The 70,821-nt window shown below is 49.0% G+C and overlaps 1 protein-coding gene, 1 long non-coding RNA gene and 1 other non-coding gene across 3 annotated transcripts; 2 read left to right on the top strand and 1 right to left on the bottom strand.

Annotated features, from left to right (window-relative positions):
- The first annotated feature begins 14,151 nt into the window (after positions 1–14,151).
- Positions 14,152–16,529, top strand: LOC128332537 (uncharacterized). The gene is made up of 7 exons (XM_053266882.1): positions 14,152–14,274; positions 14,452–14,601; positions 14,826–14,945; positions 15,047–15,155; positions 15,479–15,541; positions 15,840–16,031; positions 16,326–16,529. The coding sequence occupies exons 1-6, from the start codon at positions 14,188–14,190 to the stop codon at positions 16,022–16,024; spliced, it is 714 nt and encodes a 237-aa protein (XP_053122857.1). The 5' UTR covers positions 14,152–14,187; the 3' UTR covers positions 16,025–16,031; positions 16,326–16,529.
- Positions 16,530–35,310: 18,781 nt separating this feature from the next.
- Positions 35,311–37,088, bottom strand: LOC128332538 (uncharacterized). The gene is made up of 2 exons (XR_008310681.1): positions 36,849–37,088; positions 35,311–36,759 (listed from the first exon to the last, which is right to left on the bottom strand). It is a non-coding gene; the product is annotated as an uncharacterized LOC128332538 (long non-coding RNA).
- A 3,877-nt stretch (positions 37,089–40,965) lies between these two features.
- Positions 40,966–41,036, top strand: TRNAA-AGC (transfer RNA alanine (anticodon AGC)). The gene has a single exon. It is a non-coding gene; the product is annotated as a tRNA-Ala (tRNA).
- Positions 41,037–70,821: the final 29,785 nt, after the last annotated feature.

Below are 70,821 nucleotides of genomic sequence, written 5' to 3'. Positions count from 1 at the left end.
TCCGCCATCCTTGTTTAGATTCAAATATGGCGGTTGCTGGAGTGGGGATCCCCAGCCGGGAGTGTTTACCGGTCGCCATGGCACTGAGGTTCTGATGGATCCTGATGGGGCTGGAGGTTTCGTTGCTGCCTTCAAACTCTCTGGACTAGACCGTTGGCAGGAGGACTTTCTGGCCTCTCCTGCTGCTCACGGCCAATTTCCGTCCCATTTTGGCCATGAGAGAGTGCAGAACATGGCCTCAGGCAAGGAGTCCAGAGTGAGTGTCCATGGACATGCCCCAAATATGTCAATGAGATGGGGGGAGACCCCCAGGGGTTGGATTTGGGTCCAGGTAGAAACATTTAGGAAGTGAGATGTCCTGGCCCCTTTGGGCTGATCCTGTTGGGCAGGAAGGGACTGTCCCAGCCCTTCTTCACGGGGTCTTCATCAGGGGGGTATCAAGCATGGGGCAGGCTGGGCATGTGCCCCGGAAGCCACATGAAGGGGGGGCACCATTTTTAAAAATTAAAAAACAATAAATAATGGCCACCAAAAACAAAATGGCCACTGCACATGCTCAAATGGCTTCTCTGTGGCCCTAGGTCATGCCAAGCCTCACAGAGGCCATTTGAGCATGCGCTGTGGCCATTTTGTTTTCAGCGGCCATTTTTTAAAAACAAAATTTATTTTAATAAATGGCCACTGCACATGCTCAAATGGTCCCTGTGAGGCCCTAGAGGATAGAGGATAGAGGGGAACATTTGCTTACCCCAAACGGCCTTTACCAAGCCCCCCGAAGGGGCAACAGGTAATTTTTGTAAAAAATATATAAAAATATAAGTCACTGTACACATATTTAGTTTGGCACTATGTATGGAGAATCGGGGCTTGTGAATGCTGAGCTGAAGCTTATGAGCTAGGATTGTATTCATTTGCTCTTACTTTGCTTCTTGTGATAAGTGAGTTAAATGTAATGTCTTAATAATATGGCTATTAATGGTGAGTTTGTCTTTGAATCAGTGTGAAATCCTTAGTATTAAGGCCCACTGGGAGTTTCTTGCTCTCTTTCTCTCATTTTAACTGTCTTTCTGAAAGACTAGAATATATTCCAAGCAGTGACACAGTTTACTCTGCATATCCTTAAATTATTTTCAGAGTATCTGGATTCTCTGGATTCAAATTCTCCATTTATTTTAAAAACTGATTTAATAGTGATGCTACAATGCATAGTAGAGAATGAGACAGGCACTTCTCTTTAGTTTTTCAAGTATACCTCCACATAGTATTTGGGTATTTCATGAGCTGCAGCATACTGAAATGTGTAGTTTCCCAGCAATTTTTGGACTGGCTACATCCACTGCTAAATAGTTTTTGAGATATTAAAAGATTAAGAAGCTTGACTTGTATTTTTCAGCTGTTATTATGGTAAAGTTCTCTGAAAGATGGGTGTCAGATGTTTGGCCAGGGGGCGCAATTTCAGTGCTTGCCCCAGGCGCTATTTTCCCTAGATACGCCTCTGGTCTTGGATGGCTCAGAGCTCCACCAGCCCCCTCCCTCCTCCAGGACCTCATCCAGAGAGGAAGTGCAGAGTGGAGCCACCTGCACAGAAGAGGGGAAGGAGCTCCTGGCCTCTCCGAACTCCCTGCAGTTCCCCCTTCAGAGGGGCAGGATGGCCATATTAGGAACTTTAAGAAAACAATACTGGTCATTCTTGGGGGCTGAGCATGACTGGAATGGATTGTCAAAAGGGACCAGGCTCGGGAGGATTTTAAACATCCTGCAAGACCCCTGCTGCGAGGCTCTCTCTCCTTCTCCCTCTTTGGACAGATGGTGACGACCTCCTTGTTTTGGAAGGCTTCTTCCTCTATAGCTTTGCATGGGATGATATGAATTCACTATTTTTCGATTAAATGTAAGATATAAATTGAATGGAATGGGGTTGGGGAGAAGGAGAGAGGATAGAAATGTCCAGTTCTGCCAAATGGGAGTTGCCGGATATGTGGAGGATGGGAATTGCCCTCTCTTGATGTGGCCTGGCTCCTGTGCTCTGAGCAAAAGTGTGACCAGTTTGAGCAGGTGAAGCCATTTCAAGCCTAAAAAAGAAACAGTGGTGTTCTAATTCTAACTGTGGTTGGGAGTGCCAGGGCACATTTAGTTTCATGCTATGTCCAACAATGAACCTCCATTGTGATCAGCAAAAAGGCCGCCATTTTGGCCGAGAGAGCACAGAACATGGCCTCGGGCAAGGAGTCCAGAGTGAGTGTCCACTGACATGCCCCATATAGGTTAATGCGGTGGGGGTGGAGACCCCCAGGGTTGGATTTGGGTCCAGGTAGAGACATTTAGGAAGTGAGACTATCTTGGCCCCTTTGGGCTCACCCAGGTAGGCAGGAAGTGCAAGCCCAGCCCATCTTCACTGGGTCTTCATGGAGCACCAGCCCCCCATGGATGGGTCAGAGCCCTGTCAGCCCCCTCCCTCCTCCAGGACCTCATCAAGAAAGGAAGTGCAAAGTGGAGCCACCTGCACAGAGGAAGGGAAGGGGCTCCTGGCCTCTCCGAACTCCCTGCAGTTGCCCCTTCAAAGGGGCGGGAAGGCAATATGAGGGACTGGAAGAAAACAACTCTGGTCATTTTTGGGAACTGAGCATGACTGGATTGGATGGTCAAAAGGGCCCGGGCTCAGGAGCATTTAAGCATCCAGCAACACCCCTGCAGGGTCTCTCTCTCTCTCTCTCTCTCTCTGGTCAGATGGTGATGATGCCCTCCTTGTTTTGGAAGGTTTCTTGCCTGTAGCTTTGCATGAGATTATATGTTCTGCCAAATGGGCGTCGCAGGTTCTGTGGAGGATGGGAATTGCCCCCTCTTGATGGGGGGTGGGGGGGAGACCCCCAGGGGTTGGATTTGGGTCAAGGTGGAGACATTTAGGAAGCGACACTGTCCTGGCCCCTCTCATTGCCCTGTAACACCGGTGTGGAGAAGTCTCCCTTTGAAGACCTGAGGGGCCAAATGTTCAGAATATTCCTCCTGCCCCTTGGAGGAAAGGCACGGTCCTGTTGTCCCCTTCCATGTGTGCTCAGGGATGGACTTCAGTCTGGATCCTGCAGGGTTGGCCTGCAGGGTTGCCAACCTTTTTGCTAGCCTGGCTCCTGTGCCTTGAAAAAGAGCTTGACAGTCCAAGATCAACCAGATGAAGCTTTTGCTGCAATGGAAATGAAGAGATGGGGAAATCTTCACCAGTTTAATTTCTATATGCCAGGTTTCCTCTAAAAGCATAAGAGCAGGAGCAGGTAGAGAGTTGGCAACCCTGCCTGCTGGTGCCTCGTGCCCACCACTGGGCCTGGGAGTTCCGCCATCCTTGTGTACATTCAAACATGGCGGTTGCTGGGGGGGGGGTTCCCCAGCCGGGAGTGTTTACCGGTTGCAACAGATCCTGATGGGGCTGGAGGTTCCGCTGCTGCCTTCAGTCTCTCTGGACTCGACCGTTGGCAGGAAGACTTTCTGGCCTCTCCTGCTGCTCATGGCAAATCTCCGTCCACTTTTCGTCGTGAGGGAGCGCAGAACATGGCCTCAGGCAAGGAGTCCAGAGTGAGTGTCCACCACCCAGCCCCAAATAGGTTCAATGTTTGGTGGGAGCGGGTGAGACCCTCAGGGGTTGGATTTGGGTCCAGGTGGAGACATTTAGGAAGTGAGACTGTCCTGGCCCCTTTGAGCTGACCTTGTAGGGCAGGAAGGGACTGGCCCAGCCCATCTTCACGGCGTCTTCATGGAGCAGCAGCCCCCCATCGATGGGTCAGAGCCCCATCAGCCCCCTCCCTCCTCTAGTGCCTCATCCAGCAAGGAACTGCAGAGTGGAGCCACCTGCACAGAGGAAGGGAAGGGGTTCCTGGCCTCTCTGAGCTCCCTGCAGCTTCCCCCTTCAGAGGGGCAGGATGGCCATATGAGGGAGGGAAGAATACAACACTGGTCCTTCTTGGGTAAAAGAAATGAAATGTTGAGGAGGGGGATGGAGGGAGGACTGAAAGGGCCATTTCTGCCCAGGGGGAGTCGCAGGTTCTGTGGAGGATGGGAACTGCCCCCTCTAGATGTGGCCTGGCTCCTCTGCTCTGAGCAAAAGCTTGACCAGCTTAGCCCAAAGAGATGGGAAATGCATCACCAGCTTGTTATCTGCATGCCAGCCTTCTGCTGAAGTCACAGGAGCAGGATTAGTGAGAGAGTTGGCAACCCTGCCTCCTGGTGCCCCATGCCCACCACTGGGCCCTGGGAGTTCAGCTAACTGAGCCAAGAGACACCTTTCAAAGTGTTGATACTCTCATATTTAGCAGGGGGAGAGCAACTTGTCCTCTCCATCCCCAGCACAGCATCTCTCCGGTGGTGTTGCTGGCATCTGCTTGATGTTTCTTTTTGGACTGAGAGCCCTTTGGAGACAGGGGACCATCTTATTCAGGTCTTCTTGATTTATTTCTGTGTAAAGCGCTTTGAGTACTTTGGATGGAGAGTGGAATATACATCTCTGTAGTAGCCAAAGGACTTGTTTAGATTCAAAAAGTGGCTGTTGCTGAGCTGCATCCCAGGGCTGGGTTTGTTGACTTGGTCGCCATGGCGCTGGGGTTCCGACGGATCCTGATGGGGCTGGAGGTTCCGCTGCTGCCCTGGAAGCCCCTGGACTCGACTGGTGGCAGAAGGGCGTTGCGGTCTCCCCTGCTGCTCACGCCAAATCTGGTCCATTTGGGGCCATGTGGGAGCGCTGAACATGGCCTCCGGCAAGGGGTTTAGAGGGAGGGTTCACCACCCTGCCCCAAAGAGGTCCAATGTGGGGGTGGGGGGAGAGACCACCAAAGTTCTCAAAGCGGTTTGATGAGAAATCTAGGATGGGAGTCCCCACTGGCTGCTTAGGAATGACCCCGGTGGGTGTGAAGTGGCTCAGCCCATCCTCACTCCAGCTCTCCTCTCTCCTTGGCAGGACATGGGAGAAGGATGCCCCTTACTCCGCGGCGTGGGCAGCCTTGATGGGGCTACTCCTGTGGCTCCTCTCAGGTACGTCCTCCTGTTCCTCCTGGGTTATCTGGGCCCATTCTTGATTAATGGCACCTTGGATTTGGGACCCTCTCAAGAAACATGGCCCCTGCCAGGGTTTCATTGTTGGAGATCCAGCTGCAGATGCCATCGGCCTTTGGCACCAGTAACCCTGATGACCACGAAAGGTCTCTCTCTGACCAACACGTAGCCAGAAGTCAGATAGAGGTCTTTTCCTCTCAGCATCTACTTCTGAATAAAGCAGATTAGTTTAACCTTGTGTGAATCTCCCTGCTTATCATGGACAAGCTGTTGCCCTGGAGACCCTGTTGACTTCTGCTGTAATGGGAGTGAATTAGCTCCTGAATACTCTGCCATAGAAGTCATGACCCCCAACATTCATAAGCCCAACCCCCAAGGGGTCCCTGTTTGCAAGGGGCACCCAGTCTATGTTCTGACTATTGGAATGTGGGAAAGACAGAAAGGAATGACAGGAAGGGCAGGCAAAGGGAGTTCCAAAGGAGAAGAGCCGATCCGTCTGAGCTACCTGGGTTTGGGGGGAGGATCCAGGGATTCAGGCACAGGAGGCAGAGGAGGGTTCTTGTGCACAATTTGCTCTCTAGGGTTTCAAAGGAGGATGGGTGGGGTGGGGGGATCGGTCCCCTAGTCTGCTCTCTGAGGACTGAGGGGCTGTGGGGCTCCATGGGCTGGTGGGCCTGGCCCACCATTTCTCAATGCCTGGATTCCAGGTGAGCCCTGCAGCCACCCAGAGCGTGAGGCTGGAGCCAGGGTGTGGCTGGCTGCTCCTTCAGGGCTGCATCCGCTGGTGCCTCCTTGAGTGGTTGCCAGGTAAAGGGAGCAACTGGGATGGGGAGCAGTGGAAGCCCCTCTGGGGGGCAGAGGAGTGGGTTGTGGCAGCCCCTCGGAACAGGTGATGCTGAGTCAGACCATTGCTCTACTCTGACCAGTAGCCGCTCTCCAAACCCCAAACAAGGGAGCTGAGCTGTTTTAGAGCTTTTAAAAGTAGGCAGTATATACATATATATAAATCCAATGAATGAATGAATGAATGAATGAATCAGGAAAGAAAGAAAGAAAGAAAGAAAGAAAGAAAGAAAGAAAGAAAGAAAGAAAGAAAGAAAGAAAGAAAGAAAGAAAGCCCTTTATGTTGTGGAGAGCGGGGAGGGTATATAAATAAAATAAAATAAAATAAAATAAAATAAAATAAAATAAGTAACCCTTATGTTGCAGGGAGCTTGGAGGGTTCTTGCCTTCACTCCTGCCCACTGCTGGAAACTGGCTACTCCGGGTTCCTTCGACACACTCACTCACTGACTTGTGTCTTTTGTCCTTTTCCCATCTCAGTGACTTCCAGCCACAGGAGATATATGAAGAGTGCTCCGTGGCCAAAACAAGCAAATGGTCACTGGTAAGAGATGAAAACCCAGTCTGTACATGGCAGGGATGGGAGGGGGTGGGAGAGACCCCATTTTGAGCTAGAATAGAGGGCGTGTGGTAGAGATCCAGTCTTAGCAAGTTGAAGGGATGCTTTGAGAACTTGTCTGGAAAAGCCATATGCCTTGATATTTGCAGTGGTAGTAGCAGTGAATTGGGTGGGAGGGGTTAGTGACAATCCGGGCTCAACTACAAGTGACTCATGCCAAGGTGGGAGACCCTCGCAATGGAGGAAGCATCATGGGAACTTTTGGGATGGGAAGTGCTGAGAGGGAAGAGGGGTGTGTCTACCTTCCAACCTCGCTTCTTCATTCCGCTCTCCTGCCCCAAATCTCGCCCTCCCCCAGGGTTCTAGACTTTGATTTTGTTCTGGACAACCAAGCAGAAAACACATCCAGGAAGGGAGCAGTCTGGAGGGGAACTAGAGTGGGAAAGTCTTCTTTGGGGTAGATGGTGCACTCTTTTCCCCCCTGCCACTTCTTGGCTCCACATGGCCCCCTTTCTGGTGTCATTGAAAAGGGCCTCAAAACACGGGTCTGCAGCATCAAGTGGCCAATAGCTCTGCCCAGCAAAGAGAAGAACTTAGCTAGGCTTTCCTTAATTAAAGGCACCATTAAAGAAACCACAGTGTCCCATGTAGCAGGAGGCCTGACTCTTCTTCAGGATCCTGCCACTCCAAATGTTGTGTAATAGCCATGATCTCACCCAACTGCCCAGGAATAAGCGGAAAGCTGGTTTCTGAGGTTCAGTAGATTCTTGGGTTTGGTTCCTCTCTGAGCCCAGTTACACGTTGGTAGACACGGTTTTGAGGTGCTAAGGAGCCACCTGCTGCTTTAAGCTCCTCTGTTAAGAAGGACCTCTTGAAGGAGGGTTGACGTTTGGACCCCAGATGCCCTGGAAAGGTCAAGTGGGCACCAAAGCACCCATTGCTCTCTCCATTCTCATCCACAGAAGTCATTCTCGGACGGCTCCAGGATTCAGACCGTCAACACTGGGAACAAGATCCTGGAAGAAGCACATGCCATCAGTTCCCCGAGGAGGTAGAGTTTCTTCTTGAACTTTTGTGTAGGGAAGGTTTTCTGTTCCCCTGCCAGCCTGGATCTGGGATGGATCCAGTGCCGCTGATTGGCAAGAGGTGCAGGGCAGACAAAAACGACGTCTTCATACATTGTGTAGAAGCATTCACTTTTCCAAGAATGGTGGTGGTGATGTCCGTTAGCTTTAAGGGCACAGAGGATAGCTTCCTGGAGGCCTCCCAGATGGCTGTCCCCTATTGGAAGCAGAGTGCTGGGACAGATGCATCTTTGTTCTGATCCAGCAAGGCTCTTCCGAGGTACTCATGCCATTGTATTTCTTCCTGCAGTGTCTTCACGGTTGAGGAGGATGGATGGTTTCTCCAGACCGTGGACACCGAATGGTCTTGTGAGGTAAGGAAACGATTCCAGTCGCTTTTGTGGATGGGCTGGTTCAGGAGTGAGGGGAGATTGCATCTCCACCGTCAGGAGACAGAGCGGGGTCAGATCCAGAAAGGGGAGGAAATCCAGCTGCTGCATGTTGGCCAGAGGATTACAGTGGGAACGTCGTGGCTAGGGAAGGATTCTGCAACCCTCTGCCTCTCCTTCCAATGGCCACCTTTCTGGGTTTGTGTGCTTTGGATTTGAGGCATCAAACGGCTCCCAAGACCCTGAGACGGGTCAGGAGAGGAGAGGGTCTTCCAGGTAGGGAATCTCCAGGTCTCTTGACTGAAGAGGCATTTCTGTAGAGACAATCATGGTCCCCTCAGGTAAAAACAGCCCACAGCAGGAGGGATGGCCCTCACTCTGGACTCAGGGGCCCACCTTGTCTCTCCCTTTGGAAAGGCTGAGCTAACCCTGTTTCTTGGGGAGAGGAGAGAAGAGAAGAGAACATGAAGGGGTGGGATCAAGAAGACTCTCTGGGCCAAACTATTGATGCCAGTGGGTCCCGTTCCTCTTTGTTTCCATTCCCCATGAAAGGAATGCAGAAAAAATGACAAGAAATGACAACAAGCAGTTAGCATTCCATTCTGGAGCTCCCATGCAGTGATGTTTCTGTTAATGGCTGGTTTTGGGGAGGGAAAGAAAGAGATTTCACAGACCTACCTGTCATGCTGTCTTTGGACTAGAGCTGCAGAGTGCAGCCAACTGATTCTGATGGCCCTTTTGAAGGATGGTGGCCAGTTTGCTGACCACAGTAGATCATATCACAATGGAGGTTCATGGTTGGACATAGGATGAAACCAAATGGCCACAAGTATGTGGTGGCTGTGCCCTGGCACTCCCAACCAGTTAGAATTAGAAAACATGGTTGCTTTTTAATAAGGTTTTTTTGTCTTTAAAAAAAAAATCAAAATAATTTAAAGAAATAAAAATGAACTCAAAGAAAATGTCAGGGGGAAAACTCCTTACGATTCCTAGGCCCTAGGAAGATCAGAGTGAGTACACTCATTGGAAACCTTTGTCTCATATGCAGATTCCTGACATCCAAGAGGCCAAGATCCCAGAAGACAACACTAGGGATCAGGAGCTGGACGTGGAGAGCTTTGTCAGTTCCCCGAGGTACTCTTTTCTCACCTGGAGGGGCAGCTCCATCGCTCATGGAAGTAGAGGACCTTCCTTAGGAGCCCATGCAATTTTGGGGGTGGTGGTGGAGGTGGTTAGTTTAGCAAGAAGCCAAGGGTGGAGAGAAGCTCCGAGCAGCATGGAGGGTTGATTCCATGGAGACAGGTGTCTCCATGCCCAGCCCGTGGGCTTCCTGCAGGCATCTGGCTGTCCACTCCTGGAAACAGGGTGTTGGGCTGCATGCCTCATTCATCTCATCAAGCAGAGCTCTTTCTAAGCACTCGTGTTCTGATCTCATGTGTCTTCTTTCTTTCTTTTCTTAGCGTCCAGAGGCCAAGCACCGTGTTGAGGAGGCTGCAAAACACCACTGCTGACCAAGAGCCATCCCTTGGAGAGGTCAGGAAGCCTCAACATCCTTGGAAGGACTGTGGGTTGGGCGTGTGGGTCCCCCGTGTTGGCCAGGAGTAGAGAGCATGTGGAATGGCCCCAGTTTTTGATGCTGCCGGGTGGGCGGCCATCTTCTGACAGTCGTTTGCTTAAAGCTATGGTAAAGGGACAGCCATGCCCTTAACAACACTGCATCCCAATGGTTACACAGTGGGGGTGATAGGATTAAAGAAGATGGCTGCAAGGAGATGGTGGCTATGGCCTTGACTTCTGGTCGAGATCTCACAGTTAAAGGTGGAGCATCCTGTTGCTTTAACGGCCACCATTGAAAAACAGTGACAAATAAATGAAGAATCAATAAAAATACAAAACAATAAGCAAACTCAACCAAACCAATGAGAAATGAACTAAATGAAAAAAGGGAAAGAAATGGGAAAGAAAGAGGAAAGGAGACCCAGTTTTGGCATGTTTTTGCACGTGCCTTTAGTGTCCTCACTAAGGAGCCGACTGAAAGCATGAAGTGGACTGGAAGTGGACTTTTCCAGTCACCAGAGCCATCGGGGCCCCAGCTGAGTGGGGGAGCGCAACATGTCTGGGGGGGGGGCGGTTGATGCCTTTCCCCTCTGCCATTTGCATGAGTGCGCGAAGGCCAGAAATCAGCCCGACCGACCTTATTGCGAGGAAGGCGGCACGAGAGAGGAGCTCTTTCGTCATCTCTCCTGCCCGCCTCCAGCCAGCACGCCTGGGCTCCAAAGTGGTTTTTAAGAAAATTGAAAATCAGGAAAGCGGGAGGAATTGTGTCCAGAACAGGACGATCCCCTTCCTGCGTTCAGCTCACCCGGTGATGACCGCTGGAAGGTGCCAGGCTGGCCTTTTCCCTGCTGAAGCCTATGAAGCCAATGCGAGGGCCAGAGCAGCCATTTCTCCATCTTCTCTCCTTCACAGAGTTCTTCCTTCCCGGGGGCCGAGACTCCACCCGCCAGTGTGGAGGAAGAGGGGTCGGAAGGGGACTATGCCACCAGTTCCCCCAGGTACCTTTCTCAGCTGAAGGGCCGCTCCAGGGATCATAGAGGTGGATCACCTTCCCTGGGAGCCTTGGTTGATTAGACATGTTCATGGAGGAGAAGCCAGTTGAAGACTATTACCCATGACAGCCAAGGAACCTCCGAATCTCGAGATCTCTCTCTCTCTCTCTCTCTCTCTCTCTCTCTCTCTCTGAATAAACACACTTTAATGCCACATGTAACCAGGTCTCAAGTGGTTCACAAACAACTAAATAGGCATCTGGCTGTCCACTGTTGTGTTCTGGGCTACACGTGTCTTTCACTTGATCCACAGGGCATGCATTGCTGTTCTTATGCCATGTCTCTCCTTTCTCCTCTCAGAGTCTGGAAGCCAAAGAAGTGGCTCATCAAGAAGATGATGAAGAACACCTACACGGTGGAAGACTCGTCCTCCGCAGAGGTCAGATATGACCCATTTCATCATCCATTTCTTCATGTGAACGGACTCTAGGTTGTGTGTGTGTGTGTGTGTGTGTGTCTGTGTGCGTGCCCTGTTCCCCAGCAGGAGACAGAACATGGAATGGTTCTAGTTCTAGATGCTGCATTATGGGAGGGATTGTGATTGGTGGGATGGGAGGAAATGCAGCTGAGGCATTGGAAAGGGGGCAAAAATGTGGTGAAAGGCTTTTCTTCTGGGCAGAGATGCCAAATGCCTTTTCTACCAAGAGGCACGTCTTATTTTAGAGCCGGATGTCTTCCCAACTGTCCCTTGGGCTTGGTTCCTCTCAGAAGCCTCGCAAGGTCAACGCAAGCCCTGGAACGCTCCCGTTTCTCTTCTCTCTCCTCCCCAGTGCTCCTCTACGGACGAGGATGACACGATGCATGAGATCAGCAGCATTGAGGATGAGGTGTGGGACTCTCCACCGACCCCCCGTTCGGCCAGGTAGGTACCCTCCTCTCAGCTGAAGGGCCTTAGGAGCCAGTAGGGAGCTGGGGGAGGAGAGCTGGTCTTGTGGTAGCAAGCATGGCTTGTCCCCATAGCTAAGCAGGGTCTGCCCTGGTTGCATATGAATGGGAGACTTGATGTGTGAGCACTGGAAGAGATTCCCCTTAGGGGATGAAGCCGCTCTGGGAAGAGCAGAAGGTTTCAAGTTCCCTCCCTGGCAGCATCTCCAAGACAGGGATGAGAGAGATTACTGCCTGCAACCTTGGAGAAGCCGCTGCCAGTCTGTGAAGACAATACTGAGCTAGATAGACCAATGGTCTGACTCAGTAGATGGCAGTTCCCTATGTTCCCTATGTTCCTATGGGGGGCTTTTAGCACAGTAAGCAGAAGGCTGCAGGGGACAGGGGCAGCTCCCCCATGTCTGAGCCCCATAGAGGGATGTTTCCTCCTACCTGCTCCCTGAGAAATCTGGAGGGGGAGTTCACCCAAGGAGGCCGATTGGCAGCAGGTGCAAGACAGACACCAGCAAGTCTATTGCTGGCTGTTAGCAGAGGGAGCTCCGAGACCCCCATGCTGTTGGCATGAGCGGGTGTTGGGGAGAAGGAGCAGGGGAGGGCTCCTGTCTCGATGCCCCCTTTGAACACTTCCCAGGGCTTCTCAGTGGGGAACGAAAGGCTGGACTTGGGAGATCTCTGGCCTGATGAAGTTCCCCTGCCAGCCACCTCCCAAGGGAGGCGAGATCCTTGCTTAGCATCTCTTTGGGTGCCCGTGTTCTTCTTCAGCTGGCTGCCATCTCCAACAGGACAGTTCTTGGAGCAGCTTTTCTCTCTCCTCTCCTCTCTCAGGAACATCGACGAAGGGGAAAGAAGAGGACAGCTGGCCCCAGATTGGTTCTCCTCGGTCCATCTGGGAGAGGTAAGGGGTGCAAACCAAGGGTGACTTGACTCCACCCCTCTGCCCCACCTTTCTTGCACTACACAGGATGGCGGCTTGGATGGCAGTCACTGTTCACACGGGAGGTGGGGACTTGCCCTTTCCCCTTGTGGATGTCTTTCCCTTGCAGTTGACCTCATGCACCCTGAGCCACAGGCAGCACCCTCCAGGCCCATATGTGGGTGCAGACACCCATGGCACTGGCCTGGCCCTGGGGATTCTCCTGACCCATAACCGTCCCTTGGACTGTGTGCTGAGGCCTGACCCTCCTCTTCTTCGCAGGGGAGAGCAACAAAGAAGATCGGGGACGTCGTCCGGTGTGTGGAGTATGCCAGTGAGGTGGAGGAGAGGTTCCCCGAACTCCTGGTGGGCCTGGTCAACAAGATCCTCACCGGCCTGCAGAACACCACCGAGGGAGTCGGGAACCGAGACAGCCAAGACCTGCCTCCTGAGTAAGTCATGGCGGTGGGGAAAGCGGAGCCAGCAAGTCCTCCTTCCAGCACTCTGGGAGGACAGGCTAGGGTCATTTCTCCCATGTCCCACTCTGATGGGTGAGGAGCATTTCTGGCCTGTTGGGGTGACTCTGGCACGGTGGTCCCTTCCCTCAGCTCCACAGGGGAGACCCCAGAATTTGCAGCCCTCTTGGCTCTGCAGAGAGCCTTAAAATGCGTCTGCAGTGTTAAAAAACCAGCTGTGGGGAAAGTCACTTCACCCCTGTGGTCTCCCTCCCATGGTCCAACATAGTCCAGCCACCCTTGACACTACACCACCCCGCAAGGAGACACACACTTTGGTGACAGCAACCTTCTCTTCTCTGCAGGGAGACCGCGCAGATTGTCCGGACCCTGCTGGAGAGGGTGGCACAGGTGACCCCGGAGAAGACCTGCTGGGAATCCCTGTGCTCTCCGCAGAGCTGCCTCCAGGGTGTGGCCCTCTTGGTGAGGTAAGTAGGAGTGAATAGGAGATATCTCAGGAGGCCTGGGGGCTGGTGTGGTTTGGGTCAGGTCTGCTCTTTCTGGACCTTCCGCTCAGGACTCAGCAGGGTCTTTTGGTGTTTTGCAGGGCTCTCCTCCAGACACGGTCCTCCACAGTGGCCAGGCTGAAGGCATACCTGGCTTCCCACTTCAGCCTGGAAAAAGATCCAGAAGAGCATTCCCTCGCAGAGGTGGCCTTCTTTGTGGAGGTGAGCAGCGTCTTCCTCAGGGTGGGCTTCCCTGAGAGGAGGGTCTGGCCCCAGAGGCTGATGGATGTTTTCCTCCTTTCCCTCTTTTAGCTGCTCCTGAAAGACCAAGACTTTGCTGCCTTAGAGAAGACCTGGATGCTCCTGGTAGCGTGGCTAGTCCACCCCAGCCAGAACATCCGCTACCTGAGCGAAAGGGGACTTCTCCAAATTTATGGCACCCTGAAGGCGGTGAGTGACATCCCTGTGCATGGAGCATCCCTAGGCATGGAGACTCCTCTCTTTGGGGAGCCCTTCCTGAGGCTGGTGCTCCTAGGCATCCCCAGGTGTGATGGGGAGATTTCTCCAGTTGGGTGGATTCAGTCTGTGGAACCCTTGCCACAGGACGAAGGAGAAATCCTTAAGGGAAGGCACAGGAATGCATCTCTCAGTAGGAACCTGATTCCCCACGTGCTCCAATGCCGCATTCTCCCCGCTCTTTGTGCCTCTGGGATGGCTTGAGTCATCTCCTCCCCAAGGCAGTGGATGGTGGCCAAGCAGCATCAAACACGGACAGCTCTGTGGTGCGTTTAGCAGCGGGTGGACTAGCATGTGTTTTCAAGGATCCACCTTTTCCCTCCCTAGGCGAAGAAACCCCAGGATTTTAGTGCCGGGATCCTGGGAGGGCTCAGGACCTCCAGTCTGGAAGCCACATTGGGGGTCCTGGCCTTCATGGAGCGCCTGAGGCACTGTCCATCAGAACACCAGGCCACGGTGAATGTTGTCCTGGCTGCCCTGTGCCGCCCTCTCTTCCACCACGTGAGTACTTGCACGCCAGCCCTCTGCCCCGGCTCTATGAGGGCCGGCCAACCTGCAGGTTCCGACTGGGTTGGAGAAGGGAAACCAGACACCCCCTAGAGACCCATGCAAGCTCTTCTGCATGGTGATGGAGGTGAGGAATTCCTCCCTAATAACAAGCCCTGTTCTTCTTTGTAGGAGGAGGCTAAGATCCGAAGGGCAGCCATGAGGACCCACCTGGATCTCCTGCAGCACCGCCACCACCACCACAAGGGTACAGAGGAGAACATCACGACCCTCATCGCGGTGCTGATGCATGTGGAGGATGAAGACCTGGAGGTAGCACAGGTGAGGGCCCACTTCTTCCTGCCACCCCTACAAAGGGGTTTAGGCTTCCCCAAGTCCAGCCACCCAGTGGCAGGCCCCAGAGTTAGCCTCACGGGGTGGTGAATCCACGAGCTGTCCTGCTGTGGTTTGGCCTATCCAGGCCCTACTCCTTGAAGCCCCCTAAGAGGTTTCTTGGAATCCCTTGGCAGCCTTTTTCACTCCCATTCCGGTCTTTCTTTTGGCAGGCTGCGAAGGACAATCTGAGCCTCCTGGCGGAAGCCCTCCTATGGCACTTGGAGGGCAAGCTGCTGGCGCGGGACTCTTACAGCCTGCAGGAGCTGCTCCACAAGATCGCCAAGCGTCTGGTAAGGGCAGGCCCTCCCTGTCCATCCCTCGGGTCAAATGGCTCAAGGACCTTTGGGCGATGCTTCGCTCACTCGGGATTTGTCTTTGCTCTTGATCCCAGATTCGGCAGCTCGGCACAGAGGACGCCGTGGAGATGGAGGCCACCAAGATCCTGGGCTTCTTCCGCAGAGAGCAGCCTTCAGTGAGGAGAACGGCTGCCCTGCTGATCGGTAAGCGAAACAAGACTCTTGGGTCTCCCTTAGTGGGTCGTCTTGGTGGGCAAAGGTTCATTCTCTTGGAAGGCACTGCCAGAAGGGTGTGGAGGGGCAGGAGCTGTTCCCTCCCCAGGAGGACTGGCCCAGTGCGTGTTAGCGAGGTCTCTTGGCTTAATTTCCTTCCAAGATGACGTAAGAGTCCCTGGAGGAATGGCTCAATCTGTCAGTCCCAGAGGGAGCAGAGAGGGGAGGACTTCCTCTCCTGAATGATGGGAAGTGGGCTGTCCATGCGCAGGGTACTGAACTGTGGTCCCATTTCCTTCCACCCTTGTTTTTAGGTCACCTGGTCCACAAAAAGGGCAGCATCCTCACTGAAGGGAACATAGAGACCTTCCATGCTGGTAAGTGCCGGTTTCTGGGTGGGAAGGGGAAGTTTCTGTGAGGGGAGAGGCCTAGATTTAGGGACCACAGAGCTGGAATGGGCCACCTGTCCCCTCAAATGGAAGGTCCCGCTTGCATTTATATAAATGCAAAAAATAAATAAATAAATCCTCAGGGATGCTCAGCAGTAGGCTTTCCCAGAGTGCAGGGGAGAAAGAGTCAGGACTTGCGCCCTCTTGGTGTGGAAATGGTGGGGCTTGGCCAAAGGTGGGGTGATCTCTTCATGCCATTTCTGAACCTTCTCCTTCATCCCTCCAGCGCTGGAGAGCTTGCTTGGCGACCATGACCCCGAGGTCGGGAGAGTTGCCTGCAAGACAGAGAAGATCGTGAAGAAGGCCTTTTCCGTCCACTCCCGGCATGGGCTGCGGGCTGCCGTTCGGCGCTTGTGGGTGGGCTGTAAGAAGAAGAGACACCCGCCAGAGTACGGTGATCTCTCCACCTGACCGACTGGTGAGCAGACCAAGGCAGGGCTTCACTTGAAGGGTCCCCGATGGTTAGGGAGGGGGCTGGGGCTGCAGGAAGGGTGGGCAGGAATCTGGGCAACCCTCCCTCGTGTTGGAATGCCAGCTTCGGCCCTTGTGGCTGGTTGTACCAGTAGCCAAAGGGAAAGAGGAAAGATCTCTCTTCCCTTTGGGAAATGAGGACACAAATATTCTGCCAGGAGTCCCTGGTGCTTGGTGGTATCATGGGGGAGAGTGTGAGAAGACCCCCCATCTCTGAACCAATGTCCTTCTCTCTTTCCAGGAACAACAGCCCCGTGCTCTCCCCTTGAAGATCAGCAGCTGAAGGGAGGTTCAGGAAAGACCGTGCAGCGCAGGGGCCTCCCAGAAGACCTCCTCCAACCGCGTGGACACAAGATCTGTCCACAAGAAGACATCCAGCAGGGAAGTGCAGTTCTGTCTGAGGAGTGAGGGGGAAGCAGGCTCCACTCGCCTGGCCCAAGGAAGCCCCGCCTCTGGGGTGCAGAAGCCCCTCCCCTTGCTTCTGCTGGCAGGCAGTGGGAGGAGGCTACAGGACCACCCTGCCCCCAAGTGGCCCTTTGGAACCATTCTTGGGCTTCCCTTGGGCCTGGGGAGGCTGTGTGGCCCCAGCAGGAGGGCAAGGTCACCGCCTCCCTCCATTCCCACCAGCTGGCCAAGGAGCGCCCCCTCCTCCTTCCACCTTTCTCCCCTTCCCCAGCGGCCTGGCTTCCCCTGGCAGGGGAAGCCCCATCCAGGCATCCGCCCCCTCCCCTACCGAGGGTGTGCTCCTCCCCCCCTCCACTCCCGCAGCCACGCCTCACTCCCCCCTCCGCTCCCTCCTCCTTCCTCCCAAACCGGTGCAGCAGCAGAGGAGCCTGGGAGACTCTGGGGGCCCCCTGCAGCCCCAGTAGCGCCCCCTGGTGCTGCCCGGTGGCAGGCCAGAGAATCCTCCTCTCCCTCCTGCTCCATGCTGTGGCTGCACAGTGGGGAGCCCGAGGTCAAGCAGAATTCTCTGGCTTGCCCCCCCCCTCAACCCCCAGCCCCCTGCCCAATCCCCACTTGCTGGGCTGCCGGAGTGGAAAGGGAGGAGGAGCAGGGCAACCCCACTGACGCTGCTTTGTGCTTCTTGCAGGCTTGTGCTGCTGCTGGGCGGCTGGAGGAGTCGATCCGCCCCAGAAGAGGAGACCAAGTGAACGTGCCTGCAAGGAGCGGGGGTGGGGTGGGGTTGGGGGCTGGCTGGGACTCCCCCCAATTTTGTTTGCCCTGCCATTCCCTTCTTCTGTGTGACCCTGGGCTTCCTCCCTTCCCTCCCTCCCTCCCAGGGACAGAATGGGCTTTGCTGGTCGTCCCATTGGGGGCCGAGTAGGAATTTTTGGCTTTCCAACAGATCGGCTGAGATGGAAAGTTTTTTTGCCTACTCCATTCTGTCCTGTTTTGTTTCCTTTAGTTAGAAAGTTAAGTGATGACTTGTATCCTAATTAAGTATATTAATAAAGTTGCCCCTTTTGTTAAAAACCATACCATCGTTTCTGAGTTCCTCTTTTCTTCTCGTCTCCCTTGGAGCGTTTGTGCCCACAGACTCCCAAGCTCACCTCTTGGCTGAGGGAGACGCTGCTACACTGCTACAGGTCCATGCAAATGCCTCTTGCTTGGAAGCACTCACTCAGACAATTTCCTTGGATCACTCCAGAGGAGCCCACTTGAGGTTTGCCGCCAATGAGGTTTGCTGAGCACAGGATCCTGGGAGCAAGCTGCACCTTCCAATCGAGTGCCCGGAAAGCACAGCCTTGGCAAGGCCTGGCAAGCTTACAAACCAACACTGACTGCCTCCAATACAGCCAAATATGAAATGTGATTCCATTCCAGTGATTAAAAAGTCCTGCCAAGTATGAAATGCCATTTGTGCAGGAACAAGGCCTTGACCTCCTCTTGTGCTCTTCACATTTCTGTTTTGAATGCGTATTTGCTTCCTTCCTGTGCTCTGTAATAAGAAGCTGGCAGGGATCAAGAGTTCACAGCTCCCCTTTGACAGTTTGGTCTGGTTGGGGAAAGAGTCCTGCTGTTTGGTTTTTGGAGGGAGGAGAGGGTTGGATTGGATTGGTTTGGTGTGTTTTTTTAATGGGGGGAGCTCGCATTTATTTTGATTGGTTGGTTTGGTTTTTTTTTCAAATTCAATTTTTATTATTTTTAACAATATTAATATGTCATTGATTACAAATAGACAAAAGTGGACTTCCCGCACACATCTCTTCATGAATCATCAGCTATAAAGTTTACCTTTGCTATAATAATAGTTCAAAACATAAATTTAAATCCTTACAAACACAGCTAATCTACCCAACCTGCAGGTTTTTTTACTAAATTTCGAACCCTGCTGTAAAGTCCATAGTAGGAAAATAGTTCTTTAGATTCAACAAGAATGGTTTCCAACCTTCTTTGAAGCATTCCAAATTTTGGTCTCTTATTAGTGATGTAAGTTTTGCCATCTCCGCATATTCCAAAAATTTTATCAGCCAATCTTCTTTTGAAGGCACTTCATTACTCTTCCATTTCTGCGGATAGATAATTCTAGCCGCCGTCGAAGTGTACATAAAAAGCGTTGAATTAGTTGTAGAAATTGCACCTTCTATTATTCCCAGCAGGAAGGATTCTGGCCTCTTAGGAAATGTCATTTTAAATATTTTCTTTAACTCATTATATATCATCTCCCAATATGCTTTAGCCTTCCCACAGGTCCACCACATAGGAAAAAAAGTGCCTTCAGACTGTCCACACTTCCAACATTTGTTTGATACATTTTTATACATTAATGCCATTTTTTTGGGTCTCAGATACCATCTATACATCATTTTGTAATAATTTTCTTTTAAAGCATAACATGCAGTCAATTTTAAATCGGTTAGTTTCGGAAAATTGGAGGGGGGGAAGAGAATAAAAGGAGGCTCGCCTGCAGCAGAAAGTTAGTGAAAGCTGGAGGAAGAGTTTAAAGTTGGCGCTAAAGCTGGAATTAGAGCTGATTAGGAGTAAGACCCTGAGGCTATTCACATGATAGTCCTGGGATGTGGAGGGCGGGCAGTGGGGTAGGCAGAGTCCAACTCATCTTCCCCCCAGATGATTCTTGGGCTTTTCTTCAGGTATACTACCATGCGCTCACATGATCCTCACTGCTCCCAGCAGTGTGGATCTTTGGAGGCTGGGATGACACATCCCAACCTTTGGATATCCCACAATGCATAGTGTGTCGAGCGTGGTGCATTGGGGGATAGGAACATATGAAGCTGCCAGTCAGAACATTGGTCCATCTAGCTCATTATTGCCTACACAGACTGGCAGCAGCTTCTCCAAGGTTGCAGGCAGGAATCTCTCTCAGTCCTATCTTGGAGATGCTGCCAGGGGGGGAACCTGGAACCTCGATGCTCTTCCCAGAGCGGCTCCATCCCCTGATGGGGAATCTCTTATAGTGCTCACACGTCTAATCTCCCATTCAAATGAAACCAAGGCAGACACTGCTCAGCTAAGGGGGGAAGACACGCTTGCTACCACAAGACCAGCTCTCCTCTCCTCTGAGACGGGCGCTCTAGGCACCCATCTCTGTGTGCACTCACGCAACAAGCAGCCTGAGCACCCATCTGATCCCAGTGCCGGGGTAAAGGGCACGCTCGCACCCTAAACTTTGTCTAAAGGCCGGGCTTCAAAGTGGGGTTAGGCGGGCCAGCAGCACCGTGCTCCATAGGGATGCCTGCGCTGCAGACGAGCAGCCTGGGTTAAACTGCTTCTGGGAACCGTCTTCCTGAGAAACATAGCTAGAACAGTGAAGAGGGAAGCAGACGCAGGAGAAAAATGGCCCCCACCCACACCCCGATCAGTTAAGAGCAGAGAGCTGGAAATCACGGAGCTGGAATTGCATCTGCTTTGCTCGCAGAAGGTCCCAGGTTTGATCCCTGTCGTCTCCTAAATCTGCTTCCTTGCAATTTCAACCCATGGAATTTCTAATCCAATTTCTATTCCAATCCTCGGGGGCAACAGAGAAAAGCTGCCTGTGACCTTGGAGAGCTGCTTCCAGTCAGAATAGACAATATTGTGCCAGAAAGTTCTGAGCCAGGCGGACCCAGGGTCTGACTTGGTATAAAGCAACTTCCTATGTTTCTACTGGGGGCAGGACGAGAGTTGTGAAGGCCTGGAAGGATGGTCTTCAAATACCCAGAAGATCATGGAAGGAGGAGGGAGGAGTTCAAGAGATGCATCATGACATTTCACAACAGAAACGGAAAAGGAGCAATGTTATATCCATTGTGAAGCACTAAAAAGGACTGTAGAAATGATCAATTCTGAGTGTGTTTTCTCTTATGCAAACTACTTGCCTTCCCTTGGCACATTATAGTTGCTGCACAAGGGTGTGGTCTGGTTTCGTTGCACATCTCGACTGTATGCTAGAACACTAACTCATCATTCGAAGGTCAGGGGTCCTCATATTTGGGTCTCCAGATGATACTGAACTACAACATCCCTGGCCACCATGGCCTTATAGAAGAAGGAACAGACTGGTTCTCTGTTGCTCCTGAGGGCTGGGCTACTACAATCCATGGGTTGAAATGGCAAGGAAGCAGATTTAAGCTAGGCATTAGGAAGAATTTCTTCATTCTGCCTTTGTATGTAGTCCGGAAACTTCAGTTAGTTTAGAATGCGGCTGCCAGATTGGTCTCTGGGGCAACCCGGAGAGACCATATGATGCCTGTTTTGAAACAGTTACATTGGCTGCCAATACGTTTCCGGGCAAAATACAAAGTGCTGGTTATTACCTTGAAAGCCCTGAACGGCTTGGGTCCAAGATATCTTAGAGAGCGCCTTCTTATACATGATCCCCACCGCACGTTAAGGTCATCTGGGGAGGTCCGTCTACAGTTGTCACCAGTTCGTTTGGTGACGACTCAGAGGCGGGCCTTCTCTGTAGCTGCTCCTGGACTGTGGAATGCACTCCCAGCAGAAATTGGTAATCTTGATTCTTTGCTGACCTTCAAGAGAGCCCTTAAAACCCATCTGTTTGGCCTGGCCTTTCAGGGATTTTAATCAGTTTTTAATTGTTTTAATGTCAACCTGGTTTTCAGGGTTTTAATTGTTTTGATAGTTTAATTGTTTTTTAAGTTGTTTTAAATTGGTAATTATATTTGTATCTCTGTTTTAATTGTTTTTAATGTTTTCTGTTTTAATTGTAAACCGCCCTGAGCCATTTCGGAAGGGCGGTATAAAAATCAAATCAAATCAAATCAAATCAAATCAAATCTATCAATAAACAAATAAATAATTTTAAGAGCTGTTCGACAGCGAAGCAGTCTCCCTCATGCAGTGGTAGGCTTTCCTTTGCTGGAGGTTTTCAAAGAGAGGCTGGACAGGCATCTGTCAGAGCTGCTGTAGCAGTTTCCTGTACGGAGTAGTGGACTGAAGAACTCTAAGGTACCTTCCATCTCTGACATTCTATGATCCTGTGATTCCATGGGAGTTGTACATAGGAACATAGGAAGCTGTCTTATACCAAGCCGGACCATTGGTCTGCTTAGCTCACTATTGTCTATACGTGTTGGAGATGGAGTTCCAGTGCATCGACCTTTTGCAACAACTAACCTAATGGCAACTAGGGGCATTGGGATCAGAGGGAGCTAGTCAGGGTCTCCTCACCTGTCCCTGCTTGCCTCTACTCTATGAACCCTGCTTTGACTCCTCAGGTACCTCCTGTGGTGAGTCAACCTTCTTTGTTTCCTCCTAGAGAGATGATGGAGACATATCCCCCTCTCTCTCCCTGATTGATTGATTGATTGATTGATTGATTAAGTGCTGTCAAGTCAGTGTCGACTCTTAGCAACCACATAGATAGATTCTCTCCAGGATGATCTGTCTTCAACTTGGCCTTTAAGGTCTCTCAGTGGTGCATCCATTGCTGTCGTGATCAGGTCCATCCACCTTGCTGCTGGCCATTTTCTTCTCTTGCCTTCAGCTTTCCCCAGCATTATGGACTTCTCAAGGGAGCTGGGTTTTCGCATAATGTGTCCAAAGTATGATAGTTTGAGCCTGGTCATTTGTGCCTTGAGTGAAAATTCTGGATTGGTTTGTTCTGTGATCCATTTGTTTATTTTCCTGGCTGTCCATGGTATCCTCAAAAGTCTTCTCCAGCACCAAAGTTCAAAAGTGTCAATACTTTTTCTATCTTGCTTCTTAAAAATCCAGCTTTTGTATCCACAGAGTGTCACGGGGAAAACCATTGTCCAAACTATTCTAATCTCTGTAGGTATATTCACGTCATGGCATCTAAATATCTTTCCCAAGGCCTTCATTACGACTCTGCCAAGTGCTAGTTGAATAAATGATGATGATGATGATGATGATGATGATGATGATGCTTAGTACCGCAAGACCAGCTCTCCTTCTCAAACAACTTCTGGGAATCCAAATTTAAGAAGAATTTAAGAACGCGCCTAACTTGGACGCTCTCTGCCCTGAAACTTCCCACGTGGACAGTTTGGTGTATTAGCATCATTTTCGGTATTGTGGGCCGCCTCCCCCTCTTTAGATTGCAGGTAAGATTTCATTCATTCATTCATTTGATTTTTATACCACCCTTCCAAAAATGGCTCAGGGTGGTTTACACAGAGGAATAATAAATAACTAAATAAGATGGATCCCTGTCCCCGAAGGGCTCACAATCTAAAAAGAAACATAAGATAGACACCAGCAAAAGTCACTGGAGGGATGCTGTGCTGGGGATGGAGAGGGCCAGTTACTCTCCCCCTGCTAAATAAAGAGAATCATCACGTTAAAAGGTGCCTCTTTGCCTAGTTAGCAGGGTATTGCTCATGCTCTTCCCCAGGGGAAAAAACCACACATTTATTCTATGCAGAAACCACATGCTTTTTAAAAAACAAAAACAAGTTTTACCACAAGCAAGCATTGTGTAAGACTATGGGTAAGACAAATCATATGATATTTATTTAGACTGCCTTCCTGCCTTCCTACTGTCCACCATCCTCTTGCCATTTTAAGCAAATCCAGACTCACAGTTTCATCAAAAATGTCCAGGTTTTCAGTTTTAAACATTTCCCCCCTCCGTTTCAAAACACTTAGGACTTCACTGTGAATATAGGAACTTAGGAACATCGGAAGCTGCTCTATATTGAGTCAGGCCCTTGGTCCATCTAGCTCAGTATTGTCTACACAGACTGGCAGCAGCTTTTCCAAGGTTACAGGCAAGGGTTTCGTATGCTTTGGTAGTTTGTTGGTTCAATAAAAAAATCTTGTCCTAAAAAATAAAATAAAAAATCTTGTCCTAAAATCTTGTCCTAAAAATAAAAAAAAATCTTGTCCTGTCTTGGAGATGCTGCCAGGGAGGGAATGTGGAACCTTCTGCATGCAGTTTTCAAACATTATTCCCTAAAGGAGCATTTTATTGTCCCTTGGACTGTGTTAGGGATGGGGCTGTATTTCAGTGGTAGAGTATCTGCTTAAAGATGCTGAAGGTCCCGGGTTCAATCCCTGGCATCTACAGGGAGAGCTGGGGAAAACTCTTGCCTGAAACTCTGGAGTGCCACTGCCAGACAGAACAGACAATATTGAGATAGATTGGGGTTCCCAACAGGGGGCACAAGAACCCCTAGGGGTACTTCAAAGGCTATCAGAAGAGCCAGTGTGGTGTAGTGGTTAGAGTGCTGGACTAGGACCGGGGAGACTTGAGTTCAAATCCCCATTCAGCCAGGAGACTAGCTGGGTGACTCTGGGCCAGTCGCTTCTCCCTCAGCCTAACCTACTTCACAGGGTTGTTGCGAAGAGAAACTTAAGTATGTAGTACACTGCTTTGGGCTCCTTGGAGGAAGAGAAGGATATAAATGTTAATAATAATAATAATAATAATAATTATTATTATTATTATTATTATTATTTATTATTATTATTACAAGACAGGTCTCACCAGAGGAGCCAGACAAAGAGTGCCTCTCCCATCAACAATATGGTGAGACGTAACTTTAATAAATCTATACCGGATTGGTCGTCGCCCGGGTCAACAAGGACCGCGCCAGGTGCTATAGTCCCGGGACATCTGGTGGCAAGTGGGCTACAGGACTCAGGATCTTCAGTTGAGCAACCAGGGCTGGAGATAGCAAAGCTACTGGAAGAAACGTCGCTTAACTGAAAAAAATATACAAAAAATGCCAAGAAGGAAATAATGATATGTTATTACAAGTCTAGTCCAACTAGAAGAGGTTATTTAAAAAGAATGTACCAAATTTGGAAAGAGAAGCATCCAGATACAGAAATAATAGAAAAAAGGCTAGCAGACCAGAGAAGATTCAGAATAAGAAATAAAGTATTCATAGGAGTTGAGCTGGAAGAACTGCAAAGAGCAACACAGGCTCAAGATATGGAAGAAGAATTACCACCAACTGAAGCAGTTGCTCAGGCACAGATGGAGGAGGTGTTGGAAATAGAGGATACCACCGTTGCTGGACTGTTTCAAAATCAAAACCAGGCTACCTCCCCTTTGCCTTCACCTCAAAAACCCAAATGCCGTTTTACAGGAAAGCAACAAGAACTAAAGCAAAAAATAACTGAGCACATGAAGCAAACAACCACCAGGGTTCGACTTCCCGCTCTAAAAACAGTTGCCAAAAAACAACTTGCTCAGGCATTAAAAGATGTCAATGCTGCACTTGCAGAAATAACAACCAAGAATTTGCAAGAAACAAACCAACTCATGTACAGTGCAGCAACAACAACAACACAAGAGCTCGGATAGAAGATCAGTGGACCTGTCAAAAAAGAAAGCAGTACATCACCTAAATGGAAGATTTGATTAGAAAATAAAATCTCCAGGCTTAGATCAGATGCTAGTAAATTGAAAGATATGACAGGCAAGAAGCTGAAGAAAGAAAACACCAAACAGTATCTGATCCAAAAATACCACCTAGATTCAAGGAAAATTAGAGAAGTCCTGGAAATAATAAAGCAGCAAATAACAGCAGTATCAAAGAAGATTATCAGATATGAAGCCAGAATTACACAACACAGGCAGAATCTCCAATTCCAGTCGAATCAGAGACGTTTCTACCAAAGCATAGAAGGAGAAACTGCAAGAAATGTAGAAACGCCAAATAAAGAAGAAACAGTGCAATTCTGGCGGAAATTATCGGACAATCCAATAGATTATAATAAAAAAGCAGGCTGGATGAAAGAAGTCAAAAATGTAACCAACAAATGCAAGATCTAATAATAACACCAGAATTAATCAGTGAAAGAGCAAAGAAAATTAAAAATTGGACTGCGCCAGGCGACGATGAACTGTATGGCTTCTGGCTTAAACACCTAACAAGCCTTCATAAACAACTATCAAAACAGTTCAATCACATTTTGCAAGGAGGTGATATTGAACAATGGCTAACAACTGGGAAAACTCATCTCATAATGAAAGACCCAGCAAAAGGTGCAGTTCCAAGTAATTATAGACCGATAACCTGTCTGCCAACCATGTTCAAATTATTAACTGGAATAATAGCAGATGAAGTGATGCAACACTTATTAACTAACAAACAGCTTCCAGTTGAACAGAAAGGAAATTGCCCGAACACCAGAAGCACAAAAGACCCGCTGCTGATTAACAAAATGATTTTAGAAAACTGCAAGAGAAGAAAAACCAATCTAAGTGTTGCATGGATTGACTACAAGAAAGCCTTCGATTCATTGCCTCACACATGGATACTAAAATGTTTAGAAACAACTGGTGTCAGCAAAAACATTCAGATATTTATTTAAAAAGCAATGAGCATGTGGAGTACACAGTTAACAATCAATGGCGAGGCACTTGGACAGGTTAGCATTAGAAGAGGCATTTTCCAAGGGGACTCACTATCCCCTCTATTGTTTGTAATCGCCATGACCCCACTTTCACAAATACTAAACAAAACAAGCCTCAGATACCAAACATCTAAAACATCCAGTCAAATCAACCATCTGCTGTACATGGACGATCTGAAGCTGTATGGAAAGTCCCAGTCAGAAATCGAATCACTGCTAAACACTGTCCGTATATTCAGTAGCGATATAGCAATGGAGTTTGGACTAGACAAGTGTGCTGCACTAATAATGAACAGAGGGAAAATAAGAAAAACAGAAGGAATAGAACTGCCCAATAGAAGCAAGATCAAGAACCTGGAAGAGAAAGAACCTTACAAATACTTGGGCATTCTCCAGGCTGATAACATCGCACACGCTGAAGTTAAAAGAAAAATGGGAAGTGAATACATCAGGAGAGTCAGAAAAATCCTCAAGTCCATACTCAATGGCGGGAACATCATACAAGCCATAAACACCTGGGCTATACCTGTTATGAGATACACTGCAGGAATGATAGACTGGACCCAGGCAGAGCTAGAGACGCTAGATCGTAAGACCAGGAAAATCATGACCATCAATCGTGCTCTGCACCCCCACAGTGATGTAGATAGGCTTTACCTCCCTCGCAGCTCAAGTGGAAGAGGAATGCTGCAAGTCCATCAAACAGTAGAGGAGGAGAAAAGAGACCTTGAAGAATATATAAGGGACAGTGAAGAAGATGCACTTCAAATGGTCAAGAACGCACAACTATTCAACACCAATGAAACAAAACAGGCCTACAAGAAAGAACAAGTCAAGAACCGAGCAGAAAAATGGAGAAATAAGCCCCTGCATGGTCAATATTTACACAATATAAGTGGAAAATCAGACATCACCAAGACCTGGCAATGGCTTAAGAATGGCAACTTGAAGAAAGAAACAGAGGGTTTAATACTGGCTGCACAAGAACAGGCACTAAGAAGAAATGCAATAAGAGCCAAAGTCGAAAAATCCACAACAAACAGCAAGTGCCGCCTTTGTAAAGAAGCAGATGAAACAGTGGACCACCTGATCAGCTGTTGTAAGAAGATCGCACAGACTGACTACAAACAAAGGCATGACAAGGTAGCAGGGATGATACACTGGAACATCTGCAAAAAATACAAGCTACCTGTAGCCAAAGATTGGTGGGACCATCAAATTGAAAAAGTTGAAGAAAATGAAGATGTAAAAATATTATGGGACTTCTGACTACAAACAGACAAACATCTGCCACACAATACAGCAGATATCACTGTAGTCGAGAAGAAAGAAAAACAAGTGAAAATAATCGACATAGCAATACCAGGGGATAGCAGAATAGAAGAAAAAGAAATAGAAAAAATAAAATAATAAAATACAAAGATCTACAAACTGCAATTGAAAGGCTGTGGCAGAAAAAGACCAAAATAATCCCAGAGGTAATTGGCGCCCTGGGTGCAGTTCCAAAAGACCTTGAAGAGCACCTCAACACCATAGGGGCCACAGAAATCACCATCAGCCAATTACAAAAAGCAGCTTTACTGGGAACAGCCTATATTCTGCGACGATATCTATAACGATTGACAATAAAATTCTGGCATCCCAGGTCCTTGGGAAGGACTCGATGTCTGGATAAAACAAACCAGTCAATAACACCTGTCTGACTGTGTAAACAAGAAATAATAATAATAATAATAATAATAATAATAATAATAATAATAATAATAATAATATTTTCCCTTCTACGGAGTGAAAGCAGCTACTCTGGTGAGAACGCAGGTGGCAGGATGGGAAGGAATGGAGCAGCTCCGTCAAAGTGGCCACTGCAAAAGCAGGAGCATAACAAGGTTGGAGTGGGCCCAGAGACGAGGTTTTACAATGGGCCCCTCGCTGATTGATTGGTTGGTTGGTTGGTTTACACATTTCACAATAAATAGTGCACTCACACTCATATCCCCAATATGTATCACATCCCCTAACCGCCCTGAGCCATTTTGGAAGGGCGGTATAGAAATCAAATAAATAATAATATGAATATGGTGAATATTTATAAAGTTATATTTATATCTATTACTATATAGTTATAGTTATATTTATATCTATAACTATATATAGTTACAAATATAACTAAATTTATATAGTTATATAGTTCACTGCCAGAACTATGATCTCAGGGAACTAATGGTGAAGTTCCAGATTTGTTTCTGGTTGATTATGCATCCTTGTTCTATCTATCTATCTATCTATCCATCCATCTATGCAGATAGTCTCCCCCAAGCGCCAGAGCTGTGTGTGTGTTGGGGGGGGGATCTTTTACCTGGTCTTCTATAGGCTATCGAAGCTACTTCCTTGGAGACAGGGAAAGAAATGTCAAAGAGGGCTCTCACAGATGGAGCGGGCATTGCACAGAATGCTGTTTAATGCAGGGACCAACAACCATCACGTTTGCTGGGAGCATGGGGGGGGGCGTTGGGGGGGGGGTTCAGCACAAAAGGAGAATGTCCCATCTGTCCTAATTGTATCCAAGAAGGCTTCCCTCTCGCCATCATCATCGGCTGTCAAAATCGAAGATCCAGCTGGCCACTTGATTCCTTAAGCAAACAGGCAGCCTTCGGATGCTCTTTCTCTCTCCCTCCCTCTTAGGTCCAGAGGCAGGCAGGTTTAGCTTGAGGCTTGTTTAGCAGAAAATGGATGGTTGGAGAGAAGCAATGGTTTTTGAGAGATTGGCTGCTGGTTTTTGAACTAACTTAAGTTTCCAAACTGCGTACAAAAGCAGCCCCACGTAGAGCGCATTGCAATAGTCAAGCCTGGAGGTTACCAGCTGATGCACCACTGTTTTGAGATTGTTCTCTTCAAGGAATGGACGCAGCTGGTGAATCAACCAAAGCTGTTGGAAGGCACTCCTGGCCATAGCCTCCACCTGAGATACCAGGGTGAGGCTTGGGTCCAAGGGTACTCCCAAGCTGCATACCTGTTCCCTTTGGGGGAGTGTAACCCTCACCCAGGACAGGAAGATCTAACTCATCCTTCAGATTCTGAGTGCCTACAATGAGCACCGCCGCCCATTACTGCCTGTAGGCAGGCATTTAGGGAATGAATGCCATTTCCTGATGATGGTGGTGGTGGTGATGACAAGGAGAAATAGATGACAAGCATCCTGATAACACCCTGCACCAAATCTGATGATCTCACCCAGCGGTTTCATGTCGATATTAAAAAGCACTGGTGACAGAATGGAGCCCTCTCAACTCCATAGCCAGCTCTAAAGCCAGTTTGAAATGGGTCTAGATAATCCGTTTTCTCCAAAACTGTCTGGAGTTGGTAGGCCACCACTCTCTCAGTCACCTTGCCCAACCATGGGAGATTGGAGACTGGCCTGTAACTAGCCATCGCTAAGGGATCCAGGGAAGGTTTCTTAAGAAGTGGTCTATCTATTGCCCCTCCTCCAAACAGGGGGTACTCCCTCAGCGATGCATGAATGATATTAACGAGGACACCTCCAACAATCTCCTTGCTAGATAGAAGCAGCCAAGTTGTAGGAACACAGGAAGCTGCCATATACTGAGTCAGGCCATTGTCCCATCCAGCTCAGTACTGTCTACACAGACTGGCAGCGGCATCTCCAAGGTTGTAGTCAGGAATCTCTCAGCCCTATCTTGGAGATGCCAGGGAAGGAACTTGGAACCTAGATGCTCTTCCCAGAGCAGCCCCATCTCCTAAGGGGAATATCTTACAGTGCTCACACTTCTAGTCTCCCATTCATATGCAACCAGGGTGGACCCTGCTTAGCTAAGGGGACAAGTCATACTTGCTACCACAAAACTAGCTCTCCTCCTGTTAGTCGGGCAAGGTTCCAGAGAACAGGTGGTAGGCCGCACCGCCCGGAGCAGCTCGTCCACATCCTCAGAAATCACAGATTGAAACTGATCCAGCATAATACTGCAAGAGGGATTGCTGAACACCCCCTTCATAACCCTTGCAGAAATAGTGGAGTCCAAGTCAGCCCAGAATACAGGAGATTTTATCCGCAAAGAACCCATTAAAAGCTTTACAGCAGAACAAATTCTCCGGGGACTGATTCCAAACAGAAAGAGCAGAAATTAAACTCCTCACAACCTGGGATAGCTCTGCTGAACGCAAATCTGCATGCACAATTCATGCAGACCCAAATTGGTTTTTTGCCGCATGCGGTTTTTTGCCGCATGGTTTATCACATAAACCTTCAAATGGATCCAGTGCTGTGTCCTGTCAAATTTGAGCCAGGTTTCCCTCCACTTGTGTTTCAGTCACACCTACTCTGATGCTTCAGCCCCCGCAACTCCTCTGTATACCAAGGGGCCATTTTTGAAGCAGGTTGGAAGGGACGCTTAGGAGCAATCGTGTCTCTTGCCCTGGTGAGTTCCATATTCCAGGTTCCCACCAGGGCCTCGACAGACTCACTGGCAGCACCAACATTAAAACCCTCCAAGGCCTTTTTGGAATCCTACTGGATCCAGCAGCCTTCTCGGGTGGGCCATCCTAATAGGTCCACCACCCCTGCAGGGGTGGGTTGTGGCTGTGAAGCAGGCAGTGGTCCGTCCATAACAATGGGGAAACCACAGGATCTCCTGACGATGGAGCCCAACAGAAGACCAAATTGAGTGTGTTTCCGGCACCATGAGTTGGTCCTGAAATTAATTGGGATAGGCCCATCGATTTCATGGCCTCTATGAACTCCCAAGCTGCACCAGACAAGCCAGCCCCAAAGTGGATACTGATGTCACCTAACATCAAAAGTCTGGGAGACTCCAACACCAACTCTGTGACTGGTTCCATCAGCTCAGTTAGGGAGTCCGTTGGGCAGCGGGGTGGACGGTACACCAAGTGTCTATCCCTAGTTCCCAGCCTCAGAAATATACACTTGGTATAAGTCATCTGTCTCACAGAGGCTCTGGTAAGGGAGATGGTATTCTTATGGACCACAGCCACCCCACCCTACCCCACCCCACCCACTTCCCCTAACCTGCTCCCCATCAGAGTAATCTGATTGGAGAAGCTGGGCCCAACTGGACCCCTTTCCTCCCGCAGCCAAGTCTCAGTTATAGACTTATACAAGCCGGGTCAGCTCCCTGCCTCACCCATGATCAAGTCGTGGATGATTTCGGTCTTCTTCTGAACTGACCTGGCATTGCAGAGGAGCAAGGTCCTGCTCCAGTGAGTGTATGCACACGCTCTCTACTGAAGGAGATTCGGGGCAGAAACCCTGTGTGTAAAGCCTCCTGCAAACTCTAGCCCAGACCTCCAGCCCCACCCTAATATAACCTTCTCCCAGACCTCAGTCCCACCCCGAAGGCCCGGCACCAAAAGCTGGCCCCCTTTGGAGGCCAGCTTTGGTGGCCGCCTAGAGGCGGTCTGCCCGCCCTCTGGTGCACCTCCCTCCTTTTTATGCCTCCAAGAGCTCAGCAGCCCCTCCCAGGGGTGCACCAAAGTAATTCAGGTGCCTGGACCACCCAGCCATGAGACACCCCTCCCCCCGCCCTGTATGAGGCCCCCCAATCTCATTGGGGGGGCCGCCCCTCCAAAGCTCTGCTTAAAAAAATACTTGTGGCTTGGGGGGGGGAGTGGAGCAGTCCTCCCTCCCCCCTCCTCCGGCGGCAGCCAAGAGAGATGCTGGACCCATCTGTTAGGGCCAGCATCTTTAAGAAACTGCCAGACGCGCCCGTGCAGTTTAGAGATCGTTGCAAGCATAAACGTCACGGGCTTGCAATGATCTCCTCTGAGCAGGCGCGCCTCGCAGTTTCTTAAAGATGCTGGCCCCAACGGATGGGTCCGGCGTCTCTCCTGGACAGAGCAACTGGCCCTATCCAACCCCAGCACGGCACCCCTCCTGACGGCTGCTGCTGGTGTCCACCTTGTGTTCCAGCATTTCCAAGCATTTCCTAACCACACCACTCTACCTGATGGATGTCCAGCCTACAGGCAGCAGGCAGGGTGGGAGAGAGAGGAGAAACCTGAGCCGCCTCCTTGGGTGTCCCCCTGACTCATTAGGACGAGCTGCTCCTGATCTATTGTTGAGCCTTAGCTTCTTTCAGGGTGGTGGGAAGGCAGAAGTTGGCCTAGAGAAAGGGAACTGGCGGAAGGGGGAATTACATGTCGACTCTCCTTCCCTTCCACGGCGTTGCTTATTCTGTTATGACAAGTACGGTAACTACAGGAAGTCCCTAACTCACCGACAGGCTGTATTGTCTTCCTAAAGTTTGTTTGAAGGTCAGCTGTTTGGAACCCAGGACACATTTCATGTCACAGGCGTGAGTCACCCCCTTTGCTAAGCAGGGTCCATCTTGGTTGGCATTTGGATGGGTGACGACATGTGAGCCTGGGGCGTAGCTAAGGGAGGTGGGCCCGTGGTTGGCCCTCTCTCTGACGGTGCCTTGGAATGAGGGGAAGAATGAAGAAAATAGGGAGGGGTGGCTGGGGTGTGTCTGTTCAGTGTTTCAGCATGATAACAACCAGAAAGCGGGCCCTGCCCAATCCCACCAAGGCTTAATGTCTTGAGGTACACCAGAATTTTCCCTCGTTGTCTCTGTGAAGACCACAAGCGGTAAGTACATGGTCATTTTTCTTATCGGATCCGAGAGGCTCTGATCTCTCCTACAGTATTTTTAATTGCCTAAATAGTTTTGTGTATTCCCTGCCCCCCCCCCCACTTCCCTGTAGCCTGTGATAATTTAAATTGGGTCCCTCCTGTCGTCTTAAATGGGGTCACATCACCATGCTAGCTTTCCTCAACCATGTGTCCTTTGATCCTGATCTTTTCCTATGTGAAAAGGCTTTTCTCACGAGAGGCATTATTAATTCATGTGTGGTTTTTTAAAAATAATAATATTATCCTTTTAAGTTTAGTTATTTGTTTCAAGTTAGACTTACTACAACAACCCTGTGAGGTGGGCTGCCTGTGAGGTGGAGTTTTCTAACTCTTGTTTTTCTTGTTTTTAGAACGTGCTGGTGTTGCTGGAAGCCAATTCTGAGCTATCTGGAATGCTGGCCTTTGTGAATGATATTAAAACTGATTTCCTGTATGCCTATAGCAATGAGATATGTGCCACTCTGTGGGGAGGGGGTAGGAAGCCATGCTCTGATGATACACAGTCAGATTCAGATGTTGATCCTACAGAGCTGTCTCAGACAAACTCATCTGCAGAAGCAAAAACTATTGCTTACAGACAAGTTGGTACCAAACTGTCAGGCAGCTCTGAAGAATCAGACGTTTGTAAACTGACTAATTTTTTGAAACACCCTGTTAATCTTTTTCACTGAGTTAATTTTGACACATCTGCATGCATGGCATTATATTAAGGGTCTAAATTCAAACAAGTATCCTCCCTGGCAAACTATGAACATGCTACCGTATGTATGTATGTATGTATGTATGAGATTTATACCCTGCCCCTTCTTCCAAGGAACTCAAGGTCGTGTTCCCTCATTGTATCTGCACAACAACCCTGTGAGGTAGGTTAAGCCAAGAAGAGCAAATGCCCTTCCTAGTCTGACACTCTAGGCACTACACAGCACCGACTCTCTGGAGTACTAGTACGCTTTGTAAACCCTATCCTGAGCTTAGTAACATCAGGCTGGGAGCTCCCTGGCTGCCTGTGAGCTATCTTATAGTTATCCATACTCATCTTTTAGAGGAAAAGACGTTTCATACTTCAAAAAGCAGGCACTTGTTTTTGTGTGGATCTAGAGCAGACAATGATTGGCTGCTTTGGAAAACACATAAAATATAGTACAGAGCCAAAAAATCAGAATTGATTCTAAAGTGTTTAGATTGGATAATTCTGTACTGTTGATGAGAAAACAAACAATCTTAAAGACATATGATATGTACAGCAGAGTCAGCATACATTATGTTATATACAACATACAAGATGTATTTAACACACACGTACACACACATCATATTGCTATTTAGTTGTTCACTGTTCTTTTGTAAGGAAAGTGAATGGCTCTACATGCATAAGGTCTGGCCTACACACCTGATGAAATATCCTACATGTCCAAGCATGAATCTTGTATGTAGCTCCATCATGTAAGATGAATGCACACAGATATGTCATTGTACATACAAGCAGGAAGCAGCAATCCATTCACTTCAGTACGCCCACACAATTTTCATTTTTACACACACACACACACACACACACACACAGAGAGAGAAATGGTCTGATATGTAATTGTTTTGTCAACAAATTTAATTTCTTTTTTAAAAAAGGATTTGTTTTATAGAAGAGAAAATGGACTTTTATAAGAAATAATTTAATTTCTTATAATTTCTCTTGGGAGGTATTAGCTAGTCTGTTTGTTTTCCAGTGATTCTTAGTTAGAATGTTAGTGACAAGGGCAATACAGACCCCGGCTTGATCTGATGACTGCCTCTATTTAATTGGAAGTTCTCAGTGAACTATTAATGCAATGTACATTATCTCTTAGTGCTAGACACTCTTACAGGTGTCTTTGTAGCGCAAGCATATCTTTAAAAACCACAGTTCTGTAGACTGTGGTATCTCAAACTTTCTTTGATTCTACTTCACATCTACAAAGCCTAGACCTGTCCCCTAACTAGGATCTCTCTCCCCTTTCCATCTCTGACACAGTTTTGCGCCTAGTCCTTGTCACTGTTTCTTTGCTTCCGTTTTTAAGAAATCTCTCCCCCCCCCCTTCCCCCCCCCTTCTTCGTACATCTCTAACTCTGATATGAATTAGCCTGGATTAGGAATTAACTTGAATAAGGACAATTATACTGCCTCTGCTTCCTCAACCTGGCCCATAGCTAACTCGGTTCTCCCCACCCCCACCCTGTGTTCTTGTCACTTTTTAACCATCTAGATTTCCTTGGCCTCAGACACAGTTTTTCCCTTCTCCTTTGACACAGTTTCACAACTAGTCCTTGTCACTGCTCTTAATCTTTCATTCTTGCTTGCTTGCTTGCTTTCTCTGTCCTCAATAGGACTTAGTCTTGGTCAGTAATTTTGATGCATTTAATTAGTGTGTGTTAGTTGATTTCTAAAAAACCAGAACTCTCATTTCCTAGTGAATACACAAAATACAAACTCCCACCCCCCCACCAAGCGTCAGATAAATAGAAATTGCATCTGTCAGCCTACCTGTGCATGCACACACACACACACACATCAAAAGCCTCTAGTGGTCATTGATCTGATGAAGACTTAACGGTTAGACCACACCATTTGAAGGGCCCAGTCCTACCAGTTTTTTGGAGAACTGGTTATTAAAAAAAAAAAAAGCCTTGTTTCTTAGACAGCAAGGCATTGTCACTGCATAACGAAAGAGATCATGATTTTAATGTTTTTAAGAAGCTGTACTTACCAGAATGTATGAAATTGTCCTACAAAAAGCATTTTTAGTTATTTATTTATTCAATTTCTATACCACCCTTCCAAAAATGGCACAGGGAGGTTTACACAGAGAAATAATAAATAAATGAGATGGATCCCTGTCCCCAAAGGGATCACAATCTAAAAAGAAACATAAGATACACACCAGCAACAGTCACTGGAGGTACAGTGCTGAGGATGGATAGGGCTGATGTTTCAGGGGCCTCTCAGGATAAAACTCCAGGCTAGCCTCATCACAGAGACAAAGAAAAGATGATCCAGCATTAATTGCAGGGCAACTTTTCTTTTTAAAGGGGGAAAACTTTCAACTTCAGAATCCATAGTACAAAGTTAATGTGTATGAGTTCTTAAAATCTAGAATATACCCTATTGAGTTAATCTGAAGAGCATTTTATTTTCTCTCTACAAAAATAACAACCCTGCTCTGGGGCTAACCCGGGGGGGTACACAATTCAAATGTTTTGATGGGCTGGAACCAACCACAATGGTGTTCAGTGGTCAAGGTCAATTTTCAGCACATTATTGAATTAAAATTAATTCTTAAAAATATTAATGCAAGCAATTATTAGATAGTTGTGGATCTTTCCCCCCTTTGGCAAGGGACCCACAATTTTAACTAAGAATCATGGCCAGAAAATAGAGCCTGTCCTTGCTCAGTCACTGGGGCATCTAGTGAGATCTCCCTTAAAAAATGCCAGCCCCAAACAAATGCAAAATCCTCTCCTCTTTCTAAATTGCTGTCGATTTCATGTTGCAATCCTAGTCGTGCTTACTTAGGAGTCAACTAAGTAAATATTTCCAAGTAAACATGCACAGGATGGTGCTGTAAGGCAGTTTCAGAGAGGGCAGAGGATGAAAAGATGAAGAAGAGGGAACTAACCCAAAGAGTGGCCTTGGGGTGCTGTTGCTGCAAGTTGTGACAATTAGTGGACCCACAAAAGAGTCCCTGAGGGCCTGATCTGGTCCCCGGGCCTTATGTTGTGCAGGCCTGGCCTAACCCTTGCTCTGTGCATGTCTGAACATACACAGACCTGTTCGGGGGGTGTGGGGGGCTGATGTCCAAACATGGGTGTTTGTTCTGCATCTGCTCTGGGCATGTCTGAACATGCCTGGACATGGGGGTCTGCCTGGCCATGTTCTGTGGACGCTCTCCACAGGGTCTCACTATACCCTTAGGAGGCTGTGGCTTCAACCTGCCCTCAGTTAGAAGCTTTCGGCTCCTTCCTGCTGTGATGTCATCATGCCCTTCGAAGGGCAGGGCTTCAACTTGCCCTTACTAGGCTCTGGCTTTCCCTTGCCCATAGTTCCTTGCCCTTACTAGGCTATGGCTTCACTTTGCCCTTACTTAGGCTCCGCCCAGGTACTATAGGGCTCTTCATTGATATCCAGGCCCAAGAATTTCTGCATTGCTATGCGAGAGCGTTTCCGAGTTTGCACAAGTGCTGAATTCTAAAGGGAGAAAAGAAAAGACTATTAGTTTAATGTCCTTTTTCACACACACACAAAACCTCAAAACCTAGCCTGTAAAATATATTTACCTGTGGCTCAGCTGCCATGGTTGCCAGGATCTCTTGCCATATTTCCCTTGTCTCAGCTTGTTCTTCAGCATAGGTTTTCACAGGAGGTCCTTCATCATCTGAACTGGTGCTAATATCGCGTTTTCTTGGCTTAGGTGTAGACTCTGGCTGATTTGTTGCCAAATTAGGGCTCTGAGGAGATCCCATCATCAAACCCACAAGCAAACAGTAGAATTGTTACCTTTATGCAAAGGGGGCTATGCTACAAGCCTTGTAGGATACTCCATGCAGCAGCAACACTATAAGCCTTGAACGGCTGGCTGGGAACTCCTTCCTATTGGTCCTCACATGTCAGGTGGGTAGGGCTCATGGTACAGGAGGCTCTGGGCATGCCTGGGCATGTTCTCTGGAGGGTTTACAACTCCTCCCTACTGTGGTGATGTCATGCCCATCAGTGGGAGGGGATTGATGACATCTTGCCCTTCAATGGGCGGGGATTGATGACGTCTTGCCCTTACTAGGCTCTGACTTCACTCTGCCCATATTTCTTGCCCTTACTTAGTCTGTGGCTTCACTTGCCCTTACTTAGGCTCCTCCCAGGTCTGTATATAATACTACTAAGGCCAGCCTCTTCTCCTGAGGTGGCTTTGCTGTGTGTCTTTGCTAAGACTTTGTGGTGGGGTTAAAACTGTCGCAATGCTCTCATCTAGACAACACAAGGCTGGGAGATAGGAACAGAGGAAGCTGCCTTCTACCGAGTCAGACCCTTGGTCCATCTAGCTCAGTATTGCCTACACAGACTGGCAGCTGGTTCTCCAAGGTTGCAGGCAGGAGTCTCTCCCAGCCCGATCACATGTAGTCGGGGAGAGACTACATGTAGTCTTCCTTCCAAATGCAAACCAGGGTGGACCCTGCTTATCAAAGGAACAATTTGTGCTTGCTACCACAAAACCAGCTCTCCTCCTTCTCCTGTATTGTAGCTGCTTTGTGCCAGCAGCAGCGGGGCGGGGTGGGGGGAATAAGGTATGTAACCGTGGTTAAGGAACCAACTCCCCTCCTTAGAACGTTGATTCCTATTGAAAAATGGGTTCTGAGTTCTGTGACTGAAGATATAGTTTTCAGGAAGCAATTGTGTCGTAAGTCTGAGGACTTCCTGTAGCACATTGCATAGCCTTCACAAGCTGCAACCGTGTGCACTCCCAACTTAGGAGAAGAAACCCAATGGAACAGGAGGTCTCTCAAACTGGGGTCCCTAGATGTTGTTGGACTACAGCTCCCATCATCCCCTGCAAGAATGGCTCCTGCTAAATTCAGCGGTGGAGCATCCTCTCAGATGTCAGTGTGAGTGCCACTCAAAATCACGTTGTCTGCACTTTGGCACCTGGGCCAAAGTTTGCCTGCCCTTGGTCCATTGGAATAAGAAATGCAGCGATAATAGGTTCATTCACACATTATGTTCAACACTGTAGAACGTGTGTACAGTGTACACAGGTACAGATCTGTACACAGGTATAGTCATTCACATGTTATGTTGAACGCAGGTACAGCAGTATACTTCCAATCTGTACCCTGCATTTGAAGGGCCTGCATTCAGGTTCACTTTAAAAATGAACTCAGGTATAGCCATTCACACAAACACATGTACGAGTGTACAGACATCTATCTGTACACTCATGCAGCATAATGTCTGAATTGGGCTGTTTGTCCCTATTCCTTTTCTCTTTCTTTTATAATGGTGTGTGTATGTGTGTATATAAAAAGTATGATAAAAATATCTGTAACACACTTTGCTTGCCAGATCCTAAGCATATTCCTAAGCCAGATCCTAAGCATATTGAAAAGCTTTCTCAGCTTTTAAAAAAATGTCTGTTTTAATTTTATGGTTGATTTTAAACTGTTGATTTGTTTTAACTTTTATATGTGCTTTAATTGTTTTATGTTAACCACCCAGAGACGAATGTTTGGGTGGTATATAAGTTTGATGAATAAACATAAATAATAGCAATAGCAATAGCAATAGCACTTACATTTATATACCGCTCTATAGCTGGAAGCTCTCTAAGCGGTTTACAAAAATTTAGCATATTGCCCCCCAACATTCTGGGTAAATGTTAAACATAAACATAAATAAATAAATATTTGATCAGAAGTAAGAGTCATGGAGTTTGATGGAACATGAGTCCCTAGAAAGAGTGCACAGGAGTGCAGTAGGGATGGACCCGGACCGGTCCGGAAGCCATTGAAAAGGCCTCCGGACTGGTCCGGACCAGTCCGGACCTGGGTGGTTCGGATTGGGGGGGGTCGCTTTAAGAGCGGCGGGAGGATTTACTTACCCCTCCCATCCCTTTCCCGCTTGCCGCTGTAAACATACGAGTAATTGGGCCGCTCCTTCCCCGACGTTACTTGCAAAACTTCCCAGGAGTGCATTGTGCGCGCACGTCACAGAGACGAGCGCGCGCTTCACGTCACTGTGACGTGCGCGCAGGCGCGCAATGCACTCCTGGGAGGTTTTGCAAGTAACGTCGGGGAAGGGGCGGCAGGGAGGTATCCTGCCGCCCCAATTACTCGTATGTTTACGGTGGCAAGCGGGAAAGCGGCTGGAGGGGTAAGTAAACCCTCCCGCCGCTCTTAAAGCCACCCCACCCCACCCCAGTGCCAGACCGCAGTTGGCGGTTCCGTGCACACCCCTAGAGTGCAGTAACCTCTGGCAGGCATCAAAACAAACTTCACAAATAGTAACCCAATAAAGCCCATTACTGTCAGTAGGACAAATGACCAGGCTTGGTTAAATGGCAAAAGCCGGGGACTCAGGCTAGCAGCAGGACTAATCACTAAGGCATTTCAGCTCTTGGAAGAGAATTTTAGCCATACAGTCAACATAATTCTCCGCCTTGGGCAGCAACTGCTTCAGTCACCCACCTGTTTGTTCAGCTAATAACCCGATGGCCATAGAATTAAACAATGGAAGGAAGGCCCTACCTAATACCGACCTGGTAGCAAAATATCGATCAAAGCAGAGAGAAAGAACAGCCAACGGATTGAGAATGTCTGTTCAGATTTCATTTTGCATGCCAGCCTGCACTGATTCTTTTTTTTTAGGGGGGTGCAAGTGATGTCCCCACCACTATGCATGCAAATGCGCCTCCAAAGCTTACATTTCTAGTTCTTGCTGATTGATAAGTGCCGTCAAGTCGGTGTCGACTCTTAGCAACCACATAGATAGATTCTTTCCAGGATAATCTGCCTTCAACTTGGCCTTTTAGGTCTCTCAGTGGTGCATTCACTGCTGTCGTAATCGCGGGGGTGTAACTTTAATAGGGCAGGGGGAGACAGTGTTTGGGGCCCCACTGCCTTGGGGACCCCCTCCCCCAGAGGCAAGTCACATGACTGGGAAATGCATTAAATGACTTGCATCATCCACAATTTACAAAGTCTTTTAAAATATAATTTAGGATGATGTTCTATAGTGGCACATAGGAGAGAGAGAGAGAGAGAGAGAGAGAGAGAGAGAGAGAGAGAGTGAGAGAGAGAGAGAGAGAGAGATGCTTTTTGTTACCACTGTTCAGCTTCATTTAAGATTTCTTTACTTCATGAGCTGAGCTTCAGTGAGTGGGGGGCATTTTAAAATCTTGTCTCTGGGCCCACTCCAACCTTGCTATGCCTCTGCGTAATCGAGTCCATCCACCTTGCTGCTGTTCGTCCTCTTAGTTCTTTCCGGTATGTATGTATTTAAGCGAGCATGGGGGGTACATCAAGATGAACCAGTCTGAATCCTGCAACTGGAACTTGGGACCATCGATCCCTTTTAAAGGATCAAGCCAGGAGTGTATAGAAATCCACTCACCATGCTGCTGAAAATATTGGAGAGTCTGTGTGGCTTAGTGGCTTGGACGGGGCGGCCCCACCATGAAGCAAGGTGACGTAGTCATCTCAGGGAGCAGATTGTTGGGGCAATTGCTGTAGCTCAGCGGTAGAGCATTGGATTTACATGCAGAAGGTCCCAGGTTCAACCCACGGCATCTTCAGGTAACGCTGGGAAAGACTTCTGCCTGAAACCCTGGAGAACTGCTGCCAGCCAGTGTTGAGCTAGATGGGCCAATGGCCTGATTTGGTAGAAGGCAACTTCCTTGGAAATGGTGCTGCTGTAGCTTAGTGGTAGAGCATCTGCTTAGCATGCAGGAGGTCCTGGTTCAATCCCTGGCAGCATCTCCAGGCAGGGTTGGGAAAGATCCCAACATGAAACCCTGGAGAGATGCTGCCAAGCAGTGTAGACAATATTGAGCTGGGGGGGGGGCAATAGTCTGACTCAGTAGACAGCAGCTTCCTAGGGGATGAGGCCTTTCTGGGCTCCCCGCAGTCTGGCATCTGCAGCTGGAAGCATCAGCAGCTGCCAGATGATTTAAAAAACAGGGTTAAGGGAACACTTGCTCCCTTAACCTTGTTTTAAAGGGTGGCTACTTAGGTGGGTTTGCCACAGTGGTGCCACCAAGAAGACATCTTGGGGGATGAAGAGGCTGGTTTTAGAATGGGGCGCTCAACTATGGATCATACCTTAGTGCTACGCCATCTTATTGAGAACATAAGAACAGCCCTGCTGGATCAGGCCCAAGGCCCATCTAGTCCAGCATCCTGATTCACACAGTGGCCCATCAGATGCTGCTGGAAGCCTACAGGCAGGAGTTGAGGGCATGCCCTCCCTCCTGCTGTTACTCCACTGCAACTGGTATTCAGAGGCATCCTGCCTCTGAGGCTGGAGGTGGCCTATAGTATAGCCCTCCAGCTAGTAGCCATTGATAGACCTCTCCTCCATGAAGTTATCCAAACCCCTCTTAAAGCCATCCAGTATAGCAGTAAGCCCAAGTGCTCTTTGTATGTGGTCTTTGTAGATTTCAAATCAGCGCTAGATTCAATTTCAAGGCCAAGGTTGTGGGGAAAACTCAGGGATATCAACACTGATAGGCAATTACTTCTTCTCATTCAAAAGCTTTATGAGAACACCAGTGTCAGGGTGAGAGGTAACCCCAAGGCTCACTTTCACACCCAATAACTTCCAGAATCGGAGTGAAACAAGGGTGCATGTTGGCACCCTCTCTGTTTAACCTGCATAAACACCTTAGCCCAAAATCTCTCAGATCCAGGGTTACATCTGCCAGATATCGCAGGGGTAAAAATCCCAATTTTGCTGTAAGCAGATGCTGATGCTATTATCTCTCAAACCCCAGTAGATCTTAGGAGGGCTCTTAAGCTCCTGGCCAATTACTGTAAGGATAACCACCTGGTTATTAATTTTCAGAAATCTAAGGTGATGGTCCTTGCTAAGAAGCCTAAGAATTTTAATTGGTCAATCAAGGGCCATCGGATTGTACAGGTTAACAGTTTTAAATATTTGGGTGTGGTTTTTCATGCCACAGGGTCATGGAAGGCCCATGTGGATTACACTGCCCAACAGGCACATCAGCCATTCTGATATTTTTCTGCTCCAAAGGAGAAGTTATTTCTGCCGCACTAAAGCTGTTCATTGCCAAACCACTGGCTCAATGTCTGTACGGTGAACAACTGGGCCACTATTCCAACTACAGAACACTGCAGATTGTCCAATCTAAGTTTATAAGGGCTGTATTCTGGGCTCCGCGATGTATTTCTAATGCTGCACTAAGGTAGAAATGGGTTTTCAAAGGGTGGAATCCAAAGCATGATTTTCAATTTTCAGCTACTGTCTCAAGATCAACTTTCCCCTTTGGGGCTGATTCCCCTTGTACTGGCCGACAGGTTTCAGTCTTCCTGGATACAAGCACTGCTAGCAAAACTCTCATCACTTGGCATCTAAATTCTAAAGAATTCTAAAGAAATATCTGTCACTATTAGGATAGAATCAGGCCAAGAAGATTCTCAAACAGGATCTTGGACATTGAGCATCAAAATGACCTGGGTATCATCCTGCAGACCACAAGAGGACATCTTGGCAATCACAGCCAGTAACCAGCCAGTGATTTATTGTTACTCTCTCTACCCAGCCACCAGAGAGTGTTCTTCAAAGCAAGATATGATGCCTTACCATTGGCAGTTTTAAATGGGAAATTTCTGAAAACTCCCCAGGCCAGTCAGATCTGTCCTTGTGGTTCGGGGGAGATTAAATCTGTCCACCACGTGCTACTATATTGTTCCTTTTATAACGTCAGTCGACGTAGTCTTATTACTTCCTTGTTATTAGTTACCGAACGGATGAATTTTACGTCACACTTCTCCTTGCAGACAAGAAATCTTCTATCACACAAAAGGTTGCTAAATTCTGTGCAGCCGCTGTTACCATCCGCCAACAATTAATTTCTACCCTTTAGAGCTTACCATAAAACGTTTACTTTGTTGGTGTATTGTATGGCAGATTTCTTATCTGAGTGTTGTATAATTTGTTGTGTTTATGTCTGATCTATGATCGTAATAAAGCTATTCACTCAGATGGATCCAGAACACCCCACTTCCGCCCCCGCCCCCCAGTTACAATCTCTAACCATTTTTATAATGACTGAATAGGGCTGGTGTCTCTACATATTTAAAGAAATCAGCTGTAGAGCAATTCAGATCACCAACACTGGAAAAGAAGCTTGACTGACCCCTCCATGCCATCTTCCCAATGGAAACGGCTGCTACTTGCCCTGTTGTGGAAAATGTACATCATCTTGTCTAGGTTGATCTTCAGACATGGATCGTGTTCTGCACAGGGCGAGGTCCTGTAGTTCAGGAGGAGACGTATAGCACAGTCAACAGAGCAGGAGGTCAAAGGCCTGTCGTCAATACACAGCAGTTCTCAGGAGCAAGCAAAGGGCATAGTCAGGGGAGCTGAGGATCAGGAACCAGGAGGCTTTTCAGACAGCAGGCTTTTCCGTGGCTTTACCACGAGGCTTTACTGTGAGTTCAGGGCATAACCGATACTCCAACGCAAAAAGAATTTTTTTTTTTAACCCCAGATTAAAAAATCAGGCTAGGTTCCAATATTGAGTGGGAAACCCGAATCATGTGTGAAGTGTTCTCTGAAATATTTCATGGACTTAGGGGCAAATCTGGCCAACATGTGAATACACACCCACACCCTCCCAAAGTTAAGTCACGGTAAAGTCTAATAAATCTCCTGGAGTCAAGTACAACCAGGTTGCTTCAGCAACTCATACTGCAAACTGAGCTCTTATATAGCCCTGCTGCTGGGTATAAGCCTAGACTCCACCCACAATCCCAGAGACAATGAGGAGGGTCTCATGATCAGTGAGACCTGTTTTAGATTATACTGCGGGGAGAGTGGGCTAAGCCCACTCTCCCCACAGACGATCGGGGCAGCAGCCCTGGGCGGCCGGATCGGCCACCCACACAATTGTCGGCTCCGTGATGGAGCTGGCGGGGGGAGCGGGGGCTGATCGCTCCCTGCAAGCTCCAGCATGCCCTGCGTGAGCGCGCAGGGCACGCTGGTGAGAACCCCGGAGCCGGGAGGCGACTTTTCGCCTCCCCTCTGGGGGTCTCCTCGTGAGTAGCCACAGCGTGGAGCAGCGCTGCGGCTACTCATGGCCAGATAGCCCAGGTTTGCAGAGCACTCACTCCACAAACCCGGGCTAAGAGGAGGGCCACCAAAGCGGGTTACCCGCTGGAGAACCACCGGGCTCGCAGCCGAGCCCAGTGGTTCTTACGATCGGGAAAAATCGGGCTAGGCTTTCCTAGCCCGATTCTTCCCGATTGTGAGAATAGCCCCAATGGCTAGTTAAAGGGCCAAGCCCTATTTCTTAATCGCGGACTACTACGGATCAGTCTCTGGAGGAGGGTCAACGTCCTCCTCCGAACTGTAGTAAAGGGCCAATGAGGTGTCCTCAGAGCAAGGTGACGCTTCAGTTTCCTCATCCTCAGAACTCTCAGCAATAGGTCCAGATATGGCTGGGGATACAGAAGGTTCCCCGAGGGTAGCTTTGGGGCCAGGGCGCTTTCCAGATTATACCCTGCAATGGGGAAACGGCGTATCTATGAAGTGTGCTTCCCCACTTCCTGTGTTGCGACACCGCAGTCCCTACGCTGACAGCAGGGTACCGTTCACATTTCCAATGCCTTGTTTAGAATTGAATCGATGCGATTTAGTGCTGTGATGTTATATATCCAGCGTAAAAAAGTTGCTGGTTTTTTGGGTTGTTCGTTTGCATGAGTCTGCTCCCCCTGCTGGGTGCTTTGCTATTTACGTTTTGAATGGGATTTGCCTGAAGGGAAGCATTGTGCCACTGTTGAGCGGCTAACCTGGAAAGCGCCCAGGTTGTGCAGGTATCTCCTGGAAACCAGGAACCTTGTCCTCAGAGCTCTCCCTCCCCGGCCCAACCTGGTGTGGCAATAGGTCCTGGTCCATGGCACAGGGTGAGTTTGGGCCAGTCACTCTCTGCTGTCCAGTAGTGGCTTGTCCGAATGAACCAGGGTGCTTTCCAGATTACACGCTCTACAGTGGTTGGGGCGGTGTAAAATGCTTCGGCTTGGCACGATCTCATTGGAAACGTAAAGAAAGGGTGTAAGCCGTTTGTTGCATAGTCCGTGGAACAATGTCCCCCCCCCGGAGGAAGCGTTCATACTGTGTGCTGCAACCCACCCACCCCAAAGGAAACTGCACTGGCAGCTGCAGAGTTGCAATCCGCTGTTGAGGAGTTTGCGTCTCCTTTTTGCTTTCTGAAAGAGAGACACATGTGCACACACTCACACGTTCAAGCACACACATGGTTCAACTTCGCCCCCAAAGATGCGTCTTTGTTTCCTCTCTCTCTGTCTCTCTGGCTGCTGCACATGTAAAGCAAGAGGGTCCCCCCCCTCAGCATCATTATTGTTATTAGCCTTATTAGAACTGTGCGCAAAAACGGGCGAGAAAAAGGGATGCAAATGCACTCGGGGAGGGGGGCGGGGAAGGCTGTGCCACAGAACTTGCTTGCAAGCTCACAGTGGGGGGGAGGACTTCTGTGCACAAACCTTCTTATTGGGGCTGCTGCCTTCAGGAACAATGGGATGGCCAAGCAGGAGGAGGGCAGCCCCCGGCGGTTTCCACGTTTTTGCTGCTGTAGGGAGCACATTTCCAGCCTTGCCAGAACGTTGGCTTTCTTTTGCAAACCGCTCAGGGGAAAAAATCAAGGTGTAAAGTTCTTCACAACCCCATCGGGGGGAAAAAGAAATAAATTTCTAAAACGGAAAGGAGCTTTAGATTGATAAATCACCATCCATGCAGATGTAACCATCCTCACCACACCACTTACAATGCCGAAACAGAATTGTGACCCTCTTAAAATGGAAAAATTACAGCTACTTTTTTTTGCAAAGGACATATAACGTTATTGCATTAAATTGCAGCGATAAAATCCAGAATAAGGCATCAGAAATGTGAGCGGCACCCTACTGACAGCGTAGGGACTGCAGTGTCGCAACACAGGAAGTGTGGAAGAACATTTCGCAGGTACGTTGTGACCCCGTTGCAGGGACTAATCTGGAAAGCGCCCGGAGGTGGCACCAAAGGAGGCAGCTGCCTGCAGGCTGGCCATTCATCAGGTAGAGATGCGTGGTTGACCAGCCTGCAGCAGCACAGATCCCGGGTGGGGGAGGAGAGAGAGAGAAAAATGACCCAAGCTGTCTCCTTTGGTGCCCCCTGGCTTGTTAGGAAAGGCCACTACTGTTGCTGCCCAAAATGGACTTACTCTGTCTCATGATAGAGCCAGCCCTGGCTGATTCTCACTGGATCCTTTCTAGCATTTTCACTGTATGAGCTTTTTATGCATCATCCAAGGCCTCTCTTCATGTTCCTCCCCTGAAACTAGACGGGCTATGACTGGGCTTTGAGTCACCATGAAGCTTTTCACACGGGGCTTTTGAAGCCCTCTAACATCTCCTCTGGAATGGAGGGGGTGCATTCATATATCGGCTAGATTTACCCCGAAGTCCCTGTGAGTTATCGGGGAGCAGTTCACACACAATTCAGGTTTTTCACTGCACATTAGAGTGTAGCCCAATTTATATCCAGGGTTTTAAAAAAAACCCAATATTTGCGGCAGGTTTTTTGGACAACTTCGAGTTCACAGTAAAGTCTCCCTGCAAACTCGTGGTAAAGCCTGCTGTGTGTAAAAGTCCCAGGTTGGATTAAACATCAACTACATTTCCTGCATTGCTGATTGGTCAATGCTCCTCTTTGAAGTCTCCCAGGCAAGTGCTGACTTGTGTTATGCGCTGGCAGTAAAACTCTGCTTTCTGAGAAACTTCTCCTGAAACGTACCTCAAGGCAGCATTGTAAACATGTAGCATTCTCCCCCCTGTTGTGCTTTTTACTGCAATTTACATTTTAGATATTTTACTCCTCTTGTTTCTAGATACCCAAACAATTCTGTTGAGTTATATATACTTCTCTCTGATAAACACACCGATGATGTCTCGTATCAGGTGTCCATTTTGTGTATGGCCGCGATTAAGTTCCGCACATGGTGTGCTAGAAATGGTTAATTTAGGGTTTTTAGTTTGTTTCATTTCATTCTGTTTTGTTTTATTTTTATGTAATGGTGTTTACACAGTCTGTGTACCAATATTTACTCCTAAGGTTCTTCTTTTTATTTGGGTTTGGATTGAAATGTGTAGATCTGATCAATGATTATAATAAATGAAACTGAACTGAACTGATTAATCCCTTCCACACATTGTTTCCATGAGCAGGAAAGGAGCGGGATCATGGTGGTCTGATTTTGCCTTCAGTCTCACCTTCACTCATCTGAAGGTCAGAACAGAGCAAGGGTTAGGGATGTGCACGGAACTGGTTCGGAGGCCCTTTACAAGCCTCCGAACCGGTTCGAACTGCGAGTGGTTCGCTGGTTCGCTGGCGGGGGGGTGCATCTTCAAGGGCAGGGGAGGGTGCACTTACCCCTCCCTCCACTTTCCCCCCGCCGGCATTCCATTTTTAAAAAGTCCATCGGGCTGGCAGCGTACCTTCCTGCCACCCCGTTGCCCCCTTTACCAGAAGTAACCGGAAGTATCCGATGCATCTGCATGCGTCGGGCACGGGCATGCATCGGGCATGCACGTGCACGCGATGTGCATGTGCTCATGCCTGGCATGGACAGGCATGTTGGATAATTCTGGTTACTTCCGGTAAAGGGGGCAATGGGGCGGTGGGGAGGTATGCTGCCGCCCCGATGCACTTTTTAAAAAATGAACCGCTCGTGGGGGGAAAGCGGAAGGAGGGGTAAGTGCACCCTCCTCCACCCTTAAAGGTGCACCCCCTGCCTCCGAACCACCCCTGCCCGGTTCCGTGCACATCCCTAGCAGGGGTTCCTTCCCAACGAGGGTACTAGAATCCCTAGTGGCACTTGAAGGTGGGGTACTCACAGCCCCCCTGCCCCCCTATGGTGCAACTGCACTATTGATCCCCATCTGAGGATTGTCGGCTTGAACCCAACACATCCTCAGCGATGTGTCTGCTGCAGAAGGGGAAGGAGGAGAGAAGGGGAAGAAGGAGGAGAATACATTGCAGTTGTCTAGCAGGATTGTGACCAGGGCAGAAGAAGCTTGTTACATTCTGTCTAGCAGTCCATTGTGTTTTTGTTGATCAGACGTTTGTCCCAGTGGAGATCCTGTAGAGAGTGAAAAAGAAAAGAGTTGAGAAAGAAAAGGGGAAGGAAGGAGAAGCAAAAATGGAGTTGTTTCTGGAATAAAGGCTTAGTTAAACAAAAATAAGCTTACTTTGTATTTATGAGGGGAGCAGCTATAAAACAAGATGGGGGCTATTTCCACAAGCAGTAAAAATTGGGCTAGGAGAGCCTAGCCCAATTTTTGCTGCTCGTGTAAACCACCGAGCTCGCAGGCGAGCCTGGTGGCTTACAAGCGGTTAGCCGGTTAGCCGGCTTAAGTAGCCAGCGCTCCGCAAACCCGGTTTTAAAAATCGTGAGTAGCTGGGGTGCAGCTCCGCACCATGGCTACTCACGAGGAGACCCCCAACCGGAAGGCTCAAAAGCAGCCTCCCGGCTCGGGGGTCTCTCCAGTATGCCCTGCATGCCCGCACAGGGCATACTGGAGCTTCCAGCGGCCGCATGGTCCCCAATCATCCCAGCCCCCCCCCCAGCTCCGTCACAGAGCTGGCAGTCATGTGGGCGGCCAATCCAGCCGCCCAGGTCTGCCGCCCGGCTCATCTGTGGGGAGAGCGGGCTTAGCCTGCTCTCCCTGCTAAACTGAACAAAGTGGGTCTCACCAGAGGCGTATCTAGGGAAAATAGCGCCTGGGGCAAGCACTGAAATTGCACCCCCTGGCCAAACATCTGACACCCATCTTTCAGATAACTTTACCTTAATAACAGCTGAAAAATACAAGTCAAGCTCGTTAATCTTTTAATCTTTCAAAAAATATTTAGCAGAGGACGTAGCCAGACCAAAAAGTGCTGGAAAACTACACATTTCAGTATGCTGGGGCTCATGAAATACTCAAATACTATGTGGAGGTGTACTTGGAAAACTGAACAGAGGTGCCTGTCTAATTCTGTACTATGCATTGTAGCATCACTATTACATAAGTTTTTTTTAGTTTTTTTTAAAGGAGAATTTGACTTTTTTGACTTTTTCCAGATACTCTGAAAATAATTAAAGGATATGCAGAGTAAACTGTGTCACTGCTTGGAATATATTCTAGTCTTTCAGAAAGACAGTTAAAATGAGAGAAAGAGAGCAAGAAACTCCCAGTGGGCCTTAATACTAAGGATTTCACACTGATTCAAAGACAAACTCACCATTATTAGCCATATTATTAAGACATCACATTTAACTCACTTATCACAAGAAGCAAAGTAAGAGCAAATGAATACAATCCTAGCTCATAAGCTTCAGCTCAGCATTCACAAGCCCCGATTCTCCATATAGTGCCAAACTAAATATGTGTATAGTGACTTATATTATTATTATTTCCCATGCAAAGCTACTGTTTCTTCGGTCAAGAAGCCTTCCAAAAAATGGAGGTCATCACCATCTATCCAAAGAGGAAGAGAGAGGGGGAGCAAATCCTAGGTCCTCGATACAATCCTAGCTCATATGTTTCAGCTCAGTATTCACAAGCCCTGATTCTCTGTACATAGTGCCACACTAAATATGTGTACAGTGACTTATATTATAATTTTTTTTAACCTGTAGCCCCTTCAGGGGGCTTCCTAAAGGCCATGGGTGTGTGTGTGTGTTTGCAAATGTCCCACCCCTCGCTGGCCTCTAGGGCCTCACAGGGACCATTTGAGCATGTGCGGTGGCCAATTTTTAATTTTTTTAAAAAAATGGCCACTGAAAACAAAATGGCCACCGTGCATGCTCAAATGGCCTCTGCATGTCCTGGCATGGCCTGGGCAGGCTATTTGAGCATGTGCGGTGGCCATTTTGTTTTCAGCAGCCATTTTTTAATTTTAGAAAATGGCGCCCCCCTTCAAGTGGCTCCCGGGGCACGTGCCCTGCCTGCCCTACCCTAGATACGCCCCTGGGTCTCACTGATTGTGAGACCTGCCTCATGGTTGCAAGATCTTGAGATGATTTACACAATCAAAAACTGTGTTCTACCCCGTTTTGGGAGCTGTGTGTGTGCTCCCAATTTTCGGTTGTGTGGAAGCAAAGTAGCAGGGAAAACCTGGATAGAAGTGATTATGTGGAATCAAGGTAGGAGGAATAGCTACCCAGGTTTTCCTCCTCCCATGCTTCCACACAACCACTTCTAACCTGGTTTTCCTCCTCCCTTGCTGCCACACAACCGAAAATTGGGAGCACACACAACTCCTAATCCTGGGTAGAACAGTTTTTGATTGTGTGAATGACCTCATTGTGTAGTATTCACAACTCCAGGCAGACACAGAGCTTTTAACAAGGCATTTTCCTGGAGCAACAAACATACCAAGTAAAGATAGCAGATACAACAGTTTGGCAGATTCAACATACCCATTAGAGTGAAACATATCTACAGATTCACTACACAATTCAATCATATCTAACAATTGTGGTCGGATCTTCTTTTTCCAAGAAAGGCTGCAGCTGGCAACCCAAAGGCACTCCTGGGCGCTTTCCAGGCTAGCTGTTCAACAGCAGCAAAATGCCTCCGTTCAGGCAAGTCGCATTCAAAATGTAAACAGCAGGGGGAGTACTCTTGCGGAAACTAGCAACCCGAAAAAACAGCAACTTTTTAACACTGGATATGCAACTCCATAGCACTATAGCATAGTGATTAAATTTGAAACTAAGGCATTGGAAATGTGAATGGCACCCTGCTGTCCACGTAGGGACTGTGGTATCACAACACAGGAAGTGTGGAAACACACTTCTGCGATACGATGTGACCCCATTGCAGGGCCTAATCTGGAAAGCACCCTGGCTACGGCCACTGCCTAACCCTACACAAGAAAGCTGGATCTAAGAGCACCACCTCCTGGTTCAAAATAGCAGGACAGCAGAATGCACAACACCCAATGCTGCCACTTTGATCAAAATCGGAGCTCTCAGAGCTGCTTAAAAATAAAAATAAAAACAAACCATTGAGAGTTCTGATGATCACCAATCTCCTGTATTAGTACATGAGCTGGCTGGGGTGATTGGTACCGTCTGGGATTGGGCTAAGCAGACTCGGTCCTCCAGCTGTTGTTGAACTACAACTCCCAGCTCCCCCAGCCACAATACATTGTGGCTGGGAATGATGGGAGTTGTAGTTCAATAGCAGCTGGAGGACCATGTTTGCCCACTGAATATCTAGGGGGGTGAATGCTCATTAAGATTTGGGACAAGGTCTAGAGAAGGAAAATAGGTAATAGTATTGCACAACTTTAGGTTTCATAGGAAAATAGGAAGCTGCCTTCTACCGAGTCAGATAATTGGTCCATCTAGCTCAGTATTGTCTACCCAGACTGGCAGTGGCTTCTCCAAGGTTGCAGGCAGGAGTCTCTCTCAGTCCTGTTTTGGAGAAGCTACGGAGGGAACTTGGAACCTTTTGCATGCAAGCATGCAATCCTACAATGCTCACATGTAGACTCCCATCCAAATGCAAACCAGGGCAGACCCTGCTTAGCAAAGGGGACAAATCATGGTTGCTTCCGCAAGACCAGCTCTCCTCCAGTGTGTGCTCATGCTTTTATTGTCCTGACCATTGAGCCTGCTGTGGCCACATTTGCAATGGAGTTCTGAAAGTTTTTAGAAGTTTTTTAAAAACACAAAAGCTCATTCAAAATTTCATCAATGTTGTTAGAGGAATGGAAATGGAAATGGGCAGGACTGTCCTCCAAAGTCCACTCCATGGAGAGAGGACAACACGTTGTTCATTGTTACCTTGACCCTTTGCTCCGTGCAGAAATGAGTGCAATTTTACCCTGAGGGTTTGGGGGTAGGGATAAAGAAGCAGGGTGATGCTGAGACAGAGAAAGCTGTCAGTGCAGCAATACCATCACCCATTCTTCATCTCAGGGGGATCACTAGGAGCATTTGTCCCCTGAGATGGTGAAGTAAAGTTGCGCCCAATGGTGGGTTACCGCATAGGCAGTATAGGCTGCTGCCTATGGCGCCAAATCTTGGGGAGCGGCATCTTGGAGGGAAACTTAATTCTTCCCCCCTCCACAACCTTTAAAAATGATGCTGTGTAGCGGCAGAGGCCTCGCCCACCTCCTTCGCTACCACCAGACCAGCTCTCCTCCTACAAGACCAGCAGTTTCATCGCCCATTCTGTGTCATTTGCAAGGGGGCTTGAATATAGAGCTCTCTCCCAGCTGTCCTCCAGTGCCCGACCTCACCTCCTGTGATGGTTTAGGAGGTGGACGGAGCCTCTGCCTCTGCACAGCAATATTTTTAAAGGTAAAAAACGGAATGAAGTTTCCCTCCCCACCAAGTCCCCTTACCCTTGTCCCTGGGGTAGCAAATCTTTGGTTGTGCCATCGTCGAGTCAGAGTTGACTCCTGGCAACCACAGAGCCACGCTGATGGCCCAAATGGGTGGGCCTGGCTGATGGAACATAGGGACATAGGAACCTGCCATTTACTGAGTCAGACTCTTGGTCTATCTAGCTCAGTATTGTCTTCACAGACTGGCAGCGGCTTCTCCAAGGTTGCAGGCAAGAATCTCTCTCAGCCCTATCTTGGAGAAGCCAGGGAGGGAACTTGAAACCTTCTGCTCTTCCCAGAGCAGCTTCATCCCCTGAAGGGAATATCTTGCAGTGCTCACACATCAAGTCTCCCATTCATATGCAACCAGGGCAGACCTTGCTTAGCTATGGGGACAAGTCATGCTTGCTACCACAAGACCAGCTCTCCTGGATTAGCTCCGGCTCCACACCCTCCTTAATCTTGCTCTGTGCTTGGTGTCATCACTGCTATGACCTCACATGTCGAATTCTTGCTCTCTTGCACTCAGCTGGCTTTCTGGGTCACTCCAGGAAGCGGCTGTTACCTTTGAACCCAGCCCCGGCCTTTGACTGACTCATGTCCACCTCAGCGTCCTCACCTGCCTCTGAGCCGCATCCTGATACAGCGAGTCAGCAAGCCCTTTGCTCAGCGGACGAGCACAGGCTTTGCGTGGAGAAGGTCTCTGGCTCACTCCACCGGCAGTGGCTCTCCCAGGTTTCAGGCACGATCCTTTCCCAGCCGTGCTGGGAGTGTTAAGAGTTTCTAATTATTTAGCAAAGCACCACGAGGAAGCTGCTCACTCCAGTTACTCCAGAGTAGGGCAGAGTTTCGCTGTTGCAGTTACCTTAAGAATACACATGGAGATTGTCGTGCAATCTAAACTAAATGGGTTTATTGGTTAGGTACTTTTGAGATAGGAAAGACCTATCCTATCTATCAGCCACGTAATGAAGAGGGAGGGAGGGAGGGAGAGATGTTTCCATCTTCTCTCTAGGAGGAAAGGAAGAGTGCTGATGCAGCACAGGAAGTACCTGAGGAGTCAAGGCAGGGGCCATAGAGTAGAGGCAAGCAGGGACAGGTAAGGAGACCCTCACTAGCTACCTCTACTCCCAATTCCCCTAATGGTCATTAGTATAGTCAGTGCAGAAGGTCGATATACTGGAACTCCAACAGGAAGCTGTTGCCAGGGATTGAACCTGGGACCGTCAGTGTGCAAGTCCTATGGTGAGCTAGTGTCAGCCAGGGCATCCTAAAACAAATGACAGGGAATGCCCTCTGGAATGCAGTGGTTCCCAACGGCCATTCGGAAATCCCATGCATTCCCATGGCCATTTGGAGGGAACCAGTGCGTTTCAGTGGGCATTCCCTGTCATTTGTTTTAGTACCTTCCCTAGACCAGTGGACATTCCGAGCTACAATTTATTGTGGCTGGGGGGTGGTGGGAGTTGTAGTTCAGCAACATCTGGAGGAACCCTGGTTGGGGAACCACTGCCCTAGATGCTACATGATGAGATGCATGGTGACCGCCTAGTGGACTGGGAACATAGGAAGCTGCCTTACACCAGGTGAGACCACTGGTCCATCTAGCTACAATGACTGGCAGCGGCTCTTCAAGGTTGCAGGCAGGAGTCTTTCTCAGCTCTCTCTGGAGATGTTGCCAGGGACAGAACTTGGGACCTTCTGCATATACTCTAGCACTGAGCTACGGCCCCATCCCCTGGGATCTTGGAGAGCCAGTCAGAGCAGGGAGTTCTGGGCTAGCTGGACCAATGGACTGACTGGGAGCCAAACTAGACATTGCAGTGGCAGATCAGTCTCTCTACATGCAGGTCTCACTCTCACACGGTCACGTAAGAACTAGGAGGAGGGAATCTGATTAAAGTGCTGAATCATCTCCTGTCTATGCCATACCTGCCCATAATCTGTCCTCAATGTCATTTTTCTCTTGATTGATTGACTGAGTGCCATCAAGTTTGTGTCGACTCTTAGCGACCACATAGATGGATTCTCTCCAGGATGATCTGTCTTTAGCTTGGCCTTTAACATCTCTCAGTGCTGCGTTCATTGCAGCCATAATTGAGACTATCCACTTTGCTGCTGGTCCTCCTCGTTTTCTCTGTCCTTCAACTTTTCCCAGCATTATAGACTTCTCAAGGGAGCTGGGTCTTCACATAATGTGTCCAAAGTATGATAGTTTAAGCCTGGTCATTTTGCCTTGAGTGAAAATTTTGGATTGATTCGTTCTATGGTCCATTTGTTTGTTTTCCTGGCTGTCCATGGTCCCCTCAAAAGTCTTCTCCAGCACCAAAGTTCAAAAGCGTCAATACTTTTTCTATCTTGCTTCTTCCAAGTCCAGCTTTACACAGAGAAATAACAAATAATCAAGATGGATCCCTGTCCCCAAAGGGCTCACAATCTAAAAAGAAACACAAGACAGACACCAGCAACAGTCACTGAAGGTACTGTGCTGGGGGTGGAGAGGGCCGCTGCACATCATGACATGTTTTTGAGATTATTTTGGTTTAGCTCAGTTGTTTTCAAACTTTCTACTAGGGATGTACACAAAACAAGTTATGCAGGCTATGCTCGAATTTGAACTGAATTTGAGCGGACCCATCCCAGCCGTTTTGTGCCCATTTGACCACACAAGAGCAGCCAGGTTTGACCCTGGACCTGTCAAGCCAAGTCGGCTTGAACCCGGCCAGCTCTCACACCCCTACTTTCTATCCTCTGGAAACTTGTCCTCATCACTGCAAAGGTAAAGTGTGCCGTGAAGTCGGTTTTGACGCCCGGTGACCACAGTGCCCTGTGGTTGTCTTGGGTAGAATACAGGAGGGGTTGACCATTGCCTCCTCTGAAGCATGAGATGATGCCTTTCAGCATCTTCCTATATTGGGAAAACATACCTGCGGGGATTTGAACCGCCAACCTCTGGCTTGATAATCAAGTCATTTCCCTGCTGCACAATTAAGTGGCTTCCTCATCACTATATCTCCTCACAAACTAATCTTTCTTTCTTTCTTTCTTTCTTTCTTTCTTTCTTTCTTTCTTTCTTTCTTTCTTTCTTTCTTTCTTTCTCATATTTCATATTTTGTTATTTTCATATGTTTAATATAAATATTACATACATATTTATTTATTTTAGCAAATTTATATACTATACTGCTGCTGCTGCTGCTACTACAACTACTACAAATATTTATATTCAGGGGGTCATACATGCTGCTGATCACAGAAGTGCTGGCCATCATGGGGACAGTGTTTCCTTGTGCAGACAATTGCCACTGTAACTGTGAGCAGCCAGATCATTTGAACATAGGAACCTAGGAAGCTGCCATATACTGAGTCAGACCACTGATCTATCTAGCTCAGTATTGTCTTCACAGGCCGGCAGCGGCTTCTCCAGGGCTGCAGACAGGAATCTCTCTCAGCCCTATCTTGGGGAAGCCAGGGAGAGAACTTGGAACCTTCAGATGCTCTTCCCAGAGCGGCTTCATGAACATAGGAACATAAGAAGCTGCCATATAATGAGTCAGACCACAGGTCCATCTCACTCAGTATTGTCTTCACAGACTGGCAGCGGGTTCTCCAAGGCTGCAGGCAGGAAACTCTCTCAGCCCTATCATGGAGATGCTGCCATGGAGGGAACTTGGAATCTCCTGCTCTTCCCAGAGCGGCACCATTTCCTAAGGGGAATATCTTACAGTACTCACACATGTAGTCTCCCATTCATATGCAACCAGGCAGACCCTGCTTAGCTAAGGGGACGAGTCATGCTTGCTACCACAAGACCAGCTCTCTTCCACCTGGGATCCTGAAGGGGGAAAGCCAACAGGGTCGCAGAGGGAGAAAGGCTGACTGGCTGGGAAAGGGCCCAATCTTTGCTCTCCCCTCCTGCCTCCCTGACTCAGTGGCAAACTGCTGGCTCCTGACTGGAGGATGCATAGAGTGTGACATTATTTGCATAGGAGTGAGAGAAGGGGCATGCCGAGAATCTTTTGGTTTTTTACCATGTCCATATGGTTCTTCTGCAGCAAAGATACTGCGGTTGGTGCGAGGAGAAGAAGGCAGAGGGCTGAGATGTCCATCTTCACTTCTTGTCCCAGGATGCATTTTCACCTTGCTACACCTCTGCTCTTCTGCCACACAACAAGCAATTTTCGAATAAAAAGGTGCTCCAGAAGTAGAGATGGCCCGTTCACATAGACACACTGAGCGACATCCTGAGGTTCCGAAATGCCCGGGGCACCTGTCTCAGGTCAGTAAGCATCTCTTTTGGACCACTGCCTTGACTTTGGGAAGGGTCACAGAGAGGCAGCTTGGCCATTCATCAGCTAAATCACATCTAGGGGTGTACAAAAATGGGGTCTTGCTTTTTGCTTCGAGCAGCCTGAACTCCACAACAGCTGGCCCACACATCTGTAGTGAAGTGAAAAATGGCGGCAGGCTTTGCTGAGTCCAGCAGCCCCAACACAACTTCCCTGCAGGCCTGGTACAAGAAGGGCACCACCCTCCTACTGAAGGTGGTGCGTGAAGGGATCCGGTACTCGGGGACAAACATCTGGAGCAGCCAGTGGAAGCTGGCGTTCTCCACCATCTGAAATGGCTGGTCGTCCAGAGCCATGATCTCTCCAATGGCCTGGGTTATGAAGCTTACTTTGGGGCGACTGAACCGCTTGTCCACTGGACGTGCCCACTGTGGGATAGGCAAGGTGCTTTGCTTGAGAGCAGGAGCATGCCCCTTGCAATGGGGGTGCTGGGAGTGGTAAAGAATGACATCTGGGAATCCTTGTTACAGGGAACACTGGTCCCTTGCCACCACTAGTCGTGGGCACAGCAGGCAGCCTAGTGCCACTAGCAGGAGCCTGGATGAAACCATTGGATGTGCCTCCACATCGATTATATCCCCAGATGCTTGGCGTCCTTTCCCCTGCTGACCTGTGCCCTGCAGTGGATGTAGACTGCACATGTAGGTTCACTTTGGCAGTGCTCAAAGTGGTCCCACACAGGGCTGCCAGAGGTCTTGGACCACTTGGATGCTGACAGCACTACTAGGCCTGCTGATAGTCCACCATGAGTATCGACCCCCAGCCTCCATTGTCCATGGCTGCGAGGGTTATGGAGAGCAGTGTTCCCTTTAACAAGGATTCCCAGATTTGTTCACTACAACCCACACAATCCCCAAGCAAAGCCATTGAAGCTGGGGATTCTGGGAGTTGTAGTCAAGAACATCTGGGATCCCTGTTAGAAGGAACATGGATAGAGAGGCATCTGGGCCCCAATCCATTCCTGATGGCATCATCAAGAGCACAGGGGCTTAGAGGTCTCACCAGCAATTCATTTAAAAAAAAAAATGGATTGCAGATGTCCAGTGTAGCAGTAGTAATCTTTATTTATTTCGATCATAGACCAGACAATAAAAACCATTACATAAAGCCAGAGCGAATTTTACAAACGATATAGCAAACCCTTGCCATTCTACAGGTAATCCCCTTGTTGGAATTAGTCAACAACAGCAACAAAAAATTAAGTAAAATTCATTGGGATGTCCAGGAACTTTTCTCAGAAGAGGAGAGATTAATCTTGAGCGAGTAACCCTGTAAAAATCGCAATATAAAATAACATGTGGGGTAGTTTCTATAGTGCCCGAACGCATGGAGAGATGTCCAGTGAACATCCTCTTGATTAGAGTGGGCTGATTATGATTCAGAATCCATTCCGCGGTATTCTTGACCATTAGAAATGGGTAGTGACTCGTCCTAATGAGTCAGGAGGTGCCCAAGGAGATGCAGTGGCCTCAGCTTCCCAGCAGCTCAGGTTGCTCCTCTCTCTCCCACCAAGCCTGAGAGCCGTGCTACCAGCAGGTAGGCCATTCATCAGGTAGAGCTACAAGGTTAACTGCGCAGCTCTACCTAATGAGTGGCCAGCCTGCATGCAGTTTTCAGAACTGTTCAGTAACAGTGGACAACACAATGAATGCTGAAATGTAGGGGAAATCCTCATTGTGTAAGGCTTCGTGTGAAGCTGCAGTGTGCAGGGAGTAGGGGGAGCGGTTTCTGCTTCTCTCCCTTCCCTGGAAAAGCCCTGTTTGTGCGCAGCCCTCGGGGACATATTCCTGGATGGAAAAGGGGCTTTTGCAGGGATCACATATGGCTTCCCTTTCTCAAGGTGCTGCAGCTACGAAGCAGGCCTGATGCCCAGCTTGCAAGGACAGAGCCGGTGTGACTCAACAGAGGGTGCCCAGCAGTGCCAGGAACTCTCCCCTAGGCTCAGCCCCTTCCCACTAGGGATGGCCAAGTTAGTCATCATCTACCGGCAGCTGCAAGCCTGAGACAAGCACCCACAGAACCCAGACTCCCTTCCAGGCTCAGGGTCCACATCATATCGAATGAGATGGTTCAGATCCTGGAGGTATGACGAGAGCATTGACCGAAGAAACAGAAAGGAGGACTCTCCAAGGCACCATTGCTGTGGATACAGATGGGGCTCTCCTGTGCCGCAGCGGTGAGTTCCAGAGGCTCCTCGTAGAGTGGTGAGCAGCAAAAGTTGGATCTCCCAGACGAGAACACAGCAGCACCCTGTCTCTCTCTGTGTGTGTTTGTGTGAATGTGCGTCTGATTGCCCTGAAAAGTGCCTGACCCAGTTTTGGCTTCTCTCCTCCCAGGGGCCGGAAGGTGATCATGGCGCCAAGCCAGTGGGCTTGTGGAGATCCTAGCAGGATGTGAGACTTGCCGGCCATCTGCTGCGCTTGGCTTAGTGGCCACAATGACTGGGAATGAAGCCCTGCTCTGACCTGAAGGAAGGAGGTTCCTTGCCTGGACCCCAATTGACACACACACACCTCCTCTGCCAAGCCTTCTGCTCCTCAGCAGCTCTATTAACCACATTTAGTGGGCGCCTCCCTCATGCCCTGTAACACCGGTGTGGAGAAGTCTCCCTTTGAAGACCAAATGTTCAGAATATTCCTCCTGCCCCTTGGAGGAAAGGCACGGTCCTGTTGTCCCCTTCCATGTGTGCTCAGGGATGGACTTCAGTCTGGATCCTGCAGGGTTGCCAACCTTTTTGCTAGCCTGGCTCCTGTGCCTTGAAAAAGAGCTTGACAGTCCAAAATTAAGCAGATGAAGCTTTTGCTGCAATGGAAATGAAGAGATGGGGAAATCTTCATCAGTTTAATTTCGATATGCCAGGTTTCCTGTAAAAGCATAAGAGCAGGAGCAGGTAGAGAGTTGGCAACCCTGCCTGCTGGTGCCTCGTGCCCACCACTGGGCCTGGGAGTTCCACCATCCTTGTTTAGATCCAAATATGGCAGTTGCTGGAGGGGGGGTCCCCGTCCGGGAGTGTTTACCGGTCGCCATGGCGCTGGGGTTCCGACGGATCCTGATGGGGCTGGAGGTTCCGCTGCTGCCTTCAAACTCTCTGGACTCGACTGTTGGCAGGAGGATTTTCTGGCCTCTCCTGCTGCTCACGGCATATTTCCGTCCCATTTTGGCCGTGACGGAGTGCAGAACATGGCCTCAGGCAAGGAGTCCAGAGTGAGTGTCCACCACCCAGCCCCAAATAGGTTCAGTGTATGGTGGGTGGGTGGGTGGGGGGAGACCCAGAGGGGTTGGATTTGGATCAACGTGGAGACATTTAGGAAGCGAGACTGTCCTGGCCCCTTTGGGCTGACCAAGGTGGGCAGGAAGGGACTAGCCCAGCGCTTCTTCACAGGGTCTTCATGGAACACAAGCCCTCCATCAATGGGTCAGTGCACCGTCAGCCCCCTCCCTCCTCCAGGACCTCTTCCAGCATGGAAACACATAGTGGTGCCACCTGCACAGAGGAAGGGATGGAGCTCCTGGCTTCTCTGAGCTCTCTGCAGTTTCCCCCTTCAGAGGGGCAGGATGGCCATTTTAGGGAGTGAAGAAAACAACATTGGTCTTTCTTGGGTAAAAGAAATGAAGAGTTGGGGGGGGGGTGCAGGGAAGATAGAAATGGCAAGATCTGCCAAGTGGCACTTATGTGGAGGATGGGAATTGCCCCCTCTTGGTGTGGCCTGGCTCCTCTGCTTTGAGCAAAAGCTTGAGCAGATTGAGCAGGTGAAGCCATTCCTAGCCTAAAGAGATGGGAAACTGCTTCACCAGCTTAAGATCTGCATGTCAGGCGTCTGCTGAAGTCACAGGAGCAGGACCAGGTAAAGAGTTGGCAACCCAGCCTATTGGTGCCTCATGCCCACCACTTGGCCTGGGAGTTCCACCATCCTTGTGTACATTCAAACATGGCAGTTGCTGGAGGGGGTTGGTCCCTGGCTAGGAGAGGTTCCACTGTTGCCTTCAAACTCTCTGGACTCGACCGTTGGCAGGAAGACTTTCTGGCCTGCTGCTCACAGCAAATTTCCGTCCAATTTTGGTCGCGAGGGAGTGCAGAAAATGGCCTCCAGCAAGGAGTCCAGAGTGAGTGTCCACTGCCCAGCCCCAAATAGATTCAGTGTATGGTGGGGACGGGGGAGACCCAGATGGGTTGGATTTGGGTCCAGGTGGAGACATTTAGGAAGTGAGACTGTCCTGGCCCCTTTGAGCTGACCCATGTGGGCATGAATGAACTGGCCCAGCGCACCATGGAGCACCAGCCCCCCATGGATGGCTCAGAGCTCCATCAGCCCCCTCCGTCCTTCAGGACCTCATCAGTGAGAAAGCACAGAGTGGAGCCACCTGCACAGAACAGGGGAAGTTGCTCCTGGCCTCTCCGAGATCCCTGCAGTTTCCCCCTTCTGATTGGCAGGATGGCCATATGAGGGACTTGAAGAAAACAACACTGGTCATTCTTGGTAGTTGAGCATGACTGGAATGGATGGTGAAAAGATCCCAGGCTCGGGAGCACTTTCAGCATCCAGCACCACCCCTGCAGCGAGGCTCCCCCTCTCTCTTCCTCTTTGGATAGATGGTGATGACCTCCATTTTTTGGAAGGCTTCTTGACCGAAGAAACAGTAGCTTTGCATGGGAAATAATAATAATATAAATCACTGTACACATATTTAGTTTGGCACTATGTATGGAGAATAGGGGCTTGTGAATGCTGAGCTGAAGCTTATGAGCTAGGATTGTATTCATTTGCTCTTGTGATAAGTGAGTTAAATGTAATGTCTTAATAATATGGCTATTAATGGTGAGTTTGTCTTTGAATCAGTGTGAAATCCTTAGCATTAAGGCCCACTGGGAGTTTCTTGCTCTCTTTCTCTCATTTTAACTGTCTTTCTGAAAGACGAGAATATATTCCAAGCAGTGACACAGTTTACTCTGCATATCCTTAAATTATTTTCAGAGTATCTGGGAAAAGTCAAATTCCCAATTTATTTTTCAAACTGATGTAATAGTGATGCTACATAGCATAGTAGAGAATTAGACAGGCACTTCTCTTTAGTTTTCCAAGTATACCTCCACATAGTATTTGGGTATTTCATGAGCCCCAGCATACTGAAATGTGTAGTTTTCCAGCATTTTTTGGACTGGCTACATCCACTGCTAAATAGTTTTTGAGATATAAAAAGATTAACAAGCTAGACTTGTATTTTTCAGCTGTTATTATGGTAAAGTTATCTGAAAGATGCGTGTCAGATGTTTGTACAGGGGGCGCAATTTCAGTGCTTGCCCCAGGCGCTATTTTCCCTAGATACGCCTCTGGTCTTCATGGAGCACAAGCCCACCATGGATGGCTCAGAGCTCCATCAGCCCCCTCCCTCCTCCAGGACCTCTTCCAGTGAGGAAGCGCAGAGTGGAGCCACCTGCACAGAACAGGGGAAGGAGCTCCTGGCCTCTCTGAACTCCCTGCAGTTCCCCATTCAGAGGGGCAGGATGGCCATATTAGGAACTTGAAGAAAACAACACTGGTCATTTTTGGGAACTGAGCATGACTGGATTGGATGGTCAAAAGGGCCCAGGCTCAGGAGCATTTAAGCATCAGCAACAACCCTGCAGGGCGTCTCTCTCTCTCTCTCTCTCTCTCTCTCTCTCGATAGATGGTGATGATGCCTCCTTGTTTTGGAAGGTTTCTTGCCTGTAGCTTTGCATGAGATTATATGTTCTTCCAAGTGGGAGTCGCAGGTTCTGTGGAGGATGGGAATTGCCCCCTCATGATGAGGGGGTGGGGGGAGACCCCCAGGGGTTGGATTTGGGTCAAGGTGGAGACATTTAGGAAGCAACACTGTCCTGGCTCCTCTCATTGCCCTGTAACACCGGTGTGGAGAAGTCTCCCTTTGAAGAGCTGAGGGGCTAAATGTTCAGAATATTCCTCCTGCCCCTTGGAGGAAAGGCACGGTCCTGTTGTCCCCTTCCATGTGTGCTCAGGGATGGACTTCAGTCTGGATCCTGCAGGGTTGGCCTGCAGGGTTGCCAACCTTTTTGCTATCCTGGCTCCTGTGCCTTGAAAAAGAGCTTGACAGTCCAAGATTAAGCAGATGAAGCTTTTGCTGCAATGGAAATGAAGAGATGGGGAAATCTTCACCAGTTTAATTTCTATATGCCAGGGTTCCTCTAAAAGCATAAGAGCAGGAGCAGATCAAGAGTTGACAACCCTGCCTGCTGGTGCCTCGTGCCCACCACTGGGCCTGGGAGTTCCACCATCCTTGTTTAGATCCAAATATGGCAGTTGCTGGAGGGGGGGTCCCCGTCCGGGATTGTTTACCGGTTGCAACGGATCCTGATGGGGCTGGAGGTTCCGCTGCTGCCTTCAGTCTCTCTGGACTCGACCGTTGGCAGGAAGAATTTCTGGCCTCTCCTGCTGCTCACGGCAAATCTCCGTCCACTTTTCGTCGTGAGGGAGCGCAGAACATGGCCTCAGGCAAGGAGTCCAGAGTGAGTGTCCACCACCCAGCCCCAAATAGGTTCAATGTTTGGTGGGAGCGGGTCAGACCCCCAGGGGTTGGATTTGGGTCGAGGTGGAGACATTTAGGAACTGAGACTGTCCTGGCCCCTTTGAGCTGACCTTGTTGGGCAGGAAGGGACTGGTCCAGCCCATCTTCACAGCGTCTTCATGGAGCAGCAGCACCCCATCGATGGGTCAGAGCCCCGTCAGCCCCCTCCATCCTCCAGGACCTCATCCAGTGAGGAAGTGCAGAGTGGAGCCACATGCACAGAGGAAGGGAAGGGGTTTCTGGCCTCTCTGAGCTCCCTGCAGTTTCCCCCTTCAGAGGGGCAGGATGGCCATATGAGGGACTTGAAGAAAACAACACTGGTCCTTCTTGGGTAAAAGAAATGAAATGTTGAGGAGGGGGATGGAGGGAGGACTGAAAGGGCCATTTCTGCCCAGGGGAAGTCGCAGGTTCTGTGGAGGATGGGAATTGCCCCCTCTTGATGTGGCCTGGCTCCTCTCCTTTGCGCATCAGCATGACCAGATTGAGCAGGTGAAGCCTTTTCTAGCCCAAAGAGATGGGAAATGCATCACCAGCTTAATATCTGCATGCCAGCCTTCTGCTGAAGTCACAGGAGCAGTATTAGTGAGAGAGTTGGCAACCCTGCCTGCTGGTGCCCCATGCCCACCACTGGGCCCTGGGAGTTCAGCTAACTGAGCCAAGATACACCTTTCAAAGTGTTGATACTCTCATATTTAGCAGGAGGAGAGCAACTTGTCCCCTCCATCCCCAGCACAGCATCTCTCCGGTGGTGTTGCTGGCATCTGCTTGATGTTTCTTTTTGGACTGAGAGCCCTTTGGAGACAGGGGACCATCTTATTCAGGTCTTCTTGATTTATTTCTCTGTGTAAACCGCTTTGAGTACTTTGGTTGGAGAGTGGAATATACATCTCTGTAGTAGCCGAAGGACTTGTTTAGATTCAAAAAGTGGCCGTTGCTGAGCTGCATCCCAGGGCTGGGTTTGTTGACCTGGTCGCCATGGCGCTGGGGTTCTGACGGATCCTGATGGGGCTGGAGGTTCCGCTGCTGCCCTGGGAGCCCCTGGACTCGACTGGTGGCAGGAGGGCGTTGCGGTCTCCCCTGCTGCTCACGCCAAATCTGGTCCATTTGGGGCCATGTGGGAACGCTGAACATGGCCTCCGGCAAGGGGTTTAGAGGGAGGGTTCACCACCCTGCCCCAAAGAGGTCCAATGTGGGGGAAAGACCACCAAAGTTCTCAAAGTGGTTTGATGAGAAATCTAGGGTGGGAGTCCCCACTGGCTGCTTAGGAATGACCCCGGTGGGTGTGAACTGGCCCAGCCCATCCTCACTCCTGCTCTCCTCTCTCCTTGACAGGACATGGGAGAAGGATGCCCCTCACTACGCGGCGTGGGCAGCCTTGATGAGGCAACTCCTGTGGCTCCTCTCAGGTACGTCCTCCTGCTCCTCCTGGGTTATCTGGGCCCATTCTTGATTTATGGCACCTTGGATTTCAGGACCACTTGGGATCCTCTCAAGAAACATGGCCCCTGCCAGGGTTTCATTGTTGGAGATCCAGCTCCAGATGCCATCGGCCTTTGGCACCAGTAACCCTGATGACCACGACAGGTCTCTCTCTGACCAACATGTAGCCAGAAGTCAGATAGAGGTCTTTTCCTCTCAGCATCTTCTTCTTAATAAAACAGATTAGTTTAACCTTGTGTGAATCTCCCTGCTTATCATGGACAAGCTGTTGCCCCGGAGACCCTGTTGACTTCTGCTGTAATGGGAGTAAATTAGCTCCTGAATACTCTGCCATAGAAGTCATGACCCCCAACATTTATAAGCCCAATCCCCAAGGGGTCCCTGTTTGCAAGGGGCACCCAGTCTAAGTTCTGACTATTGGAATGTGGGAAAGACAGAAAGGAATGAGAGCAGGGGCAGGCAAAGGGAGTTCCAAAGGAGAAGAGCCGATCCGTCTGAGCTAGCTGTGTTCTGGGAGAGGATCCAGGGGTTCAGGCACAGGAGTCCAGGGAGGGTTCTCGTGCACATTTTGCTCCCTAGGGTTTCAAAGGAGGATGGGTGGGGTGGGGGGATCGGTCCCCTAGTCTGCTCTCTGAGGACTGAAGGGCTGTGGGGCTCCATGGGCTGGTGTGCCTGGCCCACTATTTCTCAGGCCCTGGATTCCAGGTGAGCGATGCAGCCACCCAGAGCGGGAGAGGGAGACTGGAGCCAGGGTGTGGCTGGCTGCTCCTTCAGGGCTGGATCTGCTGGTGCCTCCTTGAGTGGTTGCAGGGCAAAGGGAGCAACTGGGATGGGGAGCAGTGGAAGCCCCTCTGGGGGGCAGAGGAGGGGGTCGTAGCAGCCCTTCGGAACAGGTGATGCTGAGTCAGACCATTGCTCTACTCTGACCAGTAGCCGCTCTCCAAACCCCAACCAAGGGAGCTGAGCTGTTTTAGAGGTTTTTAAATTAGGCAGTATATAAATACATATAAATCCAATGAATGAATGAATCAGGAAAGAAAGAAAGAAAGAAAGAAAGAAAGAAAGAAAGAAAGAAAGAAAGAAAGAAAGAAAGAAAGAAAGAAAGAAAGCCCTTTATGTTGTGGAGAGCGGGGAGGGTATATAAATAATAAAATAAAATAAAATAAAATAAAATAAAATAAAGAAAGTAACCTTTATGTTGCAAGGAGCTTGGAGGGTTCTTGCCTTCACCCCTGCCCACTGCTGGAAACTGGCTACTCTGGGTTCCTTTGACACACTCACTCACTCACTTGTGTCTTTTGTCCTTTTTCCCTCTCAGTGACTTCCAGCCACAGGAGATATATGAAGAGTGCTCCGTGGCCAAAACGAGCAAATGGTCACTGGTAAGGGATGAAAACCCAGTCTGTACAGGGCAGGGCTGGGAGGGGGTGGGAGAGACCCCATTTTGAGCTAGAATAGAGGGCGTGTGGTAGAGATCCAGTCTTAGCAAGTTGAAGGGATGCTTTGAGAACTTGTCTGGAAAAGCCATATGCCTTGATATTTGCAGTGGTAGTAGCAGTGAATTGGGTGGTTGAGATGAGTGACAATCCGGGCTCAACTACAAGTGACTCAGGCAAAGGTTGGAGACCCTCGCTATGGAGGAAGCATCATGGGAACTTTTGGGATGGGAAGTGCTGAGAGAGAAGAGGGGTGTGTCTACCTATCTTCCAACCTCGCTCCTTCATTCCGCTCTCCTGCCCCAAATCACTCCCTCCCCCAGGGTTCTAGACTTTGATTTTGTTCTGGACTACCAAGCAGAAAACACGTCCAGGAAGGGAGCAGTCTGGAGGGGAACTAGAGTGGGAAAGTCTTTGGGGTAGATGGTGCATTCTCCCCCCACTGCCACTTCTTGGCTCCTCATGGCCCCCTTTCTGGTGTCATTGAAAAGGGCCTCAAAACACGGGTCTGCAGCATCAAGTGGCCAATAGCTCTGCCCAGCAAAGAGAAGAACTTAGCTAGGCTTTCCTTAATTAAAGGCACCATTAAAGAAACCATAGTGTCCCATGTAGCAGGAGGCCTGACTCTACTTCGGGATCCTGCCACTCCAAATGTTGTGTAATAGCCATGATCTAACCCGACTGCCCAGGAATGGGCGGAAAGCTGGTTTCTGAGGTTCAGTAGATTCTTGGGTATGGTTTCCTCTCTGAGCCCAGTTACACGTTGGTAGACACGGTTTTGAGGTGCTAAGGAGCCACCTCCTGCTTTAAGCTCCTCTGTTAAGAAGGACCTCTTGAAGGAGGGTTGAAGTTTGGACCCCAGATGCCCTGGAAAGTTCAAGTGGGCACCAGAGCACCCATTCCTCTCTCCATTCTCATCCACAGAAGTCATTCTCGGATGGCTCCAGGATTCAGACCGTCAACACTGGGAACGAGATCCTGGAAGACGCACATGCCATCAGTTCCCCCAGGAGGTAGAGTTTCTTCTTGAACTTTTGTGTAGGGAAGGTTTTCTGTCCCCCTGCCAGCCTGGATCTGGGATGGATCCAGTGCCGCTGACTGGCAAGAGGTGCAGGGCAGACAAAAACGATGTCTTCATACATTGTGTAGAAGCAGGGGCGTAACTAGGTTGGAGTGGGCCCTGAGACAAGATTTTTAAATGGGCCCCCCCACCGAGTAATTTTTTAATCATCATCATCATCATCATCATCATCATCATCATCATCATCATTCGATTTCTATACCGCCCTTCCAAAAATGCCTCAGGGCAGTTTACAAAGAGAAAAAGGTGCCTCTTTGCCCCGTAAGCAGGGGGCTTTTATTCTCACATTTCTGTCCTCATTCAAAACATACAAAAAACAGATGTACAAAATTGAGCAAATGAGAAGAGAAGAATTATATGGGAGTAAAACCTTATTTAAAAGGAGTCAGGAAGTGCATCTTTGGAGGCTCAAATGGATACCTTTCAGGCACAACTATTTCCAAGTCAAAAATTCCTTTTTCATGTGGTGTATTTGCAAAACCAAGGATTTGAGCTTGAAGTTCATCTAAGCGACTTCCAGTCTGCCAGCAAGTAATACCTGGTGGTGGCTCTGTGGACAGCAGATGCAGCTCCCTTTTCAATCATGAAGCTCTCTGCATTGTGCTCCGTTTTCGAAGTAGAGCTCTAAGAACGGAGCCAAATGCACTCAGGGGCGTAGCAAGGTTGGAGTGGGCCCTGAGAAGAGATTTTAAAATGCCCCCCCCCCAAAGTCCAGGGCTTCCACACACCCCAGGCTTCCAAGGATTTAAGTCTGATATTTCAAAATATGTATGCTGCCAAGAAATACATTTCACTGAATACACACACACTTCACAATATATAGTGATATACATTGAATACTATATCTTTGTGCTACTTTTAATGCCTAGAACACACTAGAAACACTAATTATTAAAATGGGCCCCTTGCTGCAGATTAGCAAAGGAGACTTTCAACCATGCAGGGTGAGCCTATGTTTGTTTTCTCAGAATTCTGAACAAATTCAGTCAAGTTTGATTCCAGGAGGTTTTTCACAAGAGGCTTTGAAAGCCCTTTAACACACATCTCCTCTGGAATGGAGGTGCTGCATTCACATGTTGGCCAGATTGACCCTAAGGGGAAAAAATATAAAAGCACAACACATGCGTCACAGTTCTCACTCATGTCTGTTCTCACTCAGACCTGGGTTGCAAAACAACTTGAACAGAAGTGTATTTATGAATGAATGAATGAATACATAAATAAATTTGTTCCAGAAGTTTTTGTAATTTCCTGCCATGAAACAAGCCACTTATAGGACTTATTAGAGGTTTTTTTTAAGCCAGCAAATTTTCCAATCAGTCTTCAATTAAATATTCAGAGGGTTGGGAAGAAGGTCTGCTGCAGAGAACTGGAGTGGCCACTCTGACTGCCAGCCTTCTTCCTGGGGCTTGCCAGCCTACTCGAATTCAGGCTTCACGGAGGCCTACACGGAGGCCTCCCTGGAAGCCCTGCCCAGCCGCCGATCAGCTGAGAGGCGCCCGGGAGAAAAGCAGCTTGCCTGCTGCTTGGATTGCCGACCAGGACGACCAGAAGGAGGGAGGGCAAACAGGGCAAGTGGCTGAAGGGTCTTGGGGCTGGGCAGGGGGCAATGGGGAGTCATGGGAGGTGTCTCTGGGGGGCCCCTCAAGGCAGTGGGGCCCCGAGGCGACGGCCTCCCCCGGCCTCATGGTAGTTACGCCCCTGCGTAGAAGCATTCACTCTTCCAAGATGTGGTGGTGATGTCCGCTAGCTTGAAGGGCACAGAGGATAGCTTCCTGGAGGCCTGCCGGATGGCTGTCCCCTATTGGAAGCAGAGTGCTGGGCCAGATGCATCTTTGGTCTGATCCAGCAAGGCTCTTCCGAGGTACTCAGGCCATTGTATTTCTTCCTGCAGTGTCTTCAGGGTTGAGGAGGATGGATGGTTTCTCCAGACCGTGGACACCGAATGGTCTTGTGAGGTAAGGAAACGATTCCAGTCGCTTTTGTGGATGGGCTGGTGGAGAGGTGAGGGGAGATTGCATCTCCACCGTCAGGAGACAGAGGGGGGTCAGATCCTGAAAGGGGAGGAAATCCAGCTGCTGCATGTTGGCCAGAGGATTACAGTGGGAACGTCGTGGCTAGGGAAGGATTCTGCAACCCTCTGCCTCTCCTTCCAATGGCCACCTTTCTGGGTTTCTGTGCTTTGGATTGGAGGCATCAAACGGCTCCCAAGACCCTGAGACGGGTCAGGAGAGGAGAGGGTCTTCCTGGCAGAGATCCTCCAGGTCTCTTGACTGAAGAGGCATTTCTGTAGAGACAATCATGGTCCCCTCAGGTAAAAACAGCCCACAGCAGGAGGGATGGCCCTCACTCCGGACTCAGGGGCCCACCTTGTCTCTCCCTTTGGAAAGGCTGAGCTAACCCTGTTTCCTGCGGAGAGGAGAGAAGAGGACATGAAGGGGTGGGATCAAGAAGACTCTCTGGGCCAAACTATTGATGCCAGTGGGTCCCGTTCCTCTTTGTTTCCATTCCCCATGAAAGGAATGCAGAAAAAATGACAAGAAATGACAACAAGCAGTTAGCATTCCATTCTGGAGCTCCCATGCAGTGATGTTTCTGTTAATGGCAGGTTTTGGGGAGGGAAAGAAAGAGATTTCACAGACCTACCTGTCATGCTGTCTTTGGACTAGAGCTGCAGAGTGCAGCCAACTGATTCTGATGGCCCTTTTGAAGGATGGTGGCCAGTTTGCTGACCACAGTAGATCATATCACAATGGAGGTTCATGGTTGGACATAGGATGAAACCAAATGGCCACAAGCATGTGGTGGCTGTGCCCTGGCACTCCCAACCAGTTAGAATTAGAACACATGGTTGCTTTTTAATAAGGTTTTTTTGTCTTAAAAAAAAATCAAAATAATTTAAAGAAATAAAAATGAACTCAAAGAAAATGTCAGGGGGGAAACTCGCTACGAATCCTAGGCCCTAGGAAGATCAGAGTGAGTACACACATTGGAAACCTTTGTCTCGTTTGCAGAGTCCTGACATCCAAGAGGCCAAGATCCCAGAAGACAACACTAGGGATCAGGAGCTGGACGTGGAGAGCTTTGTCAGTTCCCCGAGGTACTCTTTTCTCACCCGGAGGGGCAGCTCCATGGCTCATGGAAGTAGAGGACCTTCCTTAGGAGCCCATGCAATTTTTGGGGGGGGGGGTGGTTAGTTTAGCAAGAAGCCAAGGGTGGAGAGAAGCTCCGAGCAGCATGGAGGGTTGTTTCCATGGAGACAGGTGTCTCCATG

This window comes from Hemicordylus capensis, chromosome 7 (genome assembly GCF_027244095.1).
Source record: "Hemicordylus capensis ecotype Gifberg chromosome 7, rHemCap1.1.pri, whole genome shotgun sequence".
Lineage (NCBI taxonomy): Eukaryota > Metazoa > Chordata > Lepidosauria > Squamata > Cordylidae > Hemicordylus > Hemicordylus capensis.
The sequence above is the reverse complement of the archived record's forward strand: the minus strand, read 5'-3'. Positions and strand labels throughout refer to the sequence as shown.

Bases quoted from the DNA above. Each gene is read 5' to 3' on its own strand.
- LOC128332537 (XM_053266882.1), top strand. From the start codon at position 14,188: ATGGAGCGCCTGAGGCACTGTCCATCAGAACACCAGGCCACGGTGAAT. The intron at 14,946-15,046 runs GTAAGGGCAGGC...TCTTGATCCCAG, and splicing joins ACAAGATCGCCAAGCGTCTG to ATTCGGCAGCTCGGCACAGA. The intron at 15,156-15,478 runs GTAAGCGAAACA...CCTTGTTTTTAG, and splicing joins AACGGCTGCCCTGCTGATCG to GTCACCTGGTCCACAAAAAG.